The 58,440-nt window shown below is 34.7% G+C and overlaps 1 protein-coding gene across 2 annotated transcripts; it reads left to right on the forward strand.

Annotated features, from left to right (window-relative positions):
* The first annotated feature begins 15,719 nt into the window (after positions 1–15,719).
* Positions 15,720–55,924, forward strand: LOC149793208 (furin-like protease kpc-1). 2 transcript variants are annotated; one of them, XM_089967174.1, is made up of 14 exons: positions 15,720–16,025; positions 24,215–24,325; positions 24,853–24,957; positions 25,343–25,474; positions 25,962–26,050; positions 26,403–26,491; positions 31,353–31,534; positions 33,038–33,256; positions 35,768–35,868; positions 46,825–46,928; positions 48,447–48,558; positions 50,780–51,084; positions 53,398–53,502; positions 55,193–55,924. In XM_089967174.1, the coding sequence occupies exons 1-14, from the start codon at positions 15,828–15,830 to the stop codon at positions 55,282–55,284; spliced, it is 1,944 nt and encodes a 647-aa protein (XP_089823300.1). In that variant the 5' UTR covers positions 15,720–15,827; the 3' UTR covers positions 55,285–55,924. The 2 variants fall into 2 exon arrangements, with proteins under 2 accessions (XP_089823300.1, XP_089823302.1); XM_089967176.1 differs by lacking the exon at positions 24,215–24,325.
* The last annotated feature ends 2,516 nt before the right edge of the window (positions 55,925–58,440 follow it).

Raw genomic sequence — 58,440 nt, forward strand, 5'->3', positions numbered from 1 at the left:
TCATGGACTTGATATAACAATATTTCTGCAAACGCTCAGCCCCTCAAACAAATCGTGGAACGCAGGGAGCATGTGAAGATGGGAACTCTAAGGAAAGAAGACATAACCATAGTGCCGCCAACGGTAATTTTGTCGGAGTTATATCCCTTAGTATATTTCAAATTATCATGGCTAAAGGAATTCCATTAATGTTGTTATTATTATTATTATTATTATTATTATTATTGCTAGTAGTAGTAGCATCAAGTTGCCTAACAAGTGGGTCTTCTTTGAACACAGAATGTTAATCCCTAATTTGTGTCATTAGAGTACGATTGTGACCACCTTTCGAAATGTGTGATTACGATCTTCTTAGAAGTAAGAGTGGTAAGACTTGTATTACAAACAATACAATATTGAGCGTGCACCTCATTCGCATCCTATTTGAAGATAATGCTGTGCAGTGGATGGAAGGAAACAGTCACGTACAAATGTTGTGAGTGGGAAAAGTAGAATTAATGTTATTTTCCAATGTGGTTCTGTATTTCCTTTTGTAACTTAAATATATTGTGGTACATGATACGATACTACACAAATATTGTGTGTAGTTGTAAAAAAAAAAAAAGAAAAAAAAATCAACGTTTAATTGAGCTTCTAAGGATATTAAAATTTAGTCTTATGTAACGTAACCCATAGATGAGAATTTTATCCTACTTGAGAGAGTAACGTCCAGATCGGTAGCTGACAACATAATGTACTGCCATTGACATAATCAATCACTCAGAAACTTGAGGAAAATTGATACCGAACTAGATTTGCAAAGGGGTACTTTAGGTTTGCAACGTGTAATGAAATTCGTGAATTGTTCAAATCAGCATTATGCACACATACAAACAAACATACACACACACGCGCATATATATATATATATATATATATATATATATATATATATATATATATATATATATATATATATATGATTATTATTGTGATGAAAAGGAGGAGGAAAGAGAGAAATACGACGATGTTAGCGTCACAACTGACGGTTTCAATCTTCGTGATGAATTCGAAAATACACACAATGATGTCAAATATTTCCTTCCTTGCAGTTAAGTACAATATTATCATCTCGTGCACTTTAGTTGTATGAATACCGGTGGCTCCGAAAACATTCTGAAAACACGTTCAGCAATGAATACAGAAGATGCCTCCCGACCCTTAAAAATAGGTTCAGAAAATGATATCCGGCCTCCACAGACTACTGACGGTCCCGAGCCGGGGAATGGTATGAATATTGGCGGTTTAGAGCACATTTACGAAAACAGGTTTATTTCAATTAGAGAAAAATGGTTTATATGGGCGGTTCTGCGTACAGGTTCATTTAAAAGATGGTCTTCATTTGGAACCCTTCCCCCCACCCCTCCGACTACTAGCGGTTCTAGGTGGCCAAAACAAATTTAGCCCCAGCCTCGACCCTCAACTGCAATGATTACATGTGCATGAGTTTTCGAGGCATTCATGAATGTGCTGTGTCCCTGTCGTAGACGACTTGCAGCGTTCCATTGTACAAACCATTTTGTTGCTGAGCCGTGAGTGACACAATGTAACGTAACCCATAGATGGGAATTTTATCCTACTTGAGAGAGTAACGTACAGCTCGGTAGTTGACGACATAATGTACTGCCCTTAACATAATCCCTATACCTACCACCTTTGTGAGCTTTAATTCCCAAGTGAAGCACTTGATAACGGTAGCATCCTCAAGAACCTTATGATTTTCGACGACGTCATAGGAGATGGGTCTGGTGTTGTCGCTGGCTCCAGCGTCATTAGGTTTGCTATAATTTTAACAGTCGCTTAAAGTATTCCATTCCCTTGCACAACACGCAGTCTTTTCTGATGAGGTCTGAGTCTTACTGAATTTTAATGATACCGATTTCCAACAGTAGCTCCCGCTGATCTCGTGTTTGCAACATTTGCCTGCGCGTCAGGAGTATTGCCTTTACCGCAGTGAGTTATAAAGACACAGGGACGTTAGTTCTGATCACCGTAGCTATAGCGATCCTCGGTTGTATAGAATCACGTCTGTGATGAAGACTTCATCGCCAGACGTATTTTGGTTTGTTTGTTAGAGAAGCAGCATTAAAATGATCATAATTGATTTGCATCAACAGTCCATTGATTGTATTGCATGGTGTAGCGTTCAACAACAGTCGCCGGAGTGGTTAACGTTGTAAAGACGACCATCGTCTGGTCTTAACTGGCCACCGTGATAGTTTGTTATCCTTTGGGCTATGTCGATACGATCAACGTGCAGGCACCTTTGCCAACGATGCTAACATGCCAGGGTCAGTGTTCAGAAATAAGTTTTCGTTTACGAGACAGGTTGACTGAAATGTGGGATTTGCAGCACAGCACAGTCTCACGGATTTGAGGCTAGAAAATTGCATGATGCTTCTTTTAAACAGTATTTTCGCGTTGTGCCGCGATATCTGCACGTTGTTCAGGGGCGTCAAACACATGCTGATTCTCAAGCGGGATTTTCCTGAGCAGTACATTCACAAGGCAGGCGAGGCTGGAGCTACCGCGGATGGTCAGCTTATGATGACGTGGCTTGCATTGTGGATGCCTACAATCACAACCTTTGGCTTTCATGCCATCGAGTTAGAAGCAATGCTGGCTCGATTCAACAACACGCTTTACTTTGAGAGAAAGCGGATTTACATGCAGCAATTTGCCCAAACACAGCGAGCGATCTCATCCAAGCAGTGAACTTCTATGGCACGTATTTGTCACAATTCAGTTAGCGACACAGCGTGAGAACCAGACTGGAAACAGGCAGATTTTTAATCATCTTAGTTTATTCCGAGTTCAAGTCCGCATCAGTTAGAGACTATATCCCGAGCGAGACCTAGTGTGCAATTATGCCGTCGCCATGAGAAGTTAGTTATAAAGGATGTGGGCTCCATTGACATCATATGTTAGCCAGAAATGGCTACTGCTCAGTGTAGTTGGGCATGACACTTAATTTGACTATGCGCCGTTTGAATGTCAAGTTCAGTGTAAATAAAACCCACATTGCATTTGCTTCTTAGGCTGTAGATATTTTATCTGATTAATCCAATGATAGAGGCGACAAAACAAAACTGTTTTAAATATATTTTGTTGCCTGTTTTTCTTCGATTTTTACGGCCGAGTCAAGAAGTGTTTGTTTAATTGCGACACACAGAGCGTTTAACGGCATTGGTGGGGAAAAGCAGTAATTTAATGCGATATAGTATTGCAGTAACGGAGGTCAGCATTTTTGTTGTAGCAATAATTTGAGATCAATAGGTACACAAGAGAATTCAGTTGATGTGAAAGAATATGTTTAATCTACATTCATGTAATCAACTTAATACTTCGTTACCTTTAAAACATGATCTTGTTTGCTTTCGCTTATATAATTTCAGCAAAACTGAGGTATGTGATTGTCCACTAAGGTTATGATACAATGATTCAAATTATTATGATTCATACACGTCATAATAATTTGTATCATAACTAATTAAAAAAGAATAAATGAATATGTCAGGTGGTTTTTTGATGCCTTTTAAAGGTTAATGAGCATCTCCTCAAGGCTAATTTTTTTTGAGGTGGAGAAATCATTAGTTCCAAAAACTGAATCCCATTAAGAGAAAGACATTCAAAATGGTCACATACTTCCTCATTGGAAAATAATAAATCACATACTTCCGTATCCTTTCGTAAAGCAAATAAAGAATGGTAAAACAAAAAGGAACGCCACCATTGAATCTTATATGAAATATGACCATTTAAGTTGCAGGAAACAGTCAGTACAAACTTATCGGTGTCAATAGGCCGTGACTAACATTTGCGTTTAACTACTATCATCTGAATCTCGCATGTCAAGGACGCAAGCTTTTAAATGTTGGAACAAAATGCTTTTCAAACAGAATGAAATATTCCAAAACTGAACGCAGCTGGCGAAGACAATTCCATGCTCAAACAGGCGAAAAGGCATTGAGTATATCTAGCAATAATTTTGCCTAATTTCAACAGCAACATACCAATCTACGCACATATTTAATCTATATATGCATATATGTATGTATGTATATATATATATATATATATATATATATATATATATATATATATATATATATATATATATATATATTCATTTGATAAAATATCAGCCACTGTAAATATTAATTCGCGTTATTTTCAAAAAAAATGGTTCCATTTAGTTCACGTTCTGTAATAATCATAAAAATATTGCACTAATTGTATCTACACACTGTTGCAAAATCATCATGCACCTGTTGGTCCTGTAGAAAAGTAAAGAATACAAACATAATGGTCCACCAGTCCAAGATCTCTTCTCCAGCTACCTAGAACATTATTAGCATCAGCTGGAGAAATAACAGTTGCAGTAACATTTGTAGCAGCGGTACATGCAGTTGTTGCAACATTAATTTTTAAATGGTTTCCTTTTTTCATCAAGCTGGTGTTACTATTTTATTTCTATGGGTATATTGTTTTAATTGTGTTTGTGTTATCTGCAGAAACAGATAATTTAGCAAGAGATACTAACTAGGCGAGCACACGTAACAGATTTAGACTGTGTATGCATTTATGCTGTGTTCTACTACCAACAAAGACACTAAAAAAACGAAGCACCTTGTACATGAGGGCCATCGTAGTGATAAACCATCGACTGCAGAATTGAAAAGATGAATTCTAATGTCGTTTTCACATTTAAACAATATGTATGAATTTCCTCAAGGAAGTTTACAATTAGTGATAACATTTAAACCGGACGCAGGTGTTTTATCGGACAATATATAGAACTGTAATAGGAGGTAATACTCATTACAATGTTTGTTTTGGAGATGTTATGTTCTAAAGTTTGTAAGATACAAACTGTTCTGTTATGTTTCTGCCTTTCCCGTCCCCAGCAGTATCATTCTGCGAATGAAATGTATCAGCATATATAACAATTTTTTCATTTGTATAGGGTAACAGTCGTTATTTTGAAATTAGTATGATTTAAAGCATGAATATGTAACAATTCGTTGTCCCATAATCATTGAAAAATTTAGGAATTTCTTTGTTATCGATGTGGTAATGCAGCTGTTAATCACATTTGCATAGAATGGATGAAGGAAACGCAGGCAAAAATGAAACACACAGAAGATCTATGTTTGATGTGTAGATGCTAGGAAATATTTACAAATGGAAATATTTTCTCCATGAGTATACTTCACTCATAAAATAATTCAATATACCAGCTTTAGCAAATGTGGATATACCCTATACATTGGACTTTAGCATATCCGCTTAATGTAACATGTTGCTCGTTATCAGACAATCCCAAACACGTGCCGATACCTACCACCCGATGACCAATACTGTGATTGCTCAATATGTCTGGTATTAAATTATGTTCAAGTGCACACTATACGCTTCTAGAACATTATGCCAACTATCTGATTGTCATAACATATCCTATACAAATTCAAATCGAGAAAACGTCGACATTTTTAACCACTTCCCATGAAGTGTTTATTATTCACTAGAAAAGTGTCAATACTTCACAAATGGTAAGCATATCATGTAATATATGTTATTAGGTATGCGTGGTTTATCTCTAATTAACATGGCGCTATAACTCTCCGTCACTGACTAACCAAATGTTTATAACATGTAACGATAAATTCAAGGTACTTTATAAGTTACTTTACGGTACCTGGTTGTACAGCACACTGCTTATTTGCATGTGCTTATATCAGAACAGTATGTCAGTATCATCATAAATATAAAAAGATATGAAAATGTTCAATTGTGTTTTTAAATTGACTATATATGATATTATAAGGAAAATTGGAATGAAAGTGTTACGAATACAGAAAATATAGTGAAAGACCTGTTTGCGACCCAAGTTATTTTCGTCTATGTAACAGAGTGATGAAACTCTCCCGACAGGTAATACAACAGTAAATATGTGATTTATCTTTGAATAATTTTCACTTTATCCGTGTATGCTCATTTCAGAGGTTGTAGCGGCTGAGATTTGCTGGTAACTGTATCACCATTTGATTTTTTTTATACTTAATTTATAACGTCATTACCATAATTTACCAGTAGAACAATATGACTTTGCCTTTCGACCAATTTAATTAGATATGGTATTTCTGTTTTTCTTTTGTAATATGAATTAGAAGGAAAAAACTATTTCCAATCGAATGTCTGTAAGAAAAGACATCCCCTTCTTTGAAACACCAGTTAGAGCAATTTCATTGGTATATGAGATGAGGTGACGTTGAACATTTTTTGATGACATGACAACGTCATGATTCTTATAATCAAGGGCATCTTTATTCTCTGATTGTGGCACGCCTCCATTTAAAGCTGAATACATACATACATACATCATACATTCATACATACAGACATACATACATAAACACAAACACATACTTACATACATACATACACACACACGCACACACACACACACACACACACACACACATATATATATATATATATATATATATTTGAACTTGGTAGAGAATATAATGCCACGTTTTTATCGAATGCTGTCGGCACAAACCGTACAACTAATTGATTGGCTGTACTGTTAATATTAAAAATAATGTTAAATCATAAAATACGCCTAAAATCCTACCATAGCCATGACATAATAATTTTTCCCAAATTCTCTCTCTCTCTCTCTCTCTCTCTCTCTCTCTCTCTCTCTCTCTCTCAGTAGTATAATTATGGGGCTTTTGGACTTCGAACATTGATGTGGCTCAAAGCGTTCTATACTACATGATTTTACCACTAAATCACTCGCTGTCATCCTCCCCGTTACTATACGAAGTTCCTGCACTGACAACTGCCTACCACTACGATTATTTATCGTACCATATTTTATCAAATGTATTATGCATACTGTTAGTCGCTGTGTGGGAATATATTTCACGGATATTATATCGCTGTCTCGTTTACATGCATCACATGTTTGTCAAAGATGCTGAAGAGAAGTATGATTTTTTCAAATACGTATCTGGAGAATCTTGATAAATTAATCGACTGAGGCATTATCTTAGAACAGAAAGTATGTAATTTTGGCCAGGCTTATGAGAAGAAAAATATGAAAATTCATTATTTGATATTGTCAGAGAAAAAGTGAAGTCGCTGGCATCGGATAGGCCATCCAGGAAGCGAGCAGCGAATACTCTAATTTTGATGTAATAAGAGAATATATTACATCTATTGCCAATGAAGTTCATGAAGAATATATTAATTAATGCAATGCTTTTAACAGCATAATATAGCAAACCATTAGAGGAAAAAAGGAAAACATCTACGACAAATCAGAGGCAATACATCTATCCCTATGTGTTTCTTATAAATATTTAATCAAAGAATATGCAAACTGAAATATATATATACGTGGCACAAAACTTTTGAGATTGTTTGATGTCATCGCAAAAACTAGTCGTATACAAGTTGGTGTATGATTGCATAATTGATTACAGATGCATTGCGCGTGATGTACGTTTCAACGAGATTTTGTTTTGAGTTGCAACTTTACCTGCTTGGTCAGGCGAAGAGCCCGTTTATTTAGCAGAGCCTGACGAGTTTTAAAGTCATTTTCGTAGATTGAAAAGTACCGTGCAATTTATAGCCATCAGTTTGAGCACTATCCTCCTGAGTATGAAGTGTCTGCTTTCATGCCACATTGTATTAAACAGATAAGAAAAAGATGATTGATCAAAGCAAATGAAAATTTAATTAAAGACGAAACTGTCCACTGATACGCACACGCACACGACAACACAGACACGAAAACACACACACACACACACACACAGACACACACACACACACATATATATATATATATATATATATATATATATATATATATATATATATATATATATATATAGGCTATAGGATGCAATCATTACGATGGTGCACGCCATGGAAAATCTTAACACTGCGGCAGAAGTTTCGTTTAAATTACTATAATACCAATTTTCTTGCGCTACTGTTTCGTCAATGTGTTCGACTGTGTTTTAAATACGGAACTGGAGCAACTTTGCCGTCTATGGAAATCTGTTTGCGAATAGTATCGTGCCGGCTGTCAGCGATTCGCTGAACATATGATTGTTCAAAAACCTGCACATATTATTGTAGAAATACGCAATAATGGCAGACGTTCTTGAGTAGCTATATTGATGATTGTACCAACTGTGGCGGATATCGTTGATGTTAATGGGAGTCAAACTGGAATTGTTCGAGTGATTAGTTGTCGTAGTCAATCTTGAATTGGCTGAATCTCATGATTTGCAAAACGTTTCAATCCACTCCCTAGCAGCTCTTTTAATACTATCAACAACTCGTGTTGACAATTGTTAAGCGATCGGCGCACAGCACAATGAAAGGACCCTAAAACACTTAGTATTAATGTGAGCGAATATATCGCTTGAAACTTTTATATCTTTAAGAATAAATGTGACGGCTAAACACCCACAGACAAGGGATGTATAAATGAATAAAGTAAATGCGATTCCTTACTCCGAACCAGCCTTCTCAGCAATTAAGACACAAAGAGAAAACGACACACTATGATCACGCATGTGAAACATTAGGATTTTTTCTTTTATAAACCTTGAAATACGCCGTTTCCTCTACAAAATTCAAAAATATAAATAAAAACATAAAGAAATTATCCAAAATTTTGGACAATTTATAAGTCAAAAAAATTTTAATGCTAGGAGAACTGGGATATAATTTGACTGAGACTGCCGTCCCTACATCTAAGTCTATAGCATACACAGAATATATAGCAAAAACACATATAGCACACAAGGGACTTAGAAGATTTTTGGCACAGATCGCAAAACGGGGAAAGGAACTCCGATACTGGGGATAAAGCCCACAATCAGACGAACAGCCCATTAGATAACACAAGGGAAAACAATAATACCCCGACAAAAAGTTAAGAGTTAACTAAATTTTTAATCGATATGCTTTCGCTAAAATAAGCCAAACATACCTACCTTCGGGGGCAACGTACACACATAAAACATCTTTAATTTGTTGTCTAATGCCTCAAACCCCCCCCCCCAAGAAAAAAAGAAAAAGGAATATAATGCCATCACACCATTTTGTTAATATATCAAATAAACAGGCTTTGGCGTTTTGATAATTTCCAATGAAATTACACGTACAAGTGAGGCAGCTAATGTACTAAATTAGATTACACTCTAATATACATTTGTAACGTTGACGTTTCCCCACAGAGATCTATCACTTGTCTGTCCTGATCCACGGGCAAAAACGCATGTCGGTTAATTGGGGATAATTGCATGGAAGACATTAGGGCGCCTTTGATACAATCAAGGTTTTGTAACTGACATTGATGGCGTCACATACTTCATCGAGGTGAAGCAGACAATACCTGGTGCGATGTTTCAGCTGATACCGCCAAGTCATGCAGGCATACTTATTTTGCGTTCTGAAATCTCATTAATGTTTTCGCGTAACCCAAACATTATCCTCCATGACAGTTGTGCAATATCCCATCATCGCTGAGATTCTTTGTAGATGGCAGAACTGAGCTTGATTCCCATGCTATAATAGGTACCTGGAAACCCACGTGTTATTCTGGCTTCGTTGAGAAAATTGTAATAACTTGGGTGATGCTCAGGTTTGTGTTTGTAATGAGACGTCGCATTGCAACTTAGATTTCAAGTAGGATTTCAAGCGTATCAGAACTCGGTGTCATATATATCTTCGATGTTTATCCTATTTCCGTTTGTCCGAAACGTTTCTGGATTCATGATGTTGTCAGCAAGCAATAATTGAAAATCGGTTTGGTATGATTGATGTTCATAACCGATCACATTTAGTCAAGCTGTTGCTGGTAATAGATTTGGGGAAACTGGCCAAGGACCTCCCCTGTCTATAGTTATTATTTTCTTGCCTACTGGATTCAAGTGAATATGGGGATTTAATTCAGGTAGATGTTCCTTTAGGGATTATATGGTTTGTATAGGTAACGTACTTGGGAATTTTTGAAATTGTTTTCGCCGCCAGACAAAGTTCTTATCGAAACGTAGATCTAGGATCAGTTTATATTGGCAGCTCTCGAACGTTTGGAACTCCCAGCTGTTTTTTCACTGTGCCATCTGGCCTTTGTAGACCTGGGCTAAATGTAGGATTATGCTTGCGTAAGCGATTGGGTTTTTAACGATGTTTTTGATTCAGGTTCAGGTTCGATTCATACCAATGGCCCAAGTTGATTCAAGGGTCCAGCTTCTAATACATATATATGTGTTTGCCACCTGGGAGTTTGATTCATTTCTCGATCTATGTATATTCTCATATATTCTGTCCGCAATTCGTTGACTTCTGCAGGTTTCACGATTGCATAGTTATTATACTCTTTTACAAAATGATTCCATACATCGCTGATGTCATTGTTCTTTCCAGTAAAGTTAATGAATACCTTTTCTTGGCAATCACGGGCCAGATAATATTTACTATATCATATCACTCTGTTTGGGGTTTCTGTAAAGAGAGGCACGCATGGATATGACTGATCGTGCCAGTAATTAATGGACGAAATGATTTCTTCCCAACAGAACAACACATGGGATGTCGTAGTTTGCAGTCACATTCAAGGAACCGACTGCCAGAGCGGGGCATTTTCTTTTTAACGCCAACGATATTTTGAACACCACTTGCTATATGCAACATCTACAAGCCCTCATATTTTATACGATGCTGCATGAGATCTCGTACCCCAAATCTTCCCCGGGTTCTAATGCGTAATGGCAGAACCCAGATCTCTGGAACTTGCAATCTGTAGGGTGCAAATAAGATTAATTTGTCAGAACTATTGGCTCCGGTCCTTTCAGATCCAAAACAAACGCAGAGGTTACATTGCTGCCATGTTAACCAAACTGCATGTGATAACCTGGCGTAAATATCCTGTTGAAAAATATATCATTGGATACATATATTGCGGGTCAAGAACCTGGAGCACGGCTAGATGCACGACTGGTTGTTGCTGTTGTTGTTATTGTTGTTGTAGGGTTTAACGCCATGTTTTAGCACAAGATAGGCAATACGTGACGGGCTGTATAATTGCTGGAGGAAGAAGCCTCGATAACCCAGGGAAGAACCACAGACCCACGAGAAGCTACTGGCAGGCTTTCTCACGTACCAAAGTTAGCCCAGCCTGAGGCTCGAACTCAAGCAGACAGAGGTGAGATGGCAGTGATCCGTAATGGTGAGCGCTTTAGACCACTGGGCCACTCGGGGCCCCAGATGCACGACTGGAGTCTAACAACTCACCGAATTCCGGAGAAGAGCATTTAAACCGCGTTTATGTCGCCTGTTGCTAGCATATTCATGTTCATCAACGCGCCAAGGATAATATCAACCTTGACTTGAATACAATTTGCGGCAAAGGTGTTGTTGACAAAATATCCACAAGGATTGTTAAAGGACGTATGAATGCTAAGGTTCCATTGTGTGGTCGCTAGCGCGCTAATTTGTGGTGAAGCACATTGACATAATAAATTGGGAAGTAAAACTGTCATCTACCATAACTGTAGCAAAGCTTGCATGGGATTGTATCAGAAAAATTGCGTTATATCGGACTTTATACCGAGGCCGACGACTTATCGCCAGATGATCTACGATCCGTCCCCGGAAATCTTCCAATATTCAAAGTCCTTTTATCCTTAAACATGGGACTTTAATCTCCGGTTACACTGTAAATTTCACACTATTTGTACCAATTTCTCATTAACGAAACCAAAGGGAAATGCATGGTGGTCGAGTAACTATTGAGTGGTAAAAATATGCATGTAGCCTCAACACGGACACTTTATTGTTTTGTGCTCAGGATTACATCTTTTACACACAGGCAGTTGTACCTCGTCGCTTGGACATCACAGCGTTCACGTTTTCCATGTTGATTTCCCACAAGCGTGCATTTCTCGATTAGGAGGGCACTCTTACAAGGAAACGCATTAATAGCGATGTCAGCTTTGAAATGCTCAAATTTATTGATGCCAATAATCTGTACAAGAACATTTCTTTTTCCTATTTCTAGTTAACACATCAGTGTTTGTACTTTCGAGGCTGATCCGTATGATCACACGCAGGATGAAGGGCGTATAATAGCACCCATGTACACGAGCCGCTATTGTTGTTTTCAAAATGTGTTATTGCTCTCCTCGCAACACAGGCTGGACTTGTGATATAACTAGACCCCGGAAACGGTAAAAACGAGAAAACATCAATATGAACTTCGGAGCATGTGGAAAAAGACCACCCTGAACCGGTACTGGTGTAATCATCATGGTGTCTGAGTACTGATGCAAAATCTTTATTGAGTGTGTCATTGTGTCTCGGTTTCTCCCGTATTTAAGACTACAAGGGCACCACGTGAAAGTACCTGCGCATGTTTAATGCCGTGATGGAACCTTTACTTTGCAAAGTCCGCATCAAGAATAATTTCTTCTTCGACCCAGATGTACTCACGTACTGCAATATTGATACGTTTATCCAGACGTATGCTACAAAGATGTTTCTCAGCATATCTCCTTGGCTTGTATACCTTCTTATAATTGTCAAATAATCCTGAAAATCACAAACTATGTGACACAAAGCACTGACTTGTCTGTGTGTCAGTAATAACAGCTGGGATAGGGCGACGACGTTTCTCATCAATGACCAATCGTCAATTTTGGCCGGCCTGTCTCCTGAAGAAATATTGAAATGTAATTAAGCTGCTGTTGCATTTTATTTTTTCGTATGCATAATGTAGTACTTAACTCCAGAAGTCAAATTCTACATGATAAATTAGAACTTCTCAGAACCTATTAAACAGAAAGCAAGAGTTTTATATATGGCCTTATTGGTTGTGTAATTATGTTTTTCAACGATGATGATAAACTGTCAGCTTCTGAATCCGCTTTTGAGAAGGGCACCTCATCCGGATCAAACGTCTGCTGTCCAGGGTGATATGTGCCTAACATTTGACAGTTTGGACCCATTTTAGCACCACGTTCTGTACTTATGATGAATGTCCTGCGTTTGGAGAAAGTGTTCTGATGGACTTGTCGTTTACATAATCGTTAATATCAATATGTATTCTCATATGATATATTTTCCTTGATCACAGTTCTATGTTCTTCTTTCAACAATGTTCCTTTTAAATTGAGGAGATTGCAGCTTCCTGAATCCGCTGGTCTAAAGTTTCTGTAGTTGACATCATTGCATGCTTTATTCTCTGCAATTGTTACAATATTTGTGATAAGACAACCGGTTTTATCTAATTTCTATTCGATTTTATCACTGTGTTGAGTGTAGTATTGTCGTCATATGCATTGCAAAGTCACACACATATAAGAGTCAGTGTTGACCTACTTTATCTAGAACACATCATCCAATAAATTGAACGCCATTAGTAATATTCCAGCATTTCCACTTCTGCCGAAACTATAACATCTAGCTCCGTATATTCTCTCATTTCCCTCATGTTTTCAAGAGAGGGCCCGAGCACAAATACTGTCAAGAGAAGAGAATAAAACGTAACAGAAATGAACATACATGGTTGAAATATGGCCCAAGAGTGGCTCGGATGATGTACACTTTCTTCACTGAGTATTAATTTGTGATGGGTGTAAATTGTTTCACATGTCGTCTCTAAAATCACATACCGCAAGCTTCTGTTATGACTCTATGGGGCTATAGTAATAAAGAAAAGAGCGAAATCCACATCTTGTAAAATTCAACAAATAATGTATTTCACTAAAACGCAAAGTGAAAATTTGCAAAGAACATACAGTATTGTAAATTAAATTCCAAATAGCCCTACAAGCTCTATCGCAAGTCCAAACATATAAAGTTCCAAAAGAATACCAGTGGTGTTCCAAATTAAATTCCAATATTGAATGTGTTCATGCGTCTGTAGTCTAGAATGTGCTAGTGTGCCATTGGCTGGGATGTGACAACATGTTAAAAGTCTTTATGAAACAAAATAACATATTCTAAAAGGTCCATGAATAAGTTAACAATAATTCCAAAATAACGATTTAGTCCAAGAAGTATTACTGAGCACTTCCTAATCCACGTCAATAATTTAAATAAATAAATACGCCCAAAATTAAAAAACGTAACACAGCAATAACGATGATTAGACTTCCGATGTTACAGTAGAAATGAGTAATTTTGAAGCAAATAACATTAATATAATAGCTAAAACATACAAATGGATACAAGATCTTGGTCAGATGTCCTCACTCAGATACTCAGATACAAATAAACACGCTTACATCTAATAATAACGATCGGAATCTTTAATCTATACTCATAGAGACAAATTAACCATGTATTATGTTGTTTACAAAATAAATACCACAAGTCAGATATACCGTTATCATTTTTGGGGACAAAGGCCATTTGCAAGATACAGATATACATAACATGTAATCATGGAGAAAAGTCAATAAACAAAACAAATGAAATACACATAACACTTCCGACACATTATGGCAGAGAAATACGTGCAATCAAAGCAAAACGTTTGTTCCTCTGAATCAGAGCAACGTGTGGTATCTAGACCCAATGATGAATCATGTTCTAACAATGTGCATGAACTTTCAACGTTTTATGAGTTTTAAAGGTGAAATATATTTGTTGTTGTTCTAAGCTGGTGCTATTGTTCAATTATACAATTTTGCTTTCGTACTGTTTAGTGATTAGAACCACATCGCCTTGCTTTCACTGAACAACACAATAGCCTCTCATATACCACCTATATCATGAAATAAAGAGTGATGGGGGATAGTAAATAAGAGAGAATTCACAGGTCTCTACTCATCTTAAAGTTGAAAGTCAATGGTTTATAAGTGGTGATCGTAACGACGGTATAGGTTAACTCTTACTTATCTGGCTCCATTGGTGATTATGCTTCACCGGCAACGGTAACATCTATGATAAAAGGCTACAATAATATGAAGAACTATCTGCAATATTTGCAATCAAAATCACGCTACTTTTGATATAATGCTAGATCAATCGATCGTGTGTTTACCTGTAATAATACTGTAAAGATTTGATTTTGACTACCAGACTCGAGTACTTTATCAGCTGGGCAATGTAACTATTTACATCGTGCATAAATATTTCAGAATCATTGTTACTCATATTCTATCATAACTGGAATAAAAAGTATTATTACTAGTATCAACATTGTAATACCTATATTCTTTTGTTAGGTAGGGTGAATTCATTAATATGATAGCCTCAGTTATTTGATGAAATCACCCTTTCAACCATTAATCACTTATGTAATGGTCAACAAACAATAGACTAAATGTTGACATAAACTTTATTTAACGAGATCATGTGATGATAACATGATAATTGATACAGATATCAGGCTTTGTGATAACATATTTATTATGTATATTTATAAAGCAAATTGAGTAAGATTACATTTCCCTAAAATACTTTATCGACTAATATTTGTTGATGTATGACAAGTACAAGATTAATGGTGATGAAATTGGAGTGAGCGTAGTGCAGATTTGCAATACATGTATCAAACTGGATAATGTGTTCCAGTTATCATATCATTTTTTATCTCCGTGTACGTACAACAGGGGTTGAAGTTTTCATTTTCCGGTTCAGCTTGCATTCCGGGAAGGTACATATAACGACCTATACTGTGTAAGTAACCCCACACAAAAGAAAATCAGCCGATATAAACGTGAAGTCATATTTTGGTTGTTTATAATATGGAGGGAAACATGGTTTTCCTAAATATTCTGAATATTTTCTCATTATTTCTTCTTCGTTATTGTCATGCATTTCAATATCCACCTCTGGAACCAGGAGATTTCTACATGAACACCTACCTGCTGGACATCAGTGAAGACGACATAGATGATGTGGAGGATATTGGCAGCCAGTACAGTTTATACATGGAAAGAAAGGTATACATGTATACAGACATATAGACCGACAGATAGACCTACAGACCTGGACCTACAGACCTGAACTTGTATAAAACTTTATACTACCTATGAATTATTAGGAGCTCTCTCTAATTCAAAATAGGCAGATCATAATTGGTTAAGCTACGGAACCAGCATACCCCATATTTAACAGACAGTATGTCGCGGATTGGCTTAAAATAATTGCCTGAAACAATTGTCGTCACTTTTCAGATGAACTTTGCGTATGGGTAAATTGTTTGTATTAGCAGGATTAGATGAAAGGTAAAATTGTTATTCCAAGTAAATTATGTATACCTTTCTTGCACTACCAGTCCCCTTCCCCCGGGGTGTATAGATAATGTAAACGTACTGTCTCTCTCGATTTATGATACAGGTGTGCTTACCTTAAAACAGAACAGACCAGAAAATATTTTACTGAAAATAAATGATACTCAAGTCATACATATATAGTATGAGTCAAGTCAAGTTCGTTTAGCTAAGAAGCCATCATTGGTTAATATATCTATAATTAGGAGAAGAGTTAAAACAAAGAGACAGAACACAAGAGGAGAGAGAGAGAGAGAGAGAATTAAAAAAGGAAATGGAGAGGGCATGGATTATCTAACAGTACATGCCTAAGGAAAACCAAAGAAAAATGAGCTATCGATGGTTGCAGTAAACGCTCCTTGAATGTATTTTACTTTACTTGTAACAGAGCATCTAAAGGATGGAATGTACACGTAAAATATGTCATTATCGAGACCGCTTATTGATTGTATGATTCGTTCTTAATTGTGCAAATAAATAGGCTTACAATTTTCAGTATTTTCTGTCTCTTTAAATTTAATTTTCTCACTAATACGTCATTTTATCTGTTATGAAATATTGATGGCTCAGATAATTACGAGGTATATAATAATTTTTCATTTTAAAGTTCAATCAGGCCTGTAAACAACAGATACACCCGGCATTTCATGGGCTATGTCAAATGTCCTAGACTAAACGTGAGATAAGCATGTTGTTTACCAAACCAAAATCAATGACTAATGTCAGATAATGAACTTGATTCTGATAGGGTAAAGCCTAAAATACAATTATCCATAGAATTTAATGAATTATAAAAATCTAACAAACAATGCAAATGAAAAATATATAATACCTACCTGTTCAAGAACTGTCTTTATCCATTTATGGTCAAATGGTCGGAATCAATATTTTAACGCACTGCAAACCATACTTGAAGAGTTATTGTATTTTCTTTTAAAGAGTGGTAGCCAATTTTAATCAAATACATATTGATAGTGATGGCTGCCGTACTAATAATAATAATATGTAGACTAGAGTTCTTTGAAAATCTTGCATAAACCTTAAAAATTAATTATGGAATTTTCCAATAAGATCAAGATTTGTATATCCCCATATATGACTCTTATCGTTAAATTGCATTGTCAAGTACCTTTAACTGCATATTGAAAGGCAAATTGAAGTTTCCTTTTATCTTCCAATAAAAGTTTTAAAACCTTACTGGCTTAATCAATAATGCCCATGCGTTGCGAAATTTCTTGGATCTTGACAAGACAACGGCTTGATATTTATAATGATCAAACACTTCGAAACTATGACAATCTAAAAAGGACTGTGCATGTTTGAATATTCTAGCTCCAAAATATTATTTTGGGCTTGCGATAACAAATATTTAACTTCTAATCATTGCAACATTTGAAAACTATTTAATCTCTCCTGGAGTTTTGTATGTAATCCTCAGGTAGTACGACATTATCGGCTGAATAAAGAAAAATTAAAATCTAGACTAGCATTTTCACATCCTATTGCGAAAACCTAATTTGAATTCATTTACTGTTATTTTGACACAACAAAAACTCTAAATCATCAATACATAAGAAGAACACTGAAGGAAATATATTTGCCCTTAATCGAAGTTCATTATTACACGCTGTTTTGTTTCATCGTTTAACGCAATAAAATAAATTATTTTATACCATGGAAGATGTTGCCAATTATAGTATCATAAATATATTTCACATCAAATATAGTATTTAATTAGTTTTGGTCAAATCAAACTAACCAAACTGAATAATACAATATTTAAAGTGCAAGTAACAAAAGAAAGAATTTCCAGTTCCTTCCATTTAGGATGTCCACGAGTGAACATAGAACTAAATATGATCAGATGTTGACCACATTTTACGAAATCCGGATTCGACTTATTCTAGAATAGCAGAATTATAGAAAAAATGTGTTAACTTTTTTTCCAAACTTGATATGAACATTTTCATAAAAAGAAGGCAATACTCTGGATTAAATTGATTTTCAGTAACCTTGTATATAAAAAATATAATTGATTCCATTCAAGTATCTGACATATTTATTAACTCAAGAATAAGGTAAAAAGACTATCCTTCAGATAAAGTATTAGATTTCGGGTTAATTTTATGTTTTCATTTCAAATTATGTCATTGGCAAAATATTTACAATTCTTATATTTCTTAACACGTGATAGTTTTGAATCTCATGAGAAAACATTGTTAAATAGTATGTAATTATGAAGTCACAATCCATATATTCAGTCAAAAACGTATGTCGTTCCTAGTGGAAATTATGTCAATCATATCTGCTAGCAAAACACTTAGTTGCGAGATATACCCGTGAATGTGAATTCTGCATCAAACATTTTAGTTGTATTGGCAGTTTAAATGTATTAATTTCCAGCAGGTAAAAACACCTAAAATGAGATCTTTGTAAACAATATCAATTCATATTGATGCCATTAACGGCATTATATCACTGGATGAAATCGAGCACTTAAAAGAACCATACTGCGCAGTTGTATAAATACCCCTTTATCATCCGATTTTATAAGATATTTCTGTCTCCATGAATGATGAATAAACGTATAAAATGGAAATGAGATGAGGTTTAAATTATAAAGTTTGGTCTCAAGCAAATAAAGATTGTTATAATTACATTCATGGAAGAAAGTTTAATATCTATTAAACTTTCATCACGATTTATATTCAGTTTGTTCATTCTAGAAGATGCATTTAGGGTATTATCACTTCTAAATTTATTTAAATTAGCCAAATGAACATGTACTCCACTTTTTCTGTGTTGATTAAGTACGTATCACTGAGAATATATGTTAAATCTTTCCACTGTGATAATGAAAGTGAGACTTTGATCGCTATTGTTATTTTATTAGATATGTGAGTGACTCACGTGCGTTTCATGATGATGTGTGATTTGTCATGGTAGCCATATTAATCACGTGACTTGGGGATTTACCTCTTAATCCAGTAACACGGCCAGTTATAAGCTACCAGACAGACACAATATTCTTGCTGAATGTTCTGTTCTAAACCAATAACAAGTTTCGGCTCCCGTACAGACGATAAGCCTGATTTAACCATTACACCATGGTCAGTTCAACCCCATCTCCGCAAAACGACATACGGGTGCCAACACCCGAGAGCGCTTGCTCAAGCCATCTATGTGCGCCCAAATTAGCAGCATGTAAAGCTACCCACTGATGTCTTAAACAGAATTCTCAAGAAGTATTAATTTATCCTGACCAAAGAACATAATGCGCCGAAGCAGGAGGCGGTAGAAACTAATTAACATTGTTAGCTGCAGTGGAGGAAGACTATACACTACACCCACAGCCGATACTTTTGTATAGTTTATTTTATCCAAGCCATTATGCCTTACATTACATATTTTTACAAAATTTCCTAGCCACCTGAATCCTAGTACTCCCACTTGACAAATGAAATTTTATAGATCATATGTGTTATTCAGAGTCAACGGAAATAGAGAGTTCGTTTTGGATTGGGATATTGTGAGTCTCTATGGCAGGTAAACGGATTAACGATATCAAGAAAGTTTTGTATTTGTTGCTCACCCCCTCTTTAGTCTTTCTAAATAGTTTAGCTTTAGTGTAGGAATGAATTAAATTATAAATTAATTGGGATTTACGAACGTTCGATCCAATGCGTCTACCAAATTATCTGCACCGGACGTCAAAGAGGACAATTAATTAGTTCGAATCTTGCTGTGTGCTGGTGGGTACAACTGATATCGAATTATATGAAATGAAAAGGGGATGCTATGAGTACATTTGATTGCAATGGATGCATTTGTAACATACGGAAGACGGAAGATATTTCAGACTGATAAAATGAGATGATATGATTTACGTATTTATTTAAACGTTTGAAAAAAGACACCAGAACATATATTGTTTGATGATGATGAGACATGATATTTTGACCATATTTTACCGCATTATTCTAGAAAAATAATATACATAAATTTCTCCTAGTGCGAAAAAAATATCTCTAAAACAAAAGCGAATAGCTAGGGCTAAAATTATAACCAGTGATGGAAACAATTGATAAAAGGTAGGGATCAATGTTTGGTACGTTTGACAACATAAATCTTTTTAGGAAAATCACAATGTAGAATATTGCCTATTTATTGCAATTTAAACTAACGAATACAATAATATCAGCTAAATGCAGTCTAAATTTAGAGAGATTTCAAAAATCCGACAAGTGAGGTTAAGCACAATTTGGGTGAACATTTCGAAGATTTAAGTTTAGAGAATACAGAAATAATATAATAAGGATGCTATGTTTATGCTACCAACATGATGATGGGTCTACAGTGGAAAGACATACATTAGGCGAACAATATGAATTGCGATGATATGTGTTAGTGGCACGGAAAATTGAGGCAGACAAGATGGAACGAAAAAACATGTTGTAGAAATATCCAAATGATACTAAGCTTTCCTTGCAAATTAAGAGGAGTATGAAGAAACAAGACTACAAATTTATTCCGATAAGAACGAAGAAAATATACGCTGAATTGATTAAATGATTAATCTAACAAAGTAATTGTCCTTTAAAGAAACAAATATATTTTTGTCTGAAGGGGTCCTTGTTAACGCCCTTGCTGAGCAGCGACAGTCGGATATTGTAGATATGCAAGAAGAGAAAAAAGTCTTTCTCAAAATACGGTGAAGCCAATAAAAATAAAGTAAATATATCAATGATACGGATGACGCATTTAGAGAAATATTTATAAATTTAATCTTGACATAATAGAGTTTGGTGATGATCTATAATGTTCTCACCGCGATATTACTAAAACAAGATATACAATATTTTTTTATGAATCTGATAAATATCATCCCTTAAATGAAGGCCTAATGGAACTCTAAAGACGTCAGAAATACCTTACTAAAACCCGAACAACAAAATGGATGTACGTATTCCATAATCGTCTGAACAATGAACCCTTCGAAAGAGATAATAAGTTAACATTGATCATTTCTTATGACTCAAATTGTAATTAGTCAAGCCAGCAATAGAGCTAAGGTATGAATTAACTTATGTTTGTTATTTGACTGTAGTTATTATGGAGCAGCAAATTGAAAAATAGACATGTATGCATGGATTTAAAAATAGGATATAATTTAATCTCTGCTAGTAGTCTATGGGCCTGATGTTACAAAATAGTTTAAAAATACGACAAGCGATTTTAGATCAGAGCTTAATGTAAACAGGAAGATTTAACAAGAGAGAATATCGGGGAGCGAGGTGGGATATTTAGAGAAGAAGTGAGGTAGTGTGATTGCATTAAAACAAAAATACACGAACTCTTTGCTATAGTAAAACGTAAAGGATATGATTACTCATTTGACAATTGCTTCCTTACACAAAAAATATTTTAATGTTTGTGTGTGTATGTTTTTGCGATATTTAAATCATCTTTCAAACAAATTCAGTTAAATCGCTAAGATTTTTGCACCGTGGCAGTCGATAGTGATGTTTAGCTCTGGGACATCATGCCTCTGACATGTAACATGATGTTCCACACCCAGTCACATTATCCTGACACCAGGCCGACCAGTCCTAACACTAACCTCTTAATGCTGAGCGCCAATCGAAGCAGCTATTAGTCCAAGTTTTACAAGTCTTTGGTTTAACTCGGCCAGGGTTCGAACCCGCGACCTCCCGCATCCGAGGAGGACGCTCGCGCCACTAGGCCACCGTAGCGGTACTTTTTAATAAAATAGTTTAATGCAACATTCACGCGCTAAACAAAGGTTGATTCTAGACATGGAAAGGACAAATAATATTGGTATAAATATTAATGTCACAAGATGGAACGTCCACAAACGCCGTCAAAGGATGTAAAATCATATGAACTGTACCCATTTGCTGTCATTCAACTTGTATTACAATGGAGAAAGCGATTGAATCCGATAATACTTCCTGAAGATAACTAAATGCAAGTGCGGATAAAGTGTAAAAAGGATGTGATTGTTCAATCATAATGGAAATAATTTTCACACAATTTGTACTAGAGAACGTATTACTTAAATACATGTTTGAAAATGTACTTAACTCCAAAATACTCAAATGTATGCAAAGACTACACAATCCACGATTTCATTTTCGAATGGTAAATCAAACGGAAATACTAATCAGATAAAGTAATAATGATATTATCACCAGAAAGCCCTGGAGCTATCTTAAATGTGCTTTAAATTTGAAGTGACAAATAATTAGACCAGTCTTTTCGCTTGCTTATTTTTATCCATTTTGGAAATCTTTATTATAGTATTAGTCGTGGTAAAAAGTCTATATAGCTTCAAATTTAGCACTTCTTTCAGTTCCTTACTATTCCAAATATCCTTATTCTGTATTAGTACAGCGCAATATCTTTCGCATGCACTCGGAGGTATCGTACAACTCTTGAACTGATTGCTAAGGAGTGAGCTGAATTTAATTTAAAGACATGTGAGCGTCTAAAATATATTCGAAGTTCAACTTTTGGGAATCGATCTTCTTTTGTGGAGACCCCACTGCTAATGATTTGCCAATAGTAGGAGTTTCTCCATTTTCTTTGGGTTTGCTCGCTCCACCTTTCGCGTATTTTGAAAGTAAAATCAACGCAAACATCATTTGGTTCGTTGCAAATTAGTCAACACCATCCTAAGCTACATTTTGGTTCTTTCAACTGAAAATAATAGACGCTCAGTTAGAAAATTGAATTGTCAAAAGTAATGCAACTTTTTTTTGAGACTGATGCATATTTCTTCACTGGACAGTGATATATATGTATATTACTGAAACATATATTTTCTTTCCGTTATAAATTTAGAGTTTCAGCCATAAAATAATGTATCAGAATTATTAAAGAAGTACTTTGTACGGTGTTACCTAGTATTAATCTAGAACAGAATACCATCAGCTTTATGGTGTGTATGTTTCAGACATTTCACGTTTGATACCAAGCCTCGTTTGACCATAAATTAGATATACTATGCCTTTAACCTTTAAACATGCATTTAATCATATATCTTGCCAAGTCTTACAAAACAGAATAACACGTGAATAAGCAGGTATATACCCTTAGTTTGTTACCTTATATATCGAACCATGTGTTTATAACTTATAATCTTACAATTAGTTCAACAAACAAACGGATCTAGCTGCACTTAGTCTGCTTATCAAATATGTATAACTTTACAAATGTAAATTTATTTTAATTTCAAACAAAATGATTTATGTATTAGGATGACGCATCTCCAAGAAAACATCGCAATCGTTTTTTTGTTGTTTTTTTTTTTTGTTTTTTTGAAGGAGTGTAGACACAGGCTTATAAAAGTCATTGAGGGAAAGATGAAAAATATATTAACTTTAGCAGTGGATATCATTATTAATGAATGAATAAATACCTGGCATAATAGCTTGCAAATCTCATGTACAAAAGTTGTTACTTGTTGAATGGAATATTGCCATAGATTAACAGCCAATTACTGGATATATTTAATTATAACTACCGGATTCTAAGTGGACGATACAGAACCTACACGCTAATAATCTTCTCTGCTTCGTAGAGTCGGCTCTGAAACTCTCAAAAGTATTTTTGTATTATTCTGTACTGTATTGTATCCATCGCTGTTTTCCTTTTGTTTTCACATTGATGCTTCTTTACGTCTGCAAACTGTTTCATTTGTATATGTCAAGTGATCTCTGTCTACCATCACCAAGCTGTAGTATTATGTGTTGCCTGCTGATCTGTTTTCATTTTTCTCTATTACGTAGTTGTAAAGGCTACCTTAGCTTGATGATACATGTATGTACAAATTTCAGATTCTAGACGATCTTTATTTATTCCGGAAGGACGACCAGGCCAAAAGGGACGCGAATGTGAAAGATCCTTTACAGGATCTTCAACAATTTATTGATGCCGTTGGAAACAAGGTTTGAATGCAGAGTTAGCTCCAGTATGAGACCAAGAGCAAATATTTTATTATTATCTTAAATGGAAACTCCAGATATGTTACTGAAACTGTTTATGTTTTACTAATGGTTTCTAATTTGTACAACGGAAATAGATCCATTATTGATACAAATTAAATATTCATTCCGGATGTGATTTAGTAAAGAAAACCGACGATAATACTTGGATATGTGAGAAGATGATTTTGACATGCCGTATTACATATCAGTTTGATTTCGTAAAACTGATTGGAACAGATGCAAGCTAATAACGTGCATGGCTTCTTCGTTTGTTCGAGAAATCTTGATGTTATTGCCAGTGTACAAGCAGACAATTCTGAATCATTAGGATGGATTGTTTTGAATAGTTTCAATTGATTTAGACTTGAACGACCTGTACACTTTTAGCCTTTTGAAGGTCTTATTGAATTGTAAACTGTATTAGGAAATTAAAAAATGTGACTTGTTACAATGTCATTACCCTACATGTTTCTCTTTTTCTACTAAAGGTATCCCATATCGAAAGACAAGTACCAATTCAATTTGATATTCCCTTAACTGATGCATATAGCACCAGGTCCCTTGAAGATATTACACATATTGATTATTTCCCGGTAAGAACTTTGCTGTCTACACCTTGCACCATGGCTGCTTTTATCCTTGTTCTACATTCTTTCATCGTGTCCTTCTCTTCAATTTTACTAACTGTAAAATACAAATTATGACAGTGGATATTATGCAAGGGAATAGGCTTAATCCCATTACACATACTGGTGTCAACGTACTCCATCTCACACATACGTGTTTATTACTTATAATCTGCAATAAGACTTTAAAAGGAAGCATTTGTTATTTGTTCTCTGTGTATAATATTGATCAACACATTCACCACAACTAATTATTTCAATATTGTATTTTCTTTATTTCCCTTTAATGTCTTCTTTATTTTATTTAGGCACGTACATTGACTTTATGTAGTTATAATTTATGCTACAACAGGACATTTCGGGTAAATATTATGATCCTGACATCGAAGACGCGTGGTCCAGAGGCTACAACGGCAACAATGTCACGGTTGCCATCGTCGATGTTGGGTTAGATATGTTTCATGAAGACCTTGATGCAAACGTGGTGAGTGTTGTGTATTTAAGTCTTATTTAATTTTGGCTTTCTAAGATTTTAAAATAACAGAAAATATGTTGCCACATATCTTTAAAGTAATTGTGGACGTTTTCAACGAATATCAATCTCAATCCTTTAAGGAATTTAGTCAGTGAAATATCAACCAATCATGGCTCGGTGCTGAAAGGTGTACAAAACAGGCAATTACAAAAAGTATATAATTACTCCAATAAATCAAGATCTCAGACAGGAAGAGATGCATTATAGAAGCACGCAGATTTTATATACTCTTAGAAGATTCTTAATGGCAAAATTGCTTTCAAAAGTAGCACACATTTTATGTACACTGTAATGTGTGGATGAACAAATAAATCATTGCTAAATATAAAATACTTTTACATTAAGTAATCAAACTTTTCCTATGTGGCAAACGTGTCATGTCCAGTATTTATTTATTTATTTATTTATTTTTCAAATCGCCTTGAAACAACCAAAGGATTATGAGCTATCCTACAACTACGTAGACAGAAATAACGATGCTACCAGTCCAAAGGTTACATCCTATCCAGAAATGATTGATGTATCGTAAGCATTGACCTGATATATCGTCACCAGTTACACTGCACAATCTTACAGATACCATTTTATACTGAAATAAAGACAAGTTTTATACATTATAAGTGATAATACCAAGTAAATGTGTCCTCGCAAATGAAAAAACTGACGTCTAGAAAGAGTTGTTACTTTTAACTATACAATTCTCGCAGAGCAAGGCCAGGCTATATTCTTATATTCGCATTGTTAATATTTCAACCAATAGTATCATCAAAAAACGATAAAGCAGACTTAGAAGAATAATGGTAATTATTATTGTTATTATTATTGTTATTATTATTATTATTATTATCGGCTACTCTCAAAAGTCATTGGTTTTCAGACATGGCACAAAATGTGCAGGGCTGGTTGCCGCAGAGAAAGGAAACAAGTTTTGTTCCGCTGGAGTAGCCCCAAAAGCTAAACTTGTTTGTAAGTTGTTGTATAATTGATATATAAAGTAACGAATCTGCTTTATTCTTAAGCTCATACTTTGAGCATATATTTTCAGAACAAATGTTATATTTTACAAAATAAGTTAGCACATCTTCTGAAAACTAAAATAAATTAGTTTCAAAGTTTAGAATATTACTCTGAATTATCGAGGCTATATATGTTCAGTTGAAATGTATATCTCTCAAATACCTTAAGATATAGATTCGGCTGTGCTGATGATGGTGATCTTAACTCATCACAATACGTAGGTACTTTCACCAAGTGTCAGATCTCATCGATTGCTTGGTCAAAATTTAACATGCACATTATCGGAGAAAGGGTATTCAGTTATAAAGAGGCGGGTTTTCTTTGTTCTTTCGTTGAGCAGTTTAGACGTGCTAAATCCAAGCAATGACTATTTTGTTGTGTAAAGAAATGGTTCAAACATGACGTAGAATAGCTTGTACAGATGTATTTTTGTTTAATATAAATTTCAGATCCGCGTATTGGAATGTTATCTGATAGGAAGGCATTATGTTACAAGGTTAATAGGATGAAGCAAATATTCATAAAGTTACGTCATGCCCTTGTCTTGCCTGATTTGTAGATGTGAAGCACTGGCTCCAATAATTTACACGGAAATATATGGCAGCCCCTACATTGCTCGCTCAAAGGCTTCCCAGACGTGTTAGTAGCTCTTCGTTATGCATAAACAGTTTTAATGTTGATTGGTTTATGGATAGCAATATATGAGCTTGTGTCGCAACTAAATGTCCTCAGATTGTAGTGGCTATATTCATTGTACAACTCACAAGTAGTATATACTGTTAGAGGATTTGGACCTTTGAGGAATCTTTTGTATAGAAACTGCCCTAGTGCACATCCTTCTGTCAATATGTGCCTAAAACAAATACTTCTGTGTCAATAGCTGTGACTGCTGCACGTTTTGCTCTAATGAGTTTAAGTTAATTTGGTTTCATCCTATTTGTTATACGCTTGCAGTGAACAATTGCAGTATGATAATGATTTCGGGACATGAGGAATAAATATATATTTTGAATCTATAAATATGTAATCATTGAATGATTCATGGTGTGTAAAAATCATATCACGTTTTTTCCAGTAAACTATTGACAGGTGCTTTTAGTCAGCCAAATATCAGACTAAAGATTATACACATATATTAATGTTTTGAAATGATAATAAAATTTTGTTCTTGCATTAAAGTAGATTGTCCACAAGGAGACTTTTTGATTAACTTATTCATGTATGTCACATGGTAGTGTAATCATTATCGTCATCGACTTTTCTGCTCCTATTTTTCTGGTATTATTTTACAGATATTTGCTTCCTTATCAGTTGTTTGTAGTTCGTAACACATTCATGCACCTTACAGTACAGCCAATAATAATTTATTATTGGGTTTAAGCTCTTATATATGTACCATTTTCAGTCTCTCTAAGATTATATTTATATTTCGTTACAGGATGACAAATAAAAAGATACATTTAGCCATATATATGCAGATACATGCACATTTCTCATCTTCATGCATGCAATCACAAAGTGCTGAAATAAAATACATTATTGGCAATCTTGAAATATTGGTATACCGAGCAGTTATTAGAATGGAAGCTGTGATAGAAAAACTAATATATTTTCAGTATAAGGAAATACAACTAGCTTCCATTTAATTGCATATATTGCATTATACGTGTAAGTCAGCTCCTGAAGTAATAGTAGCACATGCATACATACGTACGTGCGTGCGTGTGCGTACGCACATACATACATAAAAACATACATACATACATACATACCAGGCTCACAGGAACATCCATCAGTATATACCATACCATACAAAAGAGTACCATACCTTACGTAGAAGATATAATTCATCAAAACGACAGGCTGGTATATACGAATCTGCGATTTCATGCACCAAAACGGCCACTATAACCAAATAACTACGGTCATACTGACCAACCAAAGGTAACTAAACCTCCAAAACATAAACTATATATTCGATTGTGGTGATTTTATATGAATTACTGAATTATAGTTACGTGTCTATAGTTTGCCTTGCTTGTACAGGACGGAATATGTATTCCTTCAACATTAACGAAGGGATAACGCAGGATAATGGCTTTAATTGTCACACATTTTTCATCGAAAATTCACACTTGAGTGTGTCTAATATTTGCACGTTGTTTTTAGGAGTTAAAGTTTTACTCTTTACAAAGAGCATCAGATTATGTTGATACAATGTTATTTGTGTTTTGTTTTTAATATCACAGAATTAAAGTACTGATAAACAAATTAAATATTTCATATGAACAACACAATGATCAAAAATGATGCTGCCCATGCTTTTCGAAAAATATAGACATTAACTGCACATAAAACATTTATCTTATCAATCACAAAACAAATCGTGGCCAGAGAAGGTAAGATCTTATTAGTATTACACTTTATAAAACAATTTCAGAGTCTTCAAATAACAAAAGCAAACGAAATCAGGTCTAGGGTATACACAGGACTTTATTAATTAAGTATGTAAAATAGTATCTACCTGTTTTAGTATGTTTTCTTTTGCTTTGATACGTGTTGAAGAAAAACTGACAACCCTTCAATACAAAAAATGTATTGAATTCTTTTCAACAATTCTAAACAACCCTAATTTCGATAACGCTAAATTGAAATGACTAAATAAGTGTCTACAACTAGCTTGTTATTTAATACTTATTATCCAAAACGTGGTCAAATACTTTGGAGACTAGTAATTAAATTTCAGTGAAAATCTGCTTAATGCATAAACGTTGTCAAGGGTAGAACAATCACTCAACGCATTTTCGTCGCAAGTATCAATCAGCACGTTAGAGAATCTAAAAGAGTTATCGAAAGATATTTAAGTTAGTATATATGTACTTTGTACTTCTTTGATCAAACCGTTTAATGCGTATTTTCTGGTTTCTCATTATACCTATGCTGAAGTAATTAAATGCAACATAATTTTAAAAGAAATGTTTCACAAAATTGAGGATCAGACATAAATATTACATGCATTACTGAGAGGCGTAGAGGTATCTTTAGATTCCATAAAAGTTTAGCTTCAAATCTGAGCATAGATCAAATCCTCTTTTACCATATAATCACCTTGCTTGTACATTACCTTCAGACTGAAAATGTCCAAGACGTACAGTGCAAATTTACATACGTGTACAAAGCTATTCACATGACGACTTCTACACAAGCACGAAAATGAATGCAAAAGTAAACTGATGCAAGTGAAAAAATTGGACTGAACTTAGACAATGATAATAATCACAGATCATTGATTTTGTCTTTTCTTCAGCCCTCATATTTATGTAATTATGCTCTTAAAACAAGTAACAGAAAAGAGTGACTGACAACAAGCTTTGTAAAAATTAACCGATATCTTATTTCCCCACTGAATACAAAGTGAAAATGAGAAAAAAGAACTTACGGTAATGCGAATTAATTCACAAAATAATCCAAGTATTACAGACCCAAGTCCTAGTAATTTAAAGTCCTGAAGCTAACTTAGCACAAGCCCAGAATAAATCCAAAATCTGACGGCGATGATGTGTATGTTATATCTCATAGTGTGTTGATCTGCCAACAGTTATGTGTTGAATCACGGAAATGTCCTTACTGGTTTGAATACACTATAAATTCCAGTGAATGTCTCTATCCAAGAATTGTAACAGAGCACAATACTATTTTCAGTAAAAATAATCACTTAAATTCAATCATTTGAAGAGCAGAGATTGCAGCCCAAAATTAATGGTCACAACATATAACATATAATACAACTTGATTGTGCTAAGACTTAAAGCACGAATGAAATAATCCTCTCTTTTACACTGTAGATTGCTCTCTACTTGACCTCACATTACAATTAGCATTTTCTATAAAAACAAAATTAGCTAATGAAAACTAATTTTCTAGAATGATCTTAATGTTTACAACGCAATAACCTAGATTATGTATAATTTACTTAGGACATTCCAAAACCTAGACCCAAATAAACATATTTACTTCTTCTATTACTACTAATACTGATTTTAAATTCAGATATATAGAGAATAATTTAGCAATTTATTAGTTGTTTACAATGAATAGAATAAAAAAGTCAAGTTGGGTAAAGCAGAAATGAACTCATTTTCGGACAAGGGCAAGTCCAACATACAACGTTACAATAAAATGGCACGTAATGAAATAAAATAAAAAAAAATAAAACTAACTAACAAACAAAGCAAATTAAATATACATAACAGCACTAAATATGCAAACATGTATATATGCATATGTGTATTTAGGTAAATATGTATGTGATTGCAGTATTTTATGCCAAATCATAATATAAGCTCTTATTCAGTCTAATACTTCAGGAGAAAATGACATAATTTTGTATAAGAGTAAGAGTGTTACCTCTGATATATACAGTTCTAAAGCAACAATGCGTATCCACCCAGATTGTAATAATTGGATGGATATGTGTATATCATTTGCTTAAGGAATTGCTTCGTTACAACGAGTTTCAATACATATTAGCAGCTCCTGAAATATAAGAGTACTATAATGGAAACAGTTTGCTAAAACTTGTCTTAAATGTTGCACATGTCAGCTAGGAACTGCGGTGGCCAAGAAGATTACGCATGCGAGTCCTACCTTTGGATCAAGCTCAGTCGGCTCCTATAGTGTGTCCTTAGACGCAATTTAATTTCAGTTGTTTCAGAACGATATATGTTAGTGTATGTGCGCCATTACAATAGCAACTTTAAAGTCAAATGTTGCCACCAATCTTGTCCATTAAATTTATTTTTAACTTCAGCCATTCGATTCCTTGATGAAGGTCTTAATTATGTTACAAGCACCGACGATATCATGACTTCCGCTCTAAGCCACCTCCGAAACGAAATCGACATCTACAGCAATAGTTGGGGATACGCGCAACATCAGCTAATCGAACGTCCACACGGATTTAAAAAGGCTCTTGAAAGTGGTGTAGAAAAGGTTCTCATACTAAGTAATGCATTTGTATATTTCATTAAACACGGATTCTCTCAGAACTATTTGTTAAAAATTGTTCACGGAAGTACAAAATAGGGTGGTATTAGAAACGTTTAACCTTAAACAATGTTTAGTATCCCAGCTTTAACATGCACACCCTGCACTCTTTGCTGACTGCGATGATTTCGAGAGCTTCCTTTTTACTTTTCTCTATAGAATACTCGAGAGAGTTAATCGACTATTTCTACTGTTATCTGAATTAGCGATAAACTGTTGATATATCACGCTGAACATAAGAATGTCGAGCATTGGCAAGACTTCCCAGAAACTGCTTTCACATAACGTCAGGTCATACATGCCATGATACCTTATCGAACCGTATCTTTTGAAGTATGTCCTATCCTCTTTATGCCTTTAATATAGTAATTAATTATAATAGCAAGTCCCATTTAAACGGGCAGTTTTATAATCTCAATAATCAATAAAACATATTCATATTCAGTCCATCTTACTTCCTTAGCTCTTCTGTCTTGAGGTCTCTGGAAATACTGGAAACATATTATCAAGCCACGCTCACACAGGTCTCTGATTCGTTCAGTTAGGTCCAGTACGTGTAAAACTGTGCTAATCCTAACGATTTAATGAACAAATAAAACAAACTAAAATAAACACTTACATAATGTTACTGTTTTAAGGGGTTGTGTTCCCCTGCTACATCTCTCAGCATTATGTATGTGATCTCTTTGATCTTTCCCTTAGCAGATAGGTTCTCAAATTTCCATGAAAACACGCTTAGATTAGGTTTCTTATATGTTCAGGCAAGCCTATTTAAATTTAGGTACAATCAAATTTTCATCAGTCTATTTTGTAGCCTTAGACGAAATATACAGAGAATCAAATTATTGATATCCTACTCAGCTGCAAAATGGAAATGGAAATTCGTTCGAACAATATCGTTCTTAACACATTATGTATGACGTAATTGCCATAACTGTTGATTTTGTGAATTCCACACGTTGTTAGAAAATAATCTTTTTCAGTTATCGTGAAGGACATGTGTTTTTATCAGTCGTATATGTCTTTAAATTATGAAACTATTTATTGTCCAAAAACATCAAAATATTTTCCTTCAATTTGAGTGTTTCTGATAAAAATAGAGGTTTTCTAAATTTGGAATACGCTAAACATATAAAACAACTGTTATATTTGTTGCAGTTACTTGTAAATGACCTACAAATATTATGTATTACAATCTATGTTTTATATTAATGAGATCAATATGCCATGTGTGTGCAACTTTAAAGAATACACATATTGCCTCGACTGCAATATCAGGATGTCAATATTTGCACGAACCATGGCATTCAGGTAACCTTTTGCCAGAGCTAAGTCTGTTATAAATTAATTTGGGCTTTTAATACAAACCCATTAATTATCGAACAAATTATGTCATTGCAAGTCTTGCCCTATAAAATCGTCCTTATATTTATTGTACTATCTTTCAAGGGAAGAGATGGAAAAGGGAACATTTTCGTGTTTCCTGCCGGTAACTATCACCCTAACACAAGTCCTAATTGTAATACGAACGGTCTGGCTAACAATATCCAAGGTATCACCATTTCAAGCGTCGGGATGAATGGACGGAAGCCATATTTCATACCAGTCTGCACTAGCGTCCTAGCAGTAACTCTTGGAGAGGGAAGCAAAATCAACACGAATAAGATGGTATCACTGAAAATAAGACAGTATTACGAATAGATTTCTTTCTTCCTCTTATACTTATTTTATTTGGCTTTATTATGTGTTACGATTCACCATATACAGAGTTGTAATGCTAGTATGTATGTTTTCTTCCAAATAGTAAAATAGTCAGTAAAAGGCAGTTTTATATATATATATATATATATATATATATATATATATATATATATATATATATATATAATGTATTACTAAATAGAGATAAACAGTTTTATCAATATTCGTATTATGTATAATGCACACTCATTAAAGTTATAGAAAAAATATACAAAAATATAAATAAATGTAAAAAACTTTTTAACAAGATTAAAAAATTATATATTAATATGTTCTTGACAAACGATAAATAGTTCAGCATAACTCAATTTATATAATAAAAGGGTATGGTGTACATAACGCTTACTATCAAGTATTTTATAAATAATTAATCATATTTTATTGAAACTTATTTTAGAAATGCATTTTTATTTTTGAGTAATTAGTAAACTTATTTTTATGATATTACTTTATACTTTTACCAATTAAGGTTTTATGCAAAGTAGAATAATATAAAAATATTCTTACCTTATTGTAAACAGGGGACATAATTCAGAATTAAAGAAGAAAGAAAAAGAAAAATAGAATTAATGAATGTCATATAGTGTTTTTGAATTTAGACCTTTTGGATATACCGTAATAAGACGGTTAATCCAATAGGTTTCCTTGAGCAGACGTTCCATTTCAGAATCAGCTTTAACAATAGGTTGGAAGGAGAAATCTTGCGATGTATGGGAAAATTTGTTAAAATGTGCGGCAACATGAGATGAAAATATTTGATCGATATAATTTTTTATATCTGATCTGTTTAGATATTTGTTGACTGGTTTGTCCAACATATTGGATGCCACATTTTTTGCATGTTATCAAATAAATAACATTTGATGTTGCACAATTAGTATCACAACGCATATTGTCCAACATATCGGATGCCACATTGCGTTGTGATACTAATTGTGCAACATCAAATGTTATTTATTTGATAACATGCAAAAAATGTGGCATCCAATATGTTGGACAAACCAGTCAATATATATATATATATATATATATATATATATATATATATATATATATATATATATATATATATATATATATATATATATATATATACCAAATCAATGCTTTCAAAAGTATGAATAAAACCAGGAAATTCGGCTGATACACGTTATGTACAAACTTTTCAAATGACAGAATATATCAACAAATTCTTAACTGAAATTCAAGGAAATCTACAATGATAAACTTGTGAACGACAGCTTATTCAATAGTACAAAACAAAGGAAATCTTTTGTTCGAAAGTGTATACTACAATAGAGTATCACGGGATGATTGCTATATATTCTTCACGAAAAGGGAAGAAACTTTACCGTTCATATAATCGCTCAAAGAGGTGTAGCATTATTGGCGTCAGGTAAAATTCTCATCATCTCTAACGATTTATAAATTATATATTTACAATTAAAATCGTTTGATGCAAGATAAAACAATCACGGAGGATAAAATAGTTTGTCTCTGTGACGTAATTATAATCAGTAGGAAAAAAAGTGCTTTTGGAGTAGGTTATCCAAGTTGCCAAAATTATCAAAAATGAAACATTGTTATATATTGACAATATCATAATCCGTAGAATTGTGGTAATGACTGAAAAACTTGAACTATTTTGTCAATAAATATTGATATGTTTTATGACAGTATGCAAAACGTCACGTAACGTACCTTTTTAAGTCAATGAGAATGTCGATACTGCGTTGATAACGATATACCAATACAAATTCATATTTGCACAGTCTTAACTTGGACACAAAGAGAAATGAAATGGCAAATGCCAAATGTTCAACTCTGCCCTGTGTTGCGACTTAATGGTCCTACATTAAGCCAGAGGAAGAAGCGAAATCCAACGAGTTGTGTAAAACTTAGCAAATAATTTCCTCAACAGATTTATAAAGTGAAAATTTAAGATGAACGTACAGGATTATGAATTCAGTTTAAATAATCCCAATATTTTAAGCAAGTCCCAGGGTTACTGTGCTGGCAAATAAGACTCCATAAATGAGATAAAGTAACAAAAGTCTTGATATATCGTAATGGCATTGTCCAAAACTTGAATGAATCAATTCATTCAAATTTCTAAATGTTGCTTTTGTCCAGTCATACGAACACTTTGTAACTTTAATAAATTAGTTAAATATGTTTCCTGTCAAATTAAATAAAAATACAATACCACATCTGTACACCAATATTAAGACCGGAACATAGCAAATAGGAATAAATCAATTGTCCACTTCATTGCTATATACTCACAGTACGTCCCTACCTCTCAATATTTTGATGCTCGATCTATGTCGCAATATCTTTCTCAAAATACATCACCATGACGCAACAGAATCCACATATATATATATATTAATTAGAAATACTTAATTTTTTCCTTAGTTCACCACCACAAATGACAACGGATGTTCTCACTCATTCAAAATGACTTCAGCTTCTGTTGCTCTAGCAAGTGGAATTATAGCATTAATGTTGGAGACAAAGTACGTATGACTATATAGTTCTTGGTGTCGAAATTTCAACCTAGTCATTATGGTAACATTTCATTAAAAACATTTACATTATTCAGATTCCATATTCTCAGTCTCTTTGTAAGAAGTGATTGGTACAAAATCGTTCGCACGGTAGTAGTGAATAGGGGCACCCTAGCCTCAAAGGAAATTAGCATTACAGGACCCCTTCGGTCAATCTAGCCTCAATGGAAATTTAACATGGGGAAAAATCATGGGTTAATCTAGCCTCAAGGGGAATTTAACATGGGAAAAAGTCTTGGGTCACTCTAGCCTCAAGGGAATTGAACATGGGAAAAAAGTCATGGGTCACTCTAGCCTCAAGGGGAATTGAATATGGGAATAGATCGTGGGCCTGGATAACGTCAAGGGAAATTGAAGATGTTGGGTCTGTATAGCGTCAAGTCCATATTTATAGTCTCAAAATTTCCAGCGTCAGTGACGTCACTGTACTGAACACTAGGGGATAAATGTCAACAGTGTTGCAAGTGGCTGACGTGAATACGCGCTACTGTAGGTAGGTAGGTAGAGTGTATTTGACAGGGATAAAGTGAGTTTTATAGGAAAAAATAGAGACCAATACATACACACACACATACACACACACACACACACAACGTACGCACGCAGACACACAGACACAGACACACACACAGGGAAGAGGAAAAAAAACAAAACCAAACATGCTATCCATACAAACGTACCCGAACGCAAACAATCCCCAAATATACTATCCACACAACGTCGCTAACGCATACAAACCCAAAATATACCATCACACGGAAGGGATGGAAAACAAAACCAAATATACTATCCATACAAACGTACCCGAAAGCATACAATCCCCAAATATACTATCCACACAACGTCGCTAACGCGTACAAACCACAAATATACTATCCACACAACGTCACTAACGCGTACAAACCCAAAATATACTATCCACACAACGTCGCTAACGCATAAAAACCCCAAATATACTATCCACATAACGTCGCTAACGCGGACAAACCCCAAATATACTATCCACACTCGGGAGGAAGAAGAAATAAAAAACCAAATATACGATCTACACAACGTATGCGAATACACACACACACACACATACACACACACACACCACAGAGGGAAGAAGAAGAAAACCATTATCAACAGAGAGTGAAGAAAATAACCCATTATATTCCACCAACACAGAGTGAAGAAGAAAAAGTTTTTTGAAAGCACCTAAGCCCTCACCTGCAATGACCAACTCTGCCAAACACCTACACCCCACCCCACCCCCAACACTACAAAACCCATTTAACCCGTTATTTTATGCCATCAGTGTGTGATTTAGGAAACATCAAGACACAAAATGATGGATGAATAGACTGACTATTGTTTACCGACTTGCATGCCTAAAGAGCGTGCGTGAAGGAAAACATCCTTCCATTTCAATCCTAACCAAAACATGATCCAGAGGGATAGAGAGAGGTGAAAGAGCACAATTTCATAAAGTGTGAGTAAAAACAGAACACGCCATCCTTATTATACAATGTCAAGACCAAGAGACACTTACGTTTTCTTTCTGGTCTATTCTCTTTTAGAAGGTAGTATGGAATTTCACATCAGGGCCAATTCATCGGCTCACATTGTCAATTTTTTCCATTTCCATGTCTTCACTGGCACAAGTTCTTCATCATCTTCAATTTCTTCTTCTTCTGAATCCCTCTTCTCTTTTTCGTCTTGTTTCTGTTTCTTCTCTTTTCTCGTAGGGCACCCTGAATCCCAGTGTCCTTTATCCCGACAACGATATTAGGTATCTTGACTTTTGTCTCTTTTTCTTAGACGAAGCAGGTATTCTGGAGACAAATACCCATTTCCCTTTGCAGATATAGCAAACTTCATTAGCACTTACACACTTTCGTATGACTCTCATCAAATCAACGACCAAAAGAGTAAGTTTTGTTGCCACTTTCGCCTGTGAATTATGCTTTCGTATGACTTTTAGCAAATATTTGACCAGCAGGTCGATCTGTACTGACTCTTCCATATTCTTGATCGTTTGAGAGTGTAATGAATACTCTGACGCTAAGACACTCTCCCTATATACAGGGACCTGCTGCGTATGAAACCTAGTCAAATGTAATTTTGCAATAAGATGAAACGATTTCATTGAGAAAGTAAAAGGCAATGACATACCGTGTCGCCTCACACAAGACCTGAAGTGTTAGTTCAAATCCCTCTCAGCGATTTCTAAGACAACATAACTGAGCTTTAATCAATGCTCTCCATTTATGCCACAAAACCACGAGTACTGATTCACGCCAAAAGAAATTTCGTTCGGTAAATAAAATATAGTGTCACATCTGAGAAACGCAAAAACGAACTTCCAGAAAACTGAGAACGACGGCTTACACCTACAACCTAAATTTATGAGTTCAAGTAGTGCGTAAAACTTAGTCAAATTAAATTTTTTTAGTCAAGACGAAACGATCTCTTTTCGAACAAGAAAGCAGACACCAAGCGACAATGGCGATCCGTGTCACACAACACTTTTCAAAATGTATATTATTAGAGGTTTGTTCTAGCGATCTGCACGGTTAAATTAAATGTTGATGTATTTTGCAATAAGACGGACACAATTTCCATGGGATCGCCCATGGTACGATTGTTCGTGCATGAGTTTAATTTTTTAAAATATTTTTTTTATATAAATCGCCTATAGGATAGACCTAGTAAAGCATGGCCATTCTCGTCACTGTGTGAATAGCTACTCAAGTCAATTCGAAGTGAACGCGGTAAGAAAATAAGTATAGCCAATGAAATGGCTTACAACGGGTAATGCATTGTTTTGTTCTAGGACTGTGTGGCATAATAATCCCTACGCTCTTGCGTTGTTACCATTACAGTGCAGACAGACTGAAATTTGAACTTGCAAGCCCTCTTTGTGTATTGTACCATTTCTTCTTACCACATCAAAATACTGAGCGTCACAGTATTGGTTCGCGTTTTCAAGCTGACCATTTTTTTATATCTCACTTAAACATTTTAACATAAACACTCACACTCACATCGGTAGAGTCAGAACAGACGTGTTACAATATTGAGGGGCATGCTATCTTTTTTTTTCTTTCTTCAAACTAATAAATTTTGGGTTTGTATGAAGTAAAGAACCGAAAGTACAGTGAACCTCAAGGATGATGACCCAATCTGTCTGTCTATTGATGCGTGTATTTACTTAAGAAGAAATATGACCTCTAAAACACAAAGAGATACGGCAAGCATGATTAGAATGAACACAACGATGTTTTCCTTCACGCCCGTGTAATTTAGAGTTTCAACCCTCTTTCAAGACAAACTTGGTCTCCTTTTGTATGGCTTGAAATAAAAAAAAACTGAAAAATCTTAAGCACTTTGCTATAAATAATTTCATCAACAGACTAAATAACATAAATACCGTTACAACACTAGAAAGCCTTAAATCTTCTATCAAAAAGAAATGCATCAAAAAATTAAAGATTAACGATAACTAACCAATGAAACCGAATTTAACAAAGGCAATGACATGTGAAGAAATGTCTCTCACTTTGGGAAGGTAGGCGAATGTAATCTGTCATGCACCATCAACTTGAAAAAAATTATAAACATAGAGAAACCTGAATTCAAAATTCAGTTGTTTTTCTTTCAAAATTGTTTCGTTTCTTTTTTGGAACAAATCTAAGCACTAATATAGAATGCACATAAAAGTTTTGTTATTTCTGAAAAAATGAGGTATATTCCTAACGTTGATAACCACCTATATCTGTTTGGACTTGTCTGTGACTTGTTCACAAAACAAGATGTACATATTTCTGGTCAAGCTGCAAGTGTGTGCGTGTTTTGGAAAATGGTAAAAATTGGATATACCATTTTCTTGTGACACTTATAAAGTGAAGAGTCTGTGCAAGTGTCAAAAGCCAAAGTCATATAACTTTTGTATTTTGTACGGCTTGTAAAGATTTCTACTTTAGAAAATGTGAAGTATCACAAGTTATTATGACAAACAGAAGTGGAACATAGGGGCTTGCAAGAAAGAAAATAACCCACACAGTTGGTGTCATCAAGAGTGCTAGAAACGGTACCCGAACTTGCTTGCTTGCTTACTTGAATTAAAGTGATTTTCGCTCCAATGGAGCATGTATCACTGGTTTAATCACGCACCGCGTGATTTTTAATTACTCCTGGGGAAGGAACCCAGGCTTTTATGTACTCACAGACTACTTTTAAATTTAGCCACTCAGGTGTAGGACTAACTAGTCCTTAACAACCTGACTGAAAGGCTTTAAACATGAGTGGGAATAGTCTCACCACACACTCATTTTTCTTAGTTGGTTTGAAATGCCTCAGATGTCAACCCAAGTAGTATGTAAAGCCCGCTACGATTGGTCGGCAGCGATGACGCCACATTAGTACACATGGGCGTGTGGCAGGTGGAAATCGTTCCAAATTCTGCCACGTGTACGATGTCCGAGCGTGGTAAAGGAGGAAAAAGGTGCTCAGCAAGCCAGCCATGGATGTTAAGTACTCCCCAAAACGCCAGACCGTACTTATTTCAAATCAAGTCCCGTTTTTGCTAATGGACAATAAAAAGTACCAATAATGTGTTAACCACCTGTGCAATTAGTTCAAATCTAACGAGTCTGCTAAATTTCCTACTTCCTAACGTATCTATTTAATATTAGTACTTAGTGTACATAAAAATAGCCATACTGGTCTTATTGAAATTAATATGTCTAAGCGACATATACAAGTTGTGTCACTGTTAGGTTTAACAAGTTAAGTTTGTTGCGGTGTTCCAATGGGTCAAGTTTGTTTCGAGAATAGTTCAGTCAAGGAGGGATACCAAGCCAAATATGGTTACCTATTTAATAAAAGGCAATCTTTTGGAGCCCTAAAAAGGGCTGTTTTTTTCTGCTAGAAGGTACCACGTCTCTCTTTCGCCCTCACGATCTTTTCCGCACTCCTAGTCTCATGATTCTTGATATCTGGAAATGAGTAGCTATGATGGGCGGCACTGTAAGCAGCGGCTTCTACCAGTTGACTGAGGGGGTATCCAGTGTAGGCTTGTCTGTAGAATTGGGGGAGAACTCTGACCCCAACTTTTTGTGGTTTTTTTGTGTGAACTTATAGCTATAGCCATCTTTTAGGTTCTAAGATGGCGGCCTCCTCTGACGACAGGCTTTCTCACAGGATCAGGTCTGCTTCTTCGGAAAGAGAAGAAGAACTCTTTGGTATCGATACGACAATCGACAAAGCCTCTGTGAGGTTCAGGTTGCTGCTGCTGCTGCTGCTGTTGTTGCTGTTGCTGCTCTCTCTCTTGTTTCTGAAGTCTGTACTTCTCTGTCCATTCTTCTTTCTCCCTGTTCATTTCTTCTCTGAAGAGCTCTTCTATCAGGTCTTCAGTGACTTTTAACATTCTCACATTCTCTATTTCTTCTCTCTTCGGTATCAGACTGTGTCTGACCCTATGCAAATTCACGTAGGCTTCGTTTAGCTTAGCTAGTTTGGAGCATATCTTCGTAGGAGGATGAGTCAACAATGGATGGTTAGACTGGAGGCTACCCCGGTTTTTAAAGTCAAAGCGCGGACGTGAAGGAAGACATCCCTCCACGGTTTTCGAGCCGCAACGTTCAATGAGTGTCATGAGAGGGATAGTAAGAAGTCAAAGAACATGAATCAAGAATCCTATAGCCAAACAAACCACAAAGGTATTTTTTTTAAAACACAACATTTTTTATTCAAAATTACTTAACACTAACAAGTAACTATAACATTTTAACAATAACTATTCAATTTAACATTAAACATTTTTTTTCAAATCACAAACATTTTTTAACTAACACTTTATTTTGGACAGGGCTGACAACGTTGTGAATGAAATTGTAATTTCCACTGTTGGAAGTCATTAGGCCATTGATTGACACTACGTTTCCTAGCTTGAGACAAAAGATAAGCATAATGGCCACAAAACCATCGATCTCCTTTCCCATCGTTTCTAGAAGAAGAACGAGGATCAAACTGAGTCACTAAATATTCTAAGAATAGTCCAGACTGCGATGATGCAGAAAATACACGCAATATTGCCCACACACTAAAGAATCTGTGCCTTGTAATTTCACATTATTGAATCGTGTGGTCTGAGCATTTCTTCTCATAAAGTCAATGATATCGTCTTCCAAAGGAGACAATCCATACGAATCAAAATATTCCACACATCCTTTTTGAAGAAAAGTAGACGGCTACCCAGTGGGTTCCTGGGAGATGACTGTCGTCCGTGTTCATCACATAAGCTTGATGGTTTTGAGGTGTGCGATGAGGGGATTCATCTTTAGCACAGACGACAGGATTCCAAGAAGCAGTGTACGAACTGTGGTTCAAAAGGTAATAAAGTTCCCAGGTATCCATTTATTTGTGTGCTTCTTTTCTTCTTCTTCTTCACAGGTAATAATAAGTGATCAATTCGATCCTGACTTTTTGCCTGAAAATGTCTGACAAGTAACGGTCTCTTCGTCTCGTCTCCCAACTCTGATCCAAGAGGCTTTGATGCATTTCTTTTTGATAGAAGATTTAAGGCTTTCTAGTGTTGTAACGGTATTGATGTTGTTTAGTCTGTTGATGAAATTATTTATAGCAAAGTGCTTAAGATTTTTCAGTTTTTTTATTTCAACCCCTACAAAAGGAGACCAAGTTTGTCTTGAAAGAGGATTGAAACTCTAAATTACACGGGCGTGAAGGAAAACATCGTTGTGTTCATTCTAATCATGCTTGCCGTATCTCTTTGTGTTTTAGAGGTCATATTTCTTCTTAAGTAAATACACGCATCAATAGACAGACAGATTGGGTCATCATCCTTGAGGTTCACTGTACTTCCGGTTCTTTACTTCATACAAACCCAAAATTTATTAGTTTGAAGAAAGAAAAAAAAGATAACATGCCCCTCAATACTGTAACACGTCTGCTCTGACTCTACCGATGTGAGTGTGAGTGTTTGTGTTAAAATGTTTAAGTGAGATATAAACAAAATGGTCAGCTTGAAAACGCGAACCAATACTGTGACGCTCAGCATTTTGATGTGGTAAGAAGAAATGGTACAATGCACAAAGAGGGCTTGTAAGTTCACATTTCAGTCTGTCTGCACTGTAATGGTAACAACGCAAGAGCGTAGGGATTATTATGCCACACAGTCCTAGAACAAAACAATGCATTACCCGTTGTAAGCCATTTCATTGGCTATACTTATTTTCTTACCGCGTTCACTTCGAATTGACCTGAGTAGCTATTCACACAGTGACGAGAATGGCCATGCTTTACTGGGTCTATCCTATAGGCGATTTATATAAAAAAAAATATTTTAAAAAATTAAACTAATGCACGAACAATCGTACCATGGGCGATCCCATGGAAATTGTGTCCGTCTTATTGCAAAATACATCAACATTTAATTTAACCGTGCAGATCGCTAGAACAAACCTCTAATTATATACATTTCGAAAAGTGTTGTGTGACACGGATCGCCATTGTCGCTTGGTGTCTGCTTTCTTGTTCGAAAAGAGATCGTTTCGTCTTGACTAAAAAAATTTAATTTGACTAAGTTTTACGCACTACTTGAACTCATAAATTTAGGTTGTAGGTGTAAGCCGTCGTTCTCAGTTTTCTGGAAGTTCGTTTTTGCGTTTCTCAGATGTGACACTATTTTTTATGGCCCGAACGAAATTTCTTTTGGCGTGAATCAGTACTCGTGGTTTTGTGGCATAAATGGAGAGCATTGATTACAGCTCAGTTATGTTGTCTTAGAAATCGTTGACACGGATTTGAACTAACACTTTAGGTCTTGTGTTAGGCGACACGGTATGTCATTGCCTTTTACCTTCTCAATGAAATCGTTTCATCTTATTGCAAAATTACATTTGACTAGGTTTCATACGCAGCAGGTCCCTGTATATAGGGAGAGTGTCTTAGCGTCAGAGTATTCATTACACTCTCAAACGATCAAGAATATGGAAGAGTCAGTACAGATCGACCTGCTGGTCAAATATTTGCTAAAAGTCATACGAAAGCATAATTCACAGGCGAAAGTGGCAACAAAACTTACTCTTTTGGTCGCTGATTTGATGAGAGTCATACGAAAGTGTGTAAGTGCCAATGAAGTTTGCTATATCTGCAAAGGGAAATGGGTATTTGTCTCCAGAACACCTGCTTCGTCTAAGAAAAAGAGACAAAAGTCAAGATACCTAATATCGTTGTCGGGAGAAAGGACACTGGGATTCAGAGTGTTCCGACTAGAAAAGAGAAGAAACAGAAACAAGACGAAAAAGAGAAGAGGGATTCAGAAGAAGAAGAAATTGAAGATGAGGAAGAACTTGTTCCAGTGAAGACATGGAAATGGAAAAAATTGACAATGTGAGCCGATGCATTGGCCCTGATGTGAAATTTCATACTACCTTCTAAAACAGAATAGATCAGAAAGAAAATGTAAGTGTCTCTTGGTCTTGACATTGTATAATAAGGATGGCGTATTTTGTTTTTACTCACACTTTATGAAATTGTGCTCTTTCACCTCTCTCTATCCCTCTGGATCGTGTTTTGGTTAGAACTGAAATGGAAGGATGTTTTCCTTCACGCACGCTCTTTAGGCATGCAAGTCGGTAAACAATAGTCAGTCTATTCATCCATCATTTTGTGTCTTGATGTTTCCTAAATCACACACTGATGCCATAAAATAACGGGTTAAATGGGTTTTGTAGTGTTGGGGGTGGGGGTGTGGTGTAGGTGTTTGGCAGAGTTGGTCATTGCAGGTGAGGGCTTAGGTGCTTTCAAAAAACTTTTTCTTCTTCACTCTTTGTTTGATGGAATATAATGGGTTATTTTCTTCACTCTCTGTTGATAGTATATATATAAAGGGTTATTTCTTCACTCCGTGTGGATAGTGTATAATGGTTTTCTTCTTCTTCCCTCTGGTGTGTGTGTGTGTGTGTGTGTGTCTGTGTGTGTGTGTATTCGCGTACGTTGTGTAGATCGTATATTTGGTTTTTTATTTCTTCTTCCTCCCGAGTGTGGATAGTATATTTGGGGTTTGTCCGCGTTAGCGACGCTGTGTGGATAGTATATTTGGGGTTTTTATGCGTTAACGACGTTGTGTGGATAGTATATTTGGGGTTTGTACGCGTTAGTGACGTTGTGTGGATAGCATATTTGGGGTTTGTACGCGTTAGCGACTTTGTGTGGATAGTATATCTGGGGATTGTATGCTTTCGGGTACGTTTGTATGGATAGTATATTTGGTTTTGTTTTCCATCCCTTCCGTGTGGATAGTATATTTTGGGTTTGTATGCGTTAGCGACGTTGTGTGGATAGTATATTTGGGGATTGTATGCGTTCGGGTACGTTTGTATGGATAGCATGTTTGTTTTTGGTTTTTTTTCCTCTTCCCTGTGTGTGTGTGTGTGTGTGTGTGTGTGTGTGTGTGTGTGTGTATGTCTGCGTGCGTACGTTGTGTGTGTGTGTGTGTATGTGGGTGTGTCTGTACGTATTGGTCTCTGTTTATTCCTATAAAACTCACTTTATCCCTATCAAATACACTCTACCTACCTACCTACAGTAGCGCATATTCACGTCAGCCACTTGCAACACTGTTGATATTTAACCCCTAGTGTTCAGTATAGCGACGTCACTGACGCTGGAAATTTTGAGACTATAAATATGGACTTGGGGATTTCCACAGGTTGTAGCTATACATATGTATTAGAATTCATAAACAGGAACGTCACTCAAGCTGAGGCTATAAAAAGATAGTGGGATTTTCCAAAGGAATAACCCACAAGTTGTAGCTATAAATGGATAGTGAGATTTCATAGGAATTTAAGCTGATTATAGCTATAAATAGATACATGGGTGTTTATCCACGGTCGTCACACAAGTTGATATTTTAAGTAATTACTAATTTTATCCATTTTAGTCTAAACCATTGTAACTTAATTTTTGGGGATATGTTTTAAATTATGGGACAGTTTCGTCATTTTAGCGTTACTTTTAGTCACATCCATTTTGTCGTTGAGCATTTCTTGATTATAGCTACTTAGAGCATCATTACAATTATGCAAATTTTTGAACAGCCCAGCAAAATTTCAGGTCTTAGTAATGCTTTATATATAAATCTCAGGTTTTTACTAGTGTATGTCTGTCTCTGTCTATGTTGTGTTTGGCCCTCTACCATCATTGTCCCTAGACAGGCCCACCATGTTAAATTCCCCTTGACGCTATCCAGGCCCACGATCTATTCCCATATTCAATTCCCCTTGAGGCTAGAGTGACCCATGACTTTTTCCCCATGTTCAATTCCCTTGAGGCTAGAGTGACCCAAGACTTTTTCCCATGTTAAATTCCCCTTGAGGCTAGATTGACCCGTGATATTTCCCCATGTTAAATTTCCATTGAGGCTAGATTGACCCAAGGGGTCCTGTAATGCTAATTTCCATTGAGGCTAGGGTGCCGGTATTCACTACTCACGGTTTCCGTGGAAACAAAAGCCCCAACTCAATAGGAACTGCTGGGGGCAAATGTACATATAACAGATATCTCATTTCTTAAATTCTTAACCATGAATATAAAAAGTATTTAAGAGTAATACATAACATTTACATGAAAACACAATATCTCATCGTTCTCCCTAGTTTTAATGTGTATGATTACTTGAAATCCAGAAGATGTTATATCATTACCTTTTTTCTTCCGCAATATTTTTTTTTTATACCGAGGATTCATTTTCTCTTTGTACGCAACAGCATTCATCTGACTAATGCTCCATAATTATTTTAAATTGTTTGAATTTGTATAGTCTTCATCCTAATCTTCTATTTCTTCGAATAACAATAACAACAATTCGTCATATTATTATTATTATTATTACAGTGAGAGTCTTTCCTGGCGTGACGTACAGCATATAATAGTAGAAACGTCTTCTCACGCAAGGATACAATGCAGTGATTGTGTAGTCAACGGAGCTGGTAAGAAAGGTACAAGGAATATATTAACCATACACGATTACCATTTAATCATGCAGAATATGCTCCGCAAATTCAAACAGGCACACCCTCTAAAATAGCCATTTTTAAAGGACTGATTGAGGACATGAACTACCCTACCTGCTATGTCTGTTATCAATGCCATCAATTGACAAAACCTAATTTGACGTCACATCGCCACTATTTTCCGCATGTCTGCTATTGCAAAAAGGCATGGATATATATATATATATATATATATATATATATATATATATATATATATATATATATATATATAATGGCAAATTATTAATGACTAGTTAGCAGATTCCTTGACAAAATTTCCTAGATTATGTTCATGATAAAACAAAGATCTAGATAGTTACAAAGTTAAAAGCAAAAGATGCTTCGCACTGTAATTTATATATATATATATATATATATATATATATATATATATATATATATATATATATATATATATATATATATATATATATATATATATATGGGGGGGTGGGGTGTGTGTGTGTGTGTGTGTTTAGATTTGTAATGTACTTTTAAAAATTTGAGTCATATCGCTAGGATGACAGTAGTGTGGCAACTTATGGTAATGTCTAGCACTGGGGCATATTGTCGTGGAATTATGCCACACCTAGTCTCATGGTCATGACACCAGGATGGCCAGTCCTAACACTAACCACCGGGTGAGGCATTTGCAAGTACCATTTTTATAAGTCTTTGGTATGACTCGGCCGGGCGTCACACTCACGACCTACCGCATCCAATGAGGACGCTCTAACCTCATGGGCCACCGGAGCGGTCACTAGAAAATATCATGATTAAAAGAAGAGTGAATAAAGAAACCCCATCCCACACTTTTATTCACCGGTACATTTTAAGTAGATGGAAATGCTTTTTAACATGAATGGAGAACACGCTTCCTTATCAATAAATATTGCAAGCATATCTAACGTTTAATCAGAAAATCTCCATAGCTTTTCCTGTTATCAAGCGCCATCTGCATTGAATAAACAGCAAAGAAACACGCGCTGGCATACACGTACGTACGGATACACATATTCTGAAACAAATTTACAACAGACTAGGTAACAAATATTAATTATATTTATCTAATACTGCTATGATTACTACTAATACTACTACTATTACTACTGCTACTACTACTTCTATTAATAATAGTATTATTATTAATAATGTTAACAATAATAATAATAATAATAATAATACTAATAATAATAATCAAATATCAACAGGCAAGCGGAAAGCAGTTATGTATATGGTATCAATATAAATGTAACAAACAAGTGAATAGGAACAGACACATTGATTTATACACGTAAAGTGTTAAGATGATAACGTTTAAGAACCTGAGATTTTTAATGATTTTCCTATTAAAACCATCCTTTTGATAAAATAATTGCATATATTTTTACAATCCCTCATAATATTAAGGATTCCTCAAAGAAATTGGTGTTTAAGTTTGTTTTATTCCACTATTCTTAGTGAGCCGTTATTTTGGGTTTGGTCTAATGAACGCAAGCGCAATAGTAGACGCGGCTCTCAAATGGACAGCAGTTCCAGAACAGCATACTTGTGAACCTATACCGTTCCGAAGGTACGAATTATACCCACAATATAAACTTACCTTTGCAATAATATCCTTTGTAGTGGAATAATTGAATCTAAATTATATTAGACTCACAGACAGACAGGCAGTTATTGATCCAGCTCTAGGCCTTAAACTAAGTGTATGAATGAATTAAAATCAGCAATTTAAGTAAAATCAACAACATAATTTATTTATCTAAGTACAACATAATTTATTTATCTAAGTACAAGGTAAAAATTCTAAGAGACAGTTTCAATATTGTAAATTAAATCGCACATAATCATACAAGTTTTATCACATGCACAAATGAACTATATAAAGGATTGAATTAATCCCAATAGACTTGGTGCTTTACCATAATTCCTGTCTTTGAATTAGTTCATTATAATTCCATACTTACGTGCTAATCCAAAGTAGATGAGAACTTAGTAATTCAATTGAACGATTTAAATGTAAAGGTATTCTGGAGTTTTGTCTTAACACAACAATAGTATCCGATACGAAGTGGATTCCACAAGCAGATGAACATAACCTTCATACTTCTTTCTTCTAATTAATGATCTTCATTTGTAGATTAGTGGAACTACGCCAATTGAATTTCCTTTAACTTCTTCCACTAGAACATAAGTTGTTGTTAAGAATTAACTATAAAAGCAAAATACATTACAACTAATTATTGTTATTTCTATCAATTGTACAGTTAATTGTTGCTATTGATATCATATTTGATGCAATTAACGTTAACATTTGAGAAAACAAGTAATTTTGGAAAATGTTTGGGCATGTATCGTTTATCATTGCTTTTGTTTTCCTTATCTTTACGGAATAATAAAGCGTGGCAAGTAATCAGAAAATTTTCTTTAATGCAGTTTGTCCTGAAACAGCAACTTTGATTAAGAAGAGACTAAAATAAAACTTTTAAAAGAAACCCTCTTTTATGTCTAGATACTTATAGATGCACTAACGTTGTTTTTAATTTGTCCATTACTAATTTATATATTTTATATAACGAATCACATAGGAAAACATTATTTTGGTTAAATAGCCTTGACATTCAACATAAAATCCGCCAAACCAAAATTCCTCTATGACAATCTGGGAGGAAACATTTTAAAAAAAACTATACTTAATTGTGTCCTTCACAGCGTAAAAAAATAAAATATAAATACAAACATTTTCTGCTGTAACATTCTTGTTCAGGCCACTCTATCTAGAAAAGATATGTATTTTCTGCCCTACTCAAATGGGTACACGCCTCTTAAACTCATTTTAATTCGTTCGCTTTAATGTCAGAGCTTTTGTATGTAAATTAGATGAAAAGAAATTTTTCACAACATTGACTTAAATATAATTTTACAAGCCAGGGGTCTTAACGTGACCGACCGGTGTCAAACCCTGGCGCGATTACCGCTAGAAGTCATAAGGTTATAAGTTTACCTCAAATTTTCAAAGACTTCCATACAACATCAGTTGTAAATTAGAAACCCCGACGTGTTCGTTCTAAACATAAAGTTTACTCTGATCAAGACAAGACCACAGATCTCACAACCTGCCAAATATCTATCAACCGCACATCTGTATGGTTCACACCGTAGAAACTATACAACTATCCCATAACACAGGGAACTATTTTAACTATGCCACCTTATGTCGGTCAATCCATGGTTTCCAGGCATATTTCGCCAGCACACCTGCAGCACATTTGCCACCATGGCGACTTAAACAGTATCAGCCGAGTCCCTTCTTATTTATTCCTTTGTGTAGTTTACCGGTTTCCTACCGTAAATACTGCCTCTGTAGTCACCTCACCAATATACACCACTAGATTTTATTAAGGACTATGATATTCCAAGGACACTCATTAGATTTTGACCTGAATTCACTACCAGTGAACCATGGTATTATGGAAATGCAATAACACTTATAATTAGTGTACACTTGCTTTGGAGAGCTTTATAAACACGAATTTGGGGATGTATTTGATGCATTGTATTTCGGTCTCTGTTACATTAGCTCATGCCAGTTATATTCTAGATCGCTTGTCTTTCGAAGTATCCGTGGAATCATTTTCTGCCAGGCATTCAACAAAGGTTATATTTTCATGTTCTGCCCTTCCAGTCAAAATCGTCGCCAGTAGACATCAACCCAAGTAGAATTCTCTTTAACTCATTTTTATTAAAAAAGAGCATAATATACATGTTCATACTTATCATGTATCGTTTTACAGGTCAGAACCATTTCAAAAGAGATCAATAGTCGAATGGGAGCTGGAGGCAGACAGGTTTACGTGCACAAAAAACGAAGTGAACTTCCTTGAGCATGTCGAAGTCCAGTTACAACTATTCATGCCAAATCATTCGTACTTGTCTGTCTTTTTGACATCACCTTCTTCGCCACATTACAGGTCTCCTATTCTGTCCCTACAGACTAAGGACTATTATGTAAACCGTACGTGGACATCCATGACCGTTCATTCCTGGGGAGAAGCTCCACGTGGAAAATGGAGACTCATAGTAGAAACGAACGACAAGGGTACAATTTTATTATCCTTTCGACTGCCCATACCAATAAAAACACATTAGGAAAACTTTTAAATATTTCATGCATTGCTCTATAAGGAAGTGTGATGTAATTTAATTTGCTTGAGATATTAAAAATATTAAACTACAGGCATAATTATCTGTGGTATAATTAAGAGATATATTAGAAAATATGCATCCTTTACTTTACTTAACATATAATAAAACAAGATGATGGCGGGGGCGTTGGAGGTATACCAAATATAAATATTTGATCACGGAAAGGAGCGATTTCTAAGGTTCACTTAACACAATGATTCAATTTGCATTTTGAAGTGACGGTGAGGTATATGTTATCGATTACTAAAAGTAAAAAAGTCTTAATATAAACACCTTTGATCATTGATCCAAATCTGTAGAGAGCTTCAATGTAATTGGCATGTCAATACTGTTTCAGATGGAAATTTACTTTGTTTATAAAATAAATTTAGGTCCTTGGAGCGATGAACGAGAAAATTTCTAGTGTTTAAAATAACTGTATAAAGCAAGTCATTGCTAACGTCTATAGTGATATACAAGTAAGACCCGTCACATATAATGATGAGGCTGGGAATAATTTAAATTTAGATGTTCATAATTGCAACTAAAGTTGTGTTATTACTATTACAAAAGGTTATTAGACTTTACAAGATATGTGACATCGTATCAATATTAATGATTTGAACAGATATTATCCTTGCAAGTTTTCATTATTAAATATAATCGTAAGTTTCCAACTGATATTGATGAATTTTATTTCGAGTCATTAGTGTTCATATGTATTATGTTCATTGTTCTTTATTCAAATCTTTCCTGTCACGTCAAAATTGCAACATTTTTCTTAGGTAGCAATCACATTTTATTCTTCATAAAACAACACGAATGTTACTGGATAGCACATTATTTACATAGATTCAATTTTGGCTTTAATCAATCCAGACAGAGGTCTGCCTTGATATTTGTTACAAAACATCAACTATCTACACATATTATCCTGGATTCTAGTTCTCTCAATGTCAGAGCATTGGCTTTATATGAGGTATTAAAATAACTCATGAGGGTTGGAATATTGGTAAATCGTTAGCTGAAAGTCTAGTAGGCCCACTTCAGAAGATACAGCTTGCTCAAACAGACATTGCATTAATTTGAGAAAACAAGGTTACTGTCGTTATTGCTCTCTAGAATAAGACACAGTGGCAACTTTAGATTCTCAGAAAACATTGAGTTTTAAATAACAATTGAAGACAGTCTATTGTATATGTCCAACGTGTAGCCAGTTTCATTTAAATTGATGGATATTCCGATCAACCCTTTCCTGCTTGTTATCCAATTGTACAATGTCGTTCTGCGAAATGACCTCGTTTCTACTTTTAGGTTTCGAGTTTATACTATATAGAGAAAGGTTGTTGTTGTTGTAGTTCTAGGGTTTAACGCCATTTTTCAGCGCAAAATAGGCTATACATGGCGGCAAGTAGAAAAAGATAGTTGTGCACGTAGTTGAGAAGGCACTGAAAATATATTTAATCAAATTATTCAAAATCTATCAAATCAAATGAATGAGAATTGACGGATATCGCAGAACAAAATTGAATACTAATTTCTGCCTGAGTGTGCAACATTATATATCAAACAATATCAGTAAATTTACTGAAATTAGCCACTCAATGTGTGGGCCTTAGCGATAGTTTAATTAAAAACATATACGATTCCACATTTTGTAGGCTTTCATATTCGGATAGTTAATTGAACCTAACTTGATTTATACATTCATCCAAGTGTTTGTAATATGAAGAGTGTAAACAGTTATCAGCGTGAAAACAAGACACTTAGATGAATTAGTGAGACAAAGCTTTTTTACATGGGGAGAAGAAGGGGTTGCTCAAGGGGGAAGAAGGGGTTGCTCATTTCCTAACCATCCCATAACTCTCTATGGTTCAACTGCAATTAATTTCTCGAAAATTTTGGAAACTATTCATTTTATTTAAACTACGTGTAATTGCCTGCATATTCAAATTATTGACATAATATATGCTAGGTTACATAAACTTTATCACGTTTCTTTTTCTTGAAAGATTATGCAGATTTCCAATTCAAATTTCTTCGATACTACATAAATCAAAACCAACGTCTTTCATTCAATCACTGTTTTCATCATTTGTGTCATGGTTCTACTTTCAATAAGTTGCTTTTTTCTAACTCACTGAAACATCTAAACCATTGATTAATACGTACATATATCATTAGTGTATCTGATCCCGTGTTTAACAGGAAACTGATTGATTTTCAGCGACCGTAGAAAGTGCTAAATTAATAATTTATGGCACAGCAACCGATCCTAGGAGAAAAGCAAATGAAAACAAATCAAACAATGCTTATGATGGAAAACAACCAGGTAAAGTACCATGTTTTCCACAATATATTAGAATAAAATATCACATGAAAGAACTTTCCTTCAAACATCATTGTCAAATGTATAAAATCTGTCAGTATGACCATAACAAATATATATATATATATATATATATAAGTAAAACGATATAGTTCAGTATTGTTTCTCTCTCTCTCTCTTTCTCTCTCTCTCTTTATATATATTTTAAAATTTTAAAAGACCACTAATAAAAAGCAAGTTTTATAAGATTCGAAAATGTGTATTTAGTACGATTCCCAATCTTATTTGATTTGAAGAATGATTACTCTTTATTTTATTTTTGTAATATAACGTTTAAAATAATTTAATATACACAGTCATATATATATATATATATATAATTTAGCCATGTTTACGTTAGCAATTAAGTAAGCTTTGTGTTACTTTAATATATTAAATAGGTTATTTCGTTTAATATAATATTAAATAGGTTATTTCGTTTTGAATAAGCTAAATCCTAATGATTTAATTTTATACAATTTTTTTTCTTGTGTTACTAATGTAGCCTTTAGTACAATATATAGTTTCCTGAGCGTACCTTTAGCTTGCTATTAGTAGTCATTTCACACTTGACATTTCAATTCATAGTTACTAACAACTGTGGGTACTTCAGACAAATTGAAAGTAAAATACAGAAATATAAAGCAGAATATTTGGAGTTTAAACTTCGCAGAATGTTAATACTGGCATTGTATCCCGATGGAATTAGGCAATATTCACGAACATGTTCAGATATAAGAGTTCTCGAACTACACATTGGAATCAGCGCTAATTATTTCTAATTATGCTAAATACTAGATTTATTTGATTAATTAACTTCGAAGTCTTGTAATACTGGCCCGTACTAATCGTTTACTGTGCAAATATATCAATACATCTTCCCAATAAGCTTCGGTTTTGTTATTTAAGTTCAAATTTCATAACGTATATAGTTTCCTGTAATTTCCCAAACTTAATAATTAAAGATAATATTAATAGACAACATGTACAATGAATTCCTGCTCATTCGATCCAGAATCAGACACAAAACATGTTCTCTGTGCTAGGTTTCAATGACGGACTCCAGTCCAACATAACTACCCGACCTCACCCATGCGTACAAACCAACAAGATACTTACGCTCCTCTTCTAAAATCGTATAATCATTACTTCTAAAATCGTATAATCATTATTCCCACTACGAAAACGAAGTCATATGGGCAACGTTCTTTTGCATACCAGGGCCCAGTAGCTTGGAATGAATTGCCCCATTGAACTTAAACACAAAAAGACAGTGATCCCATTAAAGAGTGCTCTTAAAACTCACTTATTTCGACTGCATGAACAATCTTAAAGACCTAATTATGTTGCATACCTTAAATATGTTCAGTACGTTCTTTTTATTATTAAATTTCATGGTGTTTGTTTTTTGTAAAAATATCATTATATATGTGTTTGTTTATGTTATAGGTGTTGTCTAATGCTGTAAAGCGCTTAGAGCTTCTAAAGATTAGGCGCATAACAAAGTCCTCATTATTATTAGTATTATCATTATTATTATTATTATTATTGTCACTAGTTTCCCCTGTTTCATAAAAGCATGTATGTTGCATGCATAGTTGGTTCATGATAATCCATATCAAGAATGCATATAATTCGTTTATTCTATTTTCAGCTAGCAACAGTTCTACGTGGAAGATGATCCTCGTTCCTCTCTTAATTATCTTGATCACGTTAGTGTATTGTTATTGGAACAACGTGCTATAAATGATGAAGATTCAGATAATATTGAAGAACAAATCCAGCCTCAATAAACCTGATGAAAGAGTGATTGCAATGCCAGAGAAAAATAATTTCAATGTGAAATAATAGACTTATGTCCTACAAAGACTTATTTATTTACTAAGATATATAACGTTGGAATCAGCTACATGTTAGAGACCGAAAGGTTTTTGTTTAATTAGATAGTGTTGTGTGTGTGCGTGTGTGTGTTTGTGGGTGTTAAACCATAATTCAGGGTATCATATTGTATTTCTAAATTTATAATGTTACAGACAGACAATACATGAGTATGAATTGAAATTTCCGCTTGAATCGCACATTCGCTATACTGAAAGATGTATGACTCATCTTAACAGTTTCGATGCCATTGTAAAAGTGAAGTAAACCTAATCTATTCATGCAGCACATTCACTTGTCGAAAATGCCTTCAAGTTTTAAAGATTGACATTTGCAAGAGAACACCAGTTAAAGACAATCAAGAAGAAAACCAAGATACGCCATTGAGTAGTAATGTGTTTTCAACATCAGAATGCATTGTATTGTGCGAAGTTTGTATCCGTAAATGATAGTATCCCATCATCATTGTTCGTTGTATACACCTTTTCAATAAATGTATTGTCTTATATACGGCGTCAACCAACTTCAAGCAACCTGAAGGTGAACATATGCACGACCAGCAACTTGCATAGATTCTTGACCGAGCCTGATTTAAGATATCAATCTTATTGCTTCACCTAAAAATATGGGATCAACGTTACTATAACGCGTTATTAGAAGGCACTTGTGATTGCAAGAACGTCTTTTTAACTGTCATTGGCATAAAGCTTAAAATATGTTATGTAACGTCCTTTAAGATGACGAATACACGAATAAATAATTAAGAATACTGAGATGAGCTCATCACACTCTCTTAAGACAGGTATTTCGATTTTTTATAAAAATACGAGTTCGCATCTTACGCCACCTTTGTGCTTTTTTGCTTTTTGTTTTTATTTTGTTAGGGATTATCATCTCGTCTTTCAAAGACTGAGCCATATAATGGTTTTCTTCAATCACGATGTTTAATCCTTCCGCGTCTTTCGAACAAATGACTTTTAACAGAGTTTCACTATCAAATTATGTATCTGGACTATCACCCATACATCTACTAGCATTTAGACATATCGACCATTAAAGCCAATTCAGTTAGGTTAGTTACTTTTATTGTTTGAATTTCAAAGCTTGTTACATAAAGTAACTAAGTAATCTTGATGATTTAAGAATGTTTATATATGTTCTATCAAATTCTCTGAAACAGATTATTGCATTGTATGCAAGGTCAAGAAATACTCGATATTCCAAGTGAAATAATAGTGATGGTTCACTGGAGAGGAATGTATCTATTTATAAATATATGGTCGTAAACAAAGTAATATAAAAGTGCAAAAACCAACACATTTTGTCAACAAATAATGTATTTCCTGAAATACAAAGTGACAATTTTAACAGAACTTACAGTATTGCGAATTAAATCCCAAATAGTCTGAAAAGATCAATCACCAGTCATAATGAATACAGTTCTAATTAATTTCCAGTGATGTTTGTTATAAGATCCAGCCCTGAAGGTGCTGATGTGTTTATAATCTTAAATGTATTAATGTACAAGTGGACTAAAGTGTGATGAGGTGCTAACAATCTTCCAATCAAATCATTATGATAATATATTCCAAGATTTCCTTGTCTGAATTCGCTATAATTCCAAATAAATGTTTACGTTCAAGAATATTATTGAAGAGCACATTCTATTTCCAGTGAATACAAATTTGAATAAATAATTCTAACCAAATCAGATACTGCCCATAACAATACAAATGATTCTGCATAAATGAGTAATTTCTACATAAACATGATTTTAATGCCCTCTACTTGACCAAGGTCACAATTAACATTTTCCGGAAATACTATGACTTAATGGAATGATTCATTCTAGAGCAATCCATCTGGTTTACAAGATAAAATATGTTACTAAACCTGTAATAAGGGCTATTGTAAACATCATATATACCTCTCATTGATAAAGATCTGAATATTTAACCCACGTTCCTAGTGAAATATTAACTATTTATCATTTGTTTCCAAAACAAAAACAACATTAGTGTCGCTAATCAGGAACACAGAGAACATGATTTTGGACCAGGTCAGCTCCAAAATACAATTATACTTAATGTTTAATCAAGGAGAACAAAATTTACAAATAATACAAATTAAACATACATGACAATATAATGTTACGACTCTATTATCTTAAACTAAGTAACAGAAAAAGCAAAAACACATAAAGTTTTGTAAAAATCAACAAACATTTTACTTCCCCTAGAATAGAAAATGAAACGTTGAAAGAAAAACTTACAGTATTGTGAATTAAATCCCAAATATTCCTAAATGTTTTATCATAAGTCAAAATGTATAAAGTTCCAACTGAATTCCTGTAGCATTACAATAAACTTCCAACTTTGAAGGTGTTGGTGTAGTCTCGCATACGCCATGTGGCACGAGCCTAGATTGTGGTGATGTGCTAAGAGTATGTTGATGTATCACAGTAATATTACACTGGACAACAAATTTTTACAAAAGTCATGTTACTGAAATAAAATTAGTCAATTCTTATCAATTTTTATGTGCTGAACACGAATATGACAGTCAAATTGCAAAATTGGCTCTAGTTTTTTTGTAATCTGCAAGAAATTAATGTTTACATAACGAAATGCATTCCAATAGTAAAAGGTCAACTGTAATAGCCTACCTATAAAAAATCAAGTCATTGACTACATCTTAGATTTCTTCGCCTGTCTCTTGTACAGCTGTTCGGGAGCATCTCTGAGGAGTGTCCAGCAGTAGTCAGCCAGCATTGTAGTGGACCATTTTCCCTGGTATCTTTGTTCCATTGTTGCGATATCTTGATGAAAACGTTCGCCGTGTTCATCACTAACAATACCACAGTTGCTAGGAAAGAAATCCAAATGGGAATGAAGGAAGTGAATCTTTAGAGACATATTGCAGCCAAGTTTCTTATACTTCATCAACATGTCTTCTACTAGTTCCTTATAGTTTTCTGCCCTAACATTTCCGAGGAAGTTTGTAGAAACTAGGCGAAAAGCATTC

The sequence above is a fragment of the Sinohyriopsis cumingii genome, chromosome 8 (assembly GCF_028554795.1).
Source record: "Sinohyriopsis cumingii isolate HCF-2022 chromosome 8, ASM2855479v2, whole genome shotgun sequence".
NCBI lineage: Eukaryota > Metazoa > Mollusca > Bivalvia > Unionida > Unionidae > Sinohyriopsis > Sinohyriopsis cumingii.

Bases quoted from the DNA above. Each gene is read 5' to 3' on its own strand.
- LOC149793208 (XM_089967174.1), top strand. From the start codon at position 15,828: ATGGAGGGAAACATGGTTTTCCTAAATATTCTGAATATTTTCTCATTA. The intron at 25,475-25,961 runs GTGAGTGTTGTG...AAACAACCAAAG, and splicing joins AAGACCTTGATGCAAACGTG to GATTATGAGCTATCCTACAA. The intron at 31,535-33,037 runs GTTCTCATACTA...CTATCTTTCAAG, and splicing joins TTGAAAGTGGTGTAGAAAAG to GGAAGAGATGGAAAAGGGAA.